This window comes from Leopardus geoffroyi, chromosome A3, assembly GCF_018350155.1.
Source record: "Leopardus geoffroyi isolate Oge1 chromosome A3, O.geoffroyi_Oge1_pat1.0, whole genome shotgun sequence".
Lineage (NCBI taxonomy): Eukaryota > Metazoa > Chordata > Mammalia > Carnivora > Felidae > Leopardus > Leopardus geoffroyi.
Window position 1 is genome coordinate 49988634 of NC_059336.1, and position 72089 is coordinate 50060722.

Here is a 72089-nt window from a genome sequence, read left to right on the forward strand (position 1 = left end):
CTGGCATTGGACATAGCAATTTTTTTCTAGATAGGTCTCCTGAGACAAGAGAAACAAAAGCAAAAATAGACTATTGAGACTATATCAAAATAAAAGCCTTCTTCACAGCAAAGGAAACAACCAACAAAACTAAAAGACAAGCTACTGAACGGGAGAACATATTTGCAAATAGCATATTCAGGAAAAGGTTAGTATCCAAAATATATAAAAAACTTATACATCTCAACATAAACACACCAAAAAAACCCCCAAATAATCCAATTTAAAAGTGGACAGAAGACATGAACAGAGATTTCTCCAAAGAAGACATACAGATGACCAAGAAGACACATTTAAAAAATGCTCAACATCACTCATCAGGGAAATACATATCAAAACTACAATGAGGTATCACCTCACACCTGTCAGAATGACTAAAATCAACAACACAAGAAACAATGGGTATTGGTGAGGATATGGAAAGAAAGGAGTCCTCGTGCACTGTTGGTGGGAAGGCAAACTGGTGCACCTACTCTGAAAAACAGTATGGAGATTCCTCAAAAAGTTAAAAATAGAACTACCCTATGATCCAGTAATTGCACTACTGGATATTTACCCAAAAAAATATAGAAACATTAATTCAAAGAGATACATGCACCCTTATGTTTGTAGCAGCATTATTTATAACACCTAATTGTAGAAGCAGCCCAACTGTCCATCAATAGTGGGATGGATAAAGAAAAGGTGATGTGTACACACACACACACACACACACACACACACACACACAGGAATATTATTCAACCATGAAAAGAATGAAATCTTGCCTTTTGCAACAATATAGATGGATCTAGAGAGTATAATACTCAGCAAAATAAGCCAGAGTAAGACAAATACTATATGATTTAACTAATATGTGGAATTTAAGAAACAAAACAAATGAACAAAAGAAAAAAAATAGAGAGACCAACCAAAAAACACTCTGTTTTTAATATTTAAAAAAAATTTTTTTAACGTTTATTTATTTTAGAGAGTGTGAACAGGGGAGGGCAGAGAGAGGGAGATACAGAATCTGAAGCAGGCTCCTGGCTCTGTGCTGTCAGCACAGAGCCCAATGCAGGGCTCAAACCCGTGAACTGTGAGATCATGACCTGATCTGAAGTCAGATGCTTGACTGACTGAGCCACCCAGGCACCCCAAAATCAGACTCTTAACCATAGAGAACAAACAGATGGTTACTGGAGGGGAGGTGGGTAGAGTGATAGGTGAAATAGGCAAAGGGAATTAAAAGTACACTTACTTGAGGAACACTGAGTAATATGTGGAACCGTTGAATCATTATATTGTATACCTGAAACTAATATAATGTTGTGTGTTATCTACACTGGAATTTAAATTTTTCAAGAATAAAAATAAATTTTAAAAATAAAATTAAAAAAGAGTGAAGCTCAGGGAATTTGAGGAAATTCAGGAAATTTTTCCATCTGAGTTTCCTCTTTATAACTGAGGATACAATGTTTATCCCTGATTCCATTGGGAGAGGGGGAGAAAGTAGACTAGATTGTCTCTGAACTCCCTTTCTGCTCTAATGCCCTAAGATATTAACTAAGAACCAGGTTTCCAGTACCCTCATAAATAGCCTCCAAATCCTACCTTTCCGATATCAACTATAGTTAACTCCAAATGTCCTGTCTGGTCTCTGTGCCTGAGGGCTCTTCCGGAGCCTGCATGTACAGCAGGCCAGATATGCAGAGAAATTAAAGCTTGGCAAATGACTGACAGAAGCTGATGTATACCCCAGTTCCCTCTTGCTCTAGACTTTGGTTCCCAAAGGGACCCAAACTAAGACTGAGAATCTGGAAATATTACTGTGGAGCAGAGGAAATTTGAGTGAAAGTTGGAGCTCTGCCAGGTATGGAGAAGGAGTGCATGGCGAAGTCTATGTTATAAGGACACAGTTGGGTCAGCAATGGGGAATCAAGACAGTGATGACCAAGAGCCTTTCAAGAGTTTGGGGCACTGGGGTGGCTCAGTCAGTTAAGTGTCCAACTTTGGCTCAGGTTATGATCTTGTGGTTCATGGGTTTGAGTCCCACATCAGGCTCTGCGCTGACAGCTCAGAGCCTGAAGCCTGTTGCAGATTCTGGGTCTCCCTGTCTCTCTAAAAAATGAATAAACATTAAAGAAAAGAGCCTTTCAAGGGTCATAAAGGGCTTGAGAGAAGACAGGTCAAAAGAATTGGAGGGAAGAACAAAGGATCAGGAGTAGGTCTGCTCAGATAAAGCCTTGAAACCTGGGAGTCTCTAGCCCTAGATGAGCTTGGACACTAACAAACAGGGATGTATTTGTGAAGCAGGTATGTAGCTCTTGTTCACATGGCATTCCAAAATATAGATCAACTCTTTTTGTCCATGACTCAATTATAACAACTCTTTCACTATGCTTCTACAACGTAAGTGATGGATATAGCCAAGAAATCAAGATTGGGGGAACATCATGACCTCCCAACAACTACAAGGAACTTACCCTCAGAATGAGGATTTGGAGTGGTAATCTCAAGCCGGTCCAGCTCCGACACTCCAGAGGACAGCCAGGTCAGCACAGGCCATCCTCAGGCCACCGTTAACAAAATTATCCAGAGTAATGCACCAAGCCCCAAGCCAGACATACTGATAAAGAAGCTTAGCCCATTCCACTCCACCTTTCTGTCCATCCTCATATTCTCTGCCCTCCAGTGGTTCTCCACAGGCCAAGCACATCAAGTCTTCTAGCCCCAACAAGTTACTTTTGGTTTGGCAGCTAAAAGTGTTTGCTTTGGGGGCGCCTGGGTGGCGCAGTCGGTTGAGCGTCCGACTTCAGCCAGGTCACGATCTCGCGGTCCGTGAGTTCGAGCCCCGCGTCAGGCTCTGGGCTGATGGCTCAGAGCCTGGAGCCTGTTTCCGATTCTGTGTCTCCCTCTCTCTCTCTGCCCCTCCCCCCGTTCATGCTCTGTCTCTCTCTGTCCCAAAAATAAATAAACGTTGAAAAAAAAAAAAGAACTGCTTAAAAGTGTTTGCTTTGGAGCCAGAATGTCTGGGTTGGGATCCTGGTTTATTAGTATGATTTTGGGCAAGGTATCTACATCATTGTGCCTCAGTTTGCTCATCTATAGAATGAAGATAATAATCATTTTCTGAGGAATTAATTTGAAGGGTGTAATGTAACAAAGTGAAGAAACCTAGCAGATACTATCTCAACCAAGTGAGTAAAGTTAACATCACCAATAATGAGCCATCAGGGCTCTGAGATGCGCTGAGAACACATCACTTTTGTGGTAAATCACTTCTGCCCAAAATACATAACCTGAATTGAATCATGAAGACACATCAGACCAACCCAAACTGAGATACATTCTACAAAGTAACTGGTGCATGTTCTTCAAAAATGACAAGGTCATGAAATACAAGGAAAGGCTGAGGGTCTATTCTAGATTGAAAAAGACTGGCAGAGACAACTAAATTCAGTACATGATCCAGAATTATATTCTGGACCACAAAGGAAGAAAGATAAAGGAAAGAATTTTTTGTTCTGTTGTGTTTTTGCTACAAAAGACACTTTTGGTACAATCAGTGAAACTTGGTCTGTGTGGGTTCCATGATAGTACTGCATTAGTATTAAGTTTCTAATTTTGATGAGTGCACTGGCTATGTAGGAGAGTGCCTTAGGAAGAACCTTAGTAAGAATACTAATTATAGCATTTAAGTTAAGCAATTAGTCTGCTCCATACAGTCTATTATATATAGTTTTGTTGCTTAACTGTTTAGCAGACAGATGTTTGATCCTTGAGGGTGTTACATATTTGTAACAATCCTAAGATCTAATATATTGGCATACAAATTTGTTTACCCAGCAGACACAAATCCAGATTTTAATCTGAATTTGCCAGCCACTGGGCCAAGCATGGGAATGCAAAGAGATGAGTCCCAGGTCCAGGTCCTCAGAGTGTGTCTGTTCTACTGCGAGAGGCTGAAGGTCACCTTAAGGGAAAAAGCAAGAGGATGCAGGGTACTGATTGGTGAGACAAGAAGAATAATAGGAATTAAAAGGAGGGAAAGGAATGTGTATAGAATAAAGATAGAAATGAAAGGAAGACATAGTAAGATCAAAAAGGCCTTGTTTAAAATTACCTTTTGTGTGTTTTCTATGAGGTGAGTTTGGGCTTGCCTATAAAGGTAAAAAGACAAGAGGTGGCATGTGTTCAAGGATAGATAGTGTATCATCATTTATAATTATTTTAGAGAGAGAGTGTGTTTGTGTGAGTGAGGGAGAGAAACAGAGGGAGAAAGATAGAAAGAGAGAGAGAATCTTAAGCAGGCTCCGTGCTCAGCACAGAGCCCCATGCAGGGCTCAGTCCCATGACCCTGGGATCATGACCTGAGCTGAAATCAAGAGTTGGACTCTCAACTGACTGTGCCACCCAGGTGCCCTTCCAGGGTATACTGTTAAATGAAAAATGTATATACAATAATGTGCATAGAATGCAATCTTTGATGAGAGTAGGGGTTTTATTAAAGGAAATGTATACACTTCTTTCCTTACATTTCCTAGAACTTCACTAGAAGGGAGTAGGAGAAATAGGGGAGACATTGTCACCAGGACAGAGGGGAAGCATAGCTGTGGGCCTGAGGCAAGGACCACATGTGGGAAAAGGAGTCAATTAATTTTTTAAAGCAAGGGAAAATCTAAAGCATGGAGAAAGTAAGGGTGCTTTCATTGTTACTTTAACACCTCAGATTATAAGTACTGTGTGGGTTTAAATCATTTGAGGCTAACAATTTTGAGGGAGGAAACGTGCACATGCATGATCTTGGAAGGCTTGTAGGGGAGTCTGGAGTGGCTCTAAAATTGTGTTTTTCTCAACAAACTAAAGTCCCGTGTCAGATTTTACACTCAATTTTTATAATAGATTTAAAATTCAACCAAGCCCTCATGTATTAAAATTGGGTAGCCATTTACCTACACACATGCACAGACACACATGCTCAGGAGACCTGTTGTGCAGAGGATAACCATGTGAAACTGCTGTTCAATTTTTGGAAAGATCCCCCAACACACACACAACCCACTCCTACTCTCACCCTCCACTCTGCCTCCATCTTCTGGTAATATACTGCCACCTAATGTCCCATAAACAAACTGACACATCCTCAGAAATGTGAATTCAGAAATAATGGAATATATAAGGTTAAGGATGATGCATGTTACTATGATTGAAAAATACATTAGAAACAAGTCTATATATATGCATGGATGCTTTTGTATATATAAAATCCCTCTGGGGAATATAAACAAGCTGTAAACCAGGAAGGGGAACTGGGAAGCTGAGAAAATTATTGCTGTACATAATTTTGTACCTTTAAAATTTTAAGCCATAATAATGTATTGCCAATTGAAAATAATTAAGCAGTTTGAAAAGAAAAAAACATCTGTTTATTAAATTTTGCTAGTATGTTAACTAGGAGGGCATCTTTTCTTCATTCATTGGTTCATATATTTAACAAATACTTAGTAAATGTATACTGTATGCTGGGCACTGTCTGGAGGAACAAAGGTGAAGAAAACAGATACATTCCTGGCCTACTGGAATGTAGATGCTGCTGAGAGGATGGCCTTAGACAGCACATGTTGAGCATAGCAGTGCCCATGAACGTGGGTCCTAGGATGACAGATGGTAGGGAGCAGGGCTCCCAGCCCTATGTCACTAGGATGGCAAACAATCATCTTCTATTCTCTTTAGACCTATGGTGGGATCTCATTTCAGCACTTCAGCTTATCAATATCACAAGTGTGATATAGTGGGTATTTTATTCACTCAACATCTGAAACACACACATTTTCCTCAAATGCCCTTCTCAAATACAACTTAAAATTAGTAGATGCAAAGCTACTCTCAATAATTTTCAAAGAATGGATATTATAGAGATTACATCCCCAGGCTACAATGCAATCAGGTGAGAATTTACTAAGTAAAAGGTTAATTTTAGAAATTAATTCAAAAAATTTAAAACATATTTTTTTAATTTTTTAATGTTTATTTTTAAGAGAGAGAGAGAGAGACAGAGAGTGAGCAGGGGAGGGGCAGAGAGAGAGGGAGACACAGAATTTGAAGCAGGCTCCAGGCTCCGAGCTGTCAGCACAGAGCCCAATGTGGGGCTCAAACACACAGACCACGAGATCATGAACTAAGCCAAAGTCAGATGCTTAACCGAGCTACCCAGTCACTCCTAAAAACATATTTCTAAATAACTCTTGGGACAGAGAGATTTTGTAATGGAATTTAGAAAATTTTTCAAGCCAACAATTATAAAAAGACAATATAGCAAGATTTGTAGGATAGAGCTAATGTGGTACTTGAAAATTTAAAGCTTTAAATACATTAGGAAAGAAGGCTAAATATTAATGAGATGATTAATTAGAAAAAGGAAAAAACTGAATATACTCAAAGAAAGTAGGAAGAAAGATAAAATAAAGATGAGAGAAATTTTAAAATATCACACAGATATAATGGAGTTGTTTAACAAAGCTAGAAGTTAGTTCTTGCAGGGAAAATGCTACCAAATATTTAAATTTCTGGAATGTTGATCAAGAAAAAGAAACAGGACAAAAAGAAGTAATATTATTAGTGCAAGAGAGACTATAACTACAAATGCTAAGGAGATAATATATGAGCAATGTTATGCCAATAAAGTTGAAAACTTAGGTGAAATGGGAAAATTTTTCACCAGAAATATACCAAAATTGCCTGAAAAATAAATAGAACTCTTGAATGATTAGAAATGGAATCAGCAGTTTAAAATGTTTCACGTAGAAAACAGGCATATTCTCTCAAATGTGCAAGGAATAGAAAATTCAAAACAACACAAACTCTCTTAGGAGGTTGTTGTTGTTGTTGTTGTTGTTGTTGTTTAATTTTCAATTCCCTTTGTAAGGCAATATAACCATGACCATATATCCAAATAAGTACAATGTATGAAAGAAAATTAGAAGCTAACCTCTTTCATGAACATAGAAACAAAAAGCCTAAAGCCCATATTAGCAAATCAAATCCAACAATGTATAAAAAAAAAAAACAAAAAAAAAAACAAAAAAAAAAACCATACTTTCTATTGGGAATCAGGAATGATTCAACATTAGAATTTGGGGCACCTGGGTGGCTTAGTCCATTGGGTGTCCAACTTCAGCTGAGGTCATGATTTTGCAGTTTGTGAGTTTGAGCCCCATATCAGGCTTGCTGCTGTCAGCCTGTCAGCACAGAGTCCACTTTGGATTCTCTCTGCCCCTCCCCTGCTTGTGCTCTCCCAAAAATGTACTAAATACTTTTTTAAAAAGAATTTAATTTATCACATTTACAAAATAATGGAGAAAACTCATATGATTGCCTCAATAGATTAATAAAATGCACAAAATAAAATTGACATCCACTATGATTTTTTTAACTCTTAAACTAAACTAAAAGTTCTTAAAAGGAAGTTTTCTTAATCTGACAAAGGGCATCTTCATATTTAGTGATTAAAAAGTTAAGGGCCTCCACAGAGGGAAGGAGAACAAATACACAGCCACTTGAGGAATTAAACAGGACAATCATCCACACCAGTCTGTCTCTCCTCTTGATAGTTAACCCAGTCACCCAGAACTTTACCTATGCTTCTTATACCTGCACTTCTTGGTGTCCCAATTAGATTTTCATTATGGTACAGGTGGCCTCTGTTGAGCATATATCAGGAAGTCAAAGGAGATCTTGTGATGACCAACATGGCAGGTAGAAATAAGAAGTCCACCTCCTCTAGTTAAGGATAAGGTTTCCTTCACATCTTCTATGTGTGTACTAGATTTTGGAAAATGGAAGACTAGCCATGAGTGCAGAGGATCTGACTTTTCTGGAGAGTTAAAGAAAAAGAATTTGGATGAGAAAGTAATTTGTGGTTATATTCTTCAAGGAATCATAAGTGACTAAGATATTTTACTTGGTATTATTATCAAAATGACCTATGAGCAATGGGTGTCTTAGAACAACCCACCCCATAGGGGTACCCAGGTGGCTCTCTCGGTTAAGCATCCAACTTCAGGTCATGATCTTGCGGTTTGTGAGTTCAAGCCCCGTGTTGGGCTCTGTGCTCAGAGCCTGGAGCCTGCCTTGGATTCTGTGTCTCCTCCTCTCTCTGCCCCTCCCATGCTCATGCTCTGTCTCCCGATAATAAACATTAAAATTTCTTTTTTAAAAAAAGAACAAACCACACCATAAAAATAAATCCTGAGAAAGGAGTGTAGTTTACTTGGGAGGTGACCCCAGGGAACACCAGTAGAGTGGGAAAGTTAGACAGGGATAGGAAGAAAGCCAATATGGGTCACTACTTTGCACAACTGGGGCTCGATTCCACTGTAGAACATGCCAGAGTATTGTCCCACTTGAGGGGCAAGGAAGGGAGTGGCAATGGATCTAAGATATTCACACCTGCCATTGGCTGAGGGGTAACATTAGCTCCCTAGCACTTCCAGTTGTTGTGCATGCTTGGGCCAAAAGAAAGCTGTTATGGGGAGAATCACTGGTGCTTTCAGTAGGAAGGATATGGGTAAGGGATACTGTGGTACCATCTACTATCAGGACACTATGGAGTCCATGTTATACTGTTTTGTGTAACACAGATTTGCAGATGTCCTCCTGGATTGATGTGAGTAGATGGACAAATATGAACAGGCAGCTGCACAAAATAGTGGGCATCCTCCACTCTGTCCTTAGTCACATTGGGTAAACTGAGGGAATTTAATCATTCATCTACCTCTTCTAAAATATTCACCTCCCAAAAGCAGGGCTTTTGGTGACAATGTTTGCTACACCTCCCTGCTGTCAGAGCACTTGTACACATTTTCTGCCACAGCCCATATCATAGTTATCTGTCCCATTTCCTGCATGTCCACAATAGGTGTCGATTGGCTTCCATCATTTTCCACCTGCAGGACTGAGCTGCTTCTTCCGGGCTCACCAGTGAAAGCTGAAGAAACTCTATAATTAATCTATGCATTTCTTCAACAAATATTTACTGAGCATTGACTTGGTTTGGGTTTCCTCAAAGATAGTCTGAGACAAAAGCTTAGGTGTAAGTAGTTTATTTGGGAAAGGGCACCAAGGCAGAAGGAAAAGTCAACCCAAGGGGTTGGGCATGACTGAGCTAGTTACCACCATGGGGAACTAAAGCTCAATACAGCCCCTATGAAGCATGGAAGGCTGAGGCATTCAACCCCAATAAGTTATAGGTTAACTTCCTTCAAGTTCCAGGCTGTGCCAGCTCCAGATAAAGTTCTAAGGTAAGCTCTAAAGAGGACAGCAAAGAGCTAACTGAGGTGGCAGCATTCGTGGGAACTCTCCACCACCATTGGAGAACGGAAGTCAGAAGTGGGCTGAGGAGATAAAGTGACAATGTTTGCTATAGGAACCTACCACCTGTCAGACAGAATGCTAGGTGCTGGCCATGCAACAACCATCAGGACAAATCACTTCCTTGTTTTCGTGTAACTTACCTTTCAGTATGGTGTACAAACCAACAATTAAATAATGATGGGTTTGAAAAATACTATGAAGTAAATAATGGAAAGAGGGGAAAAACAGAACCACTCTAGATTTATATTCCAAACAATTATTTGTTTGGAAGAGGTGACATTTGAGCTGAGTCTAAAGGATAAGAAAGAATCTATGTATCAGTCCATTCGGGCTGCTGTAACAAAAACACCATAAACTGGGTGGCTTATAAATAGCAAACGTGTATTTCTCACAGTTCTAGGGTCTTGGAGGTCTAAGATCAAGGTGCTGGCAGATTTGGTGTCTGATAAGGGCTGGTTTCATCAGAGGGCTAGCTTCTCATTGTAATCACATATGACAGAACGGGCAAGGGATCTCTCCAGCGCCTCTTTTACAAGAGTACTAATCACATTCATCTCCAAAAGGCCTCATGCACTAATACATCACCTTAAAGGTTATGATATGAACACATGAGTTTGGGGGGTACACAACATTCAAACGATACCAGTTTACTAAGGAAAGACCTAGGGGAAGAGCTTTCCAAGCAGTGAACAGCATATGCAAACACCCATGTCAGTAAAATTGACAAATTCTAGAAATTCTAAGAGTGAAATATGGTGAAGGTAATGTTATGAGTGAGGTGGACAGAAGAAAGGTCATCACATTTCCATGAGTAGACATTTCAAAATATTAAAATAAATTCAAATGGAAACTGTGAGATAGAATTTTATAACAGTTGGATTGGCAAAGATCCAAAGGTTTGTAAAGACTCCACTGGGGAAAACGTGGGGAAACCTACACTCCTATACATAACTGTGGGTGTGTCAGTTAGTTTACAATGTCTAAGGAGCAATTTAGCCACATGTATCTAATATTTAAAAGAAAAGGGGGTGAGGGACACATCCCTTACGATAGCAATTCTTCTAAGAATTTTTCCTAAAGATACAGTCACACATGCACACAAAAAGTCTCAGGACTCTATAGCATTATTCAAAATAGCAAGTGTCTGGAACAAGGGACCATATGGGCTAACTGCTATATAAACAACCAAGTCTCAGTGGTTTGACTGGTGAAGAAGGGCAACGTGCAACCAGGTGCTCACGATGATGACATGCCCCGTGCCCAGTCCTAGTATATGCACATTGTCCCTACACACTGTCTGGTTAGCACCCACTCATTCTCAAAAGTGCCACCTCTTGATCACAGACTTAGGAGCACCATGTGCTTCAGGAGCCCATTAACAGCCCTCCCCGGGTCTCCCCCAACCAACATCATGATGGAATGGGTTTCTGGGCCAGGCCCAGAAGGGGCACACACACAGCTCATTGGCCATACACTGTCACTTGGGCAGCCCAGCCACAAGGGAAGATGGGAAGGTGGCTCCAGCTCTGGCGGGAACACACTGGGACCCACAGAGGGGACATGTGGGCAGCCCCTACCACAATTACCCTTAAGTACACTGGGGGCCTCTGTAGATGACTAACCCAAATCAGGAGCTGGCAATCTTGGTGACTTCTAGGAAGAGTTAAGAAAATGGGGGGCACCTCTGGGACGCAGCAAAGGCAGTCATAAAAGGGAAGTATATAACAATCTAGGCCTTCCTAAAGGAGAAAGAAAGGTCTCAGATACACAACCTAACCTTACACCTTAAAAAGCTGGAAAAAGAACAGCAAATAAAGCCCAAAACCAGCAGAAGACAGGAGACAGGAAATAATAAAGATTAGAGCAGAAATCAATGCTATCAAAACCAAAAAAAAACCCAAACAAACAAACAAACAAAAATAACAGTAGAACAGATCAATGAAACCAGAAGCTGGTTCTTTGAAAGATTTAACAAAATTGATAAACCACTAGCGAGTTTGATCAAAAAGAAAAAGGAAAGGACCCAAATAAATAAAATCAAGAATGAAGGAGGAGAGCTCACAACCAACACAGCAGAAATAAAAACAATAATAAGACAATATTATGAGCAATTATACGCCAATAAAATGGGCAATCTAGAAGAAATGGACAAATTCCTAGAAACATATAAACTACCAAAATGGAAACAGGAAGAAATAGAAAATTTGAAGACCTATAACCAGTAAAGAAATCGAATTAGTAACTAAAAATCTGCCAAAAAACAAGAGTCCAGGGCCAGATGACTTTCCAGGGAAATTCTACCAAACATTTAAGGAAGAGTTAACACCTATTTTCTTGAAGGTGTTCCAAAAAATAGAAATGGAAGGAAAATTTCCAAACTCTTTCTATGAAGCCAGCATTACCTTGATTCCAAAACCAGACAAAGACCCCACTAAAAAGAAGAACTATAGACCAATTTCCCTGATGAGCATGGGTGCAAAAATCCTCAACAAGATATTAGCCAACAGGATCCAACAATACATTAAAAAAAATATTCACCACGACCAAGTGGGATTTATACCTGGGATGCAGGGCTGGTTCAATATCCACAAAACAATCAATGTGATTCATCACATCAATAAAGGAAAGAACAAGAACCACATGATCCTCTCAATAGATGCAGAGAAAGCATTTGACAAAATACAGCATCCTTTCTTGATAAAAACCCTTAAGAAAGTAGGGATAGAAGGATCATATCTCAAGACCATATCTTTCATATATGAAAGACCCAATGCTAATATCATCCTCAATGGGGAAAAACTGAGAGCTTTCTCCCTAAGGTCAGGAACAAGACAGGGATGTCTACTCTCGCCACTGTTATTCAACATAATATTGAAAGTCTTAGCCTCAGCAGAGAACACAAAGAAATAAAAAACATCCAAATCGGCCAGGAGGAGGTCAAATTTTCACTCTTCATAGGTGACATGATATTCTATATGGTATCTACCCAAAAGATTCCACCAAAAAACTGCTAGAACTTATCCATCAATTCAGCAAAGTGGCAGGATATAAAATCAGTGCACAGAAATCGGTTGCATTCCGATACACCAATAATGAAGCAACAGAAAGAGAAATCAAGGAATTGATCCCATTTACAATTGTACCCAAAACCATAAAATACCTACGAATAAATCTAACCAAAGAGGTGAAAATCTATAGAAAACTATACAAACTTATGAAAGAAATTGAAGAAGACACAAAAAAATGGAAAAATATTCCATGCTCCTGGATAGGAAGAACACATATTGTTAAAATGTCGGTACTACCCAAAACAATCTACATATTCAATGCAATCCCTAACAAAATAACACCAGCATTCTTCACAGAGCTAGAACAAACAATCCTAAAATGTGTATAGAGCCATAAAAGACCCTGAATAGCCAAAGCAATCTTGAAAAAGAAAACCAAAGCAGGAGATCACAATCCCGGACTTCAAGCAGGAGACATCACGATCCCAGACTTCAAGCTGTATTACAAAGCTGTAATGATCAAGGCAGTATGGTACTGGCACAAAAACAGACACTCAGATCCATGGAACAGAATAGAAAACCCAGAAATGGACCCACAAACATAAGGGCAACTAATCTTTGACAAAGCAGGAAAGAATATCCAATGGAATAAAGACAGTCTCTTCAGCAAGTGGTGCTGGAGAAACTGGACAGCGACATACAGAAAAATGAACCTGGACCACTTTCTGACACCGTACACAAAAATAAACTCAAAATGGATGAAAGACCTAAATGTAAGATAAGAAGCCATCAAAATCCTCGAGGAGAAAACAGGCAAAAACCTTTTTGACCTCAATCACAGCAACTTCAGAGGCAAGGGAAACAAAAGCAAAAATGAACTATTGGGACCTCATCAAAATAAAAAGCTTCTGCACAGCTAAGGAAACAATTAGCAAAACTAAAAGGCACTCAACAGAATGGGAGAAGATATTTGCAAAGGACATATCAGATAAAGGGTTAGTATCCAAAATGTATAAAGAATTTATCAAACTCAACACCCCAAAAACAAATAATCCAGTGAAGAAATGGGCAAAAGACATGGATAGACACCTCTTCAAAGACATCCAGATGGCCAACTGACACATGAAAAAATGCTGAAAATCACTCATCATGAGGGAAATGCAAATCAAAACCACAGTGAGATATCGCCTCACACCTGTCAGAATGGCTAACATTAACAACTTAGACAACAACAGATGTTGGCAAGAGAAAGGATCTCTTTTGCACTGCTGGTGGGAATGCAAACTGGTGCAGCCACTCTGGAACACAGTATGGAAGTTCCTCAAAAAACTAAAAATACAACTACCCTGGGACCCAGCAATTGCACTAGCAGGTATTTATCCAAGGGATACAGGTATGCTGTTTTGAAGGGGCACATGCACCCCAACGTTTATAGCAGCACTGTCAACAATAGCCAAAGTATGGAAAGAGCCCAAATGTCCATCGATGGATGAATGGATAAAGATGTGGAATGTGTGTGTGTGTCACACACAATGGAGTATTACTCAGCAATCAAAAAGAATGAAATCTTGCCATTTGCAACTATGTGGATGGAACTAGAGGGTATTATGCTAAGTGAAATTAGTCAGAGAAAGACAAAAATCATATGACTTCACTCAGAAGAGGACTTTAAGATACAAAACAGATGAACATAAGGGAAGCAAAAATAATATAAAAACAGGGAGGGGGACAAAAACGTAAGAGACTCTTAAATATGGGGAACAAGCAAGGTTACTGGAGGGGTTGTGGGAGGGGGGGATGGGCTAAATGGGTAGGGGGCACTAAGGAATCTACTCCTGAAATCATTGTTGCACTATATGCTAACTAACTTGGATGTAAATTTTTTAAAAATAAATTAATTAAATAAAAATAAAATGCTTAGAACAAAAAAGAAAGAAAGAAAATGGGGGGCAAGAATAGGAGATTTATCGTGCTGTCTATTCTGTTGCATTTTCCATCACATATTACCTTAAAAAAAAGAGAGGGGACTTTAGCTATGAAAGGACCCAAAGAAAATTCAAAACTTCCACGGGCTAGTTAAGGTCAAGGTTGTGAGGTTGTGGTGGTAATTCTTTGGCCAGCACCATGGCCGGCTCTACCGCACAGAGGAAACCCTACAAGACAGGGCAGGAGCCGAATACGGCCCGTGAAGGACGCACTTGGGCGGTGGAGGCCAGACAGGCCGAGACCTCATTCAAGTCCAACACTAGCTGAACCGCCTCCGGCAGGGAACCACAAAGACCTACCCAGGCGAAAAATACGGCCACACCGCTCAGCGGATCCAGCTAAGCCCCGCCCACACGCCGCTCCTGCGCGCTGGATCCGCAATGTTCTGCTATGCCCCGCCAAAGATATGACGTGCACGTAGGCGGGGCCTAGGCTCCCAGGATCCGCCGGCTCTTGGCCTGTGGGTGGTGGCCCTGGTAACGCCGGTAGGAGAGGAGAGTCGGACGCTTCCTGGGTAGCCCGTCAGCTTCCGCGAAAGGGAACCTCCCTCCGTGGTGAAGAGGGGACCCTACAGGGTAAGTGCGGGGGGGGGGGGCGGGGACGCTTGTGGGGCCGGCGGAGTTTGCCGGACCCGGGGGTCTGCACGTGGGCCGCCCGGAGCGTGGGCGCGGAGTGGAAGAGGGGTCCAGACCCACGCGCCTGCCAGCTTCTCGGGCTTTAGCGGCGGTGCTTGCAGGCGACATCAGGGTCATTCGCACCCGGCTTTAACCTCCTGCTGCCTTAACGTCCTGGTTCCATTAGTCCTCCTTGAACTCTGGGCTCCGCTGACCCGTGAGGGGAGCGATTCGTGTTCTGGAAACTGGGTGGGCCAAATAGTAGGGGTCTCTGCCCCCAGGAAGCTGGAGCCCTGCTACATTCATTCATTCAGCAGCATTTGCTGACCGGTTCCCAGAGCTGTGCCAGATGCAGGAGATCCAGGAGGGGAAGGACTGGCAGGCCCAATTCCCTTCTGGGCCTCACAGCCCAGGTGGGAAGCCCAGGTAACGGGCAAGATCATGCCATTCTGACAGTACTGCGGATGTGAGGACAATAAACTCTGGCATTGCTGTAGTGACCAGGAATAGACCTCATAGGGTGGTCAGTCGGTTCTGCCTGAGCTGAGGCATGAGCCAGGAGTGCTCCAGGCTACCAGAGAGAGAGAGAGAGAGAGAGAGAGAGACCAGAGCTGGATAGAGCTGGACACCAAGCTGGACTTCCTTCAGAAGAAAGCCTTGAAGCATCAGGAAGGTAGAAGAGAAGGGAGAGATAGGCAGGGACCATGGAAGGAAGGGTGTTTTTTATCTTAAGTTAGAAGCCATAGAATGGTTTTAAGGGTTGGGGAAAAGCCTGAATTGTTTTGTAAATGATGGTGGGCACAGACCCCATATCCTGGGCATCCACCCAAAGGAATCAGTCACCCAGAAGTGCCTGGGTAGTTTCAGTTGTCTCTCCAGACACTTGTATTCCAGAATCATGCATATCATGCCACATATCCTACATCCTTCAGGATGCCATGGAGGTCCTAACCCATAGCCACCCAGTGAAGGAAACTGAAACTTCTAGGAAAGAGGTTGCTTGGGGATAGGTGGATATCAACTGTGATTACAAGGACCTTCTGACGCACTGTGCAAGACTCATGATGGATGGAGGGATTAGGGTTTGTCTGGGGGAGGTTCTTGTTTTGCTGTCACCAACATATTAACAAGGTTCATGGGGGAGAAAAGCATAGTGATACAAATCCAGAAACTGTTTCTGTCTCCCCCCCACCCTTATAAGCATCAGTTGGCTAATAAGGTGTGTGTCTCTTTCCCTTGTGGAACCTCATATGACAAACCAGAGAGGTGGACAACCATGTAAAGAGATCTGGAAGAACCTCCCCTCCCACTCTGGTCTTGTGAAAAGGAAACACCGGGTGATGTTAACAGGGCTGACTCATGTATGTATGCTTTTTTTTTCAGAGAAGGGGAGAAAATCCATTTAAACCTACCAGGAGAATAAGTAGTGGTTTGTTAATGTCATTTAATTTTGGATAGGTTTTTAGCATATGTGACAGTCATTTGCACACATGGCCCTTTTGTGTATTTTAACTGAAAACCTTGACGAAACTGTCCAACATATTGTGGGGCCACTGATCCAAATCAGATGAGCTTGTATTTCCAGAAGCTCAGCTACCTTCCCTAGCTTCTAGAACGATAACCAAGGGATGGCCAGGCACTTGTCTCGGGCACCATTGCTCCACACCCAAATTCTGCTCTGTGACCCCACCCTCCCTCTGATGGAAGGTAGCCCCCAGCTGGAGTCAGCTGGGAGCAAGATATGCTAAGCCAAACCTCTTTTTGCCTTTGCACACCTTAGATCCTGCCCCACCCTACTCCCAGCCTACTCTTTATTCCCCACCTGGCTTACCTTCCTTTTAGCCTTGTTCTAGACTCTTCCTTTAAAGGACAAAGCTAAAGTGAATTGTTTTCCTTCTAGGGAGGGCCTGATCAACACATTTACACTTATGGTGTTAGTGGTGCCCATGGAAATGCAAGTTTCTCCTCCAGAGGTTGTCTCATAGTACTAGTATCACTGAACAAACATCTTAACCCAGTGGAGTGAAACTGGCTTTTAAGTTTGGGTCTCCAGGATGTGGAGGTTCCTGTGGGCCAGGCTGTTCCTGGCTCTATGCTTCCTAAATGTAATTTTCTATTTGGACTCTGTTTATGTCATGCCAGACTTCTTGGTGTGTAACTTTAATGATGATGTGTAATTCCATGTGAGTATTTTTTTGTTGTCTAAAGTAGAGTCTTACATTAATAGGGTAAGTGAAGTGATGGAGCACATTTGATTTGGAGACAGAAGCCAGAAAGTCTGGTCTGTGCCTCACCACGTGCCAGCTCTGTGATTCCAGGCAAGTCTGTTTTCAAACATTTTCTGGGCCTTGGTGCTGTCGTATGGCAATAAGTTATGTAAGTCATATGTAGTGTAAGTGCCAGCCTTGTAGGCCTTTGGTAACAGGATATAGCATATGTAAAGTGTATTTTTTTAATGGGTAGACAAATGTAATAAAGAGCAACCTTTGCCTCAAAATTTGGTATTCCACCTGTTAATCTGATCATGTAGGACATGGTTTGTAGACTAACACAGGACATGATAAAATGTGATTATGAAAAAGGGTCTTCTACCCGTGTGGCTCAGACAGGCAAATGTGGTGCCAGCCTTCTGGTTGCAAAAGAGGAGAGAGAGTGTACAGAAAGAAAGAGAGAGAAAGAAAGGCAAGAAAGAGTCTTATAAAAAGCACCATCAGAGTTGGAAGATGTTAGTATTACTTTTGTGTCCTTACTGTTCATCCTTAGAAATGGTTGCTTTAGAGCTTTCTTTATAAATACTTTTTTGTTTAATCATCTCTTAGCAATGGAAAACTCTGGGTTACAGTAACCTAACGAAAGGAAGCATGTGAGAGGGTAGGGTGTAGGGTGAACACTGGCTGCCTGGGGATGGGCATTCCCCAGGTAACATCTCAGCCTTGATTGTTGCTGGATCTTCTCTCTGTAATTGATTTCTTCATTCCTAATCTTAGCTAACATCTCAGTGCAGATGGTTCCCCAGGTCACAGCCCCAAACCTGCTCTCTCACAAGGGTCAGTTCCATTTCTGACCCATGCCCTGCTGTCATTTCAAACTTGTAGAAAACCTGGTCACTATTGTCTCCTGCCCAAACAGCCCCTTCCCAAACAGCCTGCTTCTGTTGGTGGCCATCATCTGGGTCATGAAGCACTGTTGATGGCTCCATCTTTCCCTGACTACCAGAGAATTGCTAAGCCATCATCTAGCCTCCTTTACCAGCAAGTATTGGCTTACTGGCTGTGGGCTCTGGCCTTGTGTTGGTGTTGGGAATGAGTGGGCTGGTCCTTGCTTCTGAGAGGCACTCTAACCAGAAGGAAGAAAGGCACACATGAATAGCTCCACATACCACTTACTCAAGGAGGGGAAATGTGTAGAGCACCAAAGAGCCCAAGAGAGAAGCCTCTAGCTGCCAGGGTTTAGAGTGGCAGTAAACATCTTGGGTAGATTTTGTAGAGATGTGGAGAAAAGACAAGAGAAATAAGATCTTTTTAAAAAAGCAAAACAAAACACTCAACCAACTGAGCCACCTACGCTCCCCTCTTCTGGGAGTTTTATAGTTTTAGGTTTTATAGTTAGGTCTTTAATCCATTTTGAATTAATTTCTGTATATGGTATAAGGAAAGGATCCAACTTCAGTCTTTTGTGTGTGTATATCCAGTTTTCCCAGTACCATTTCTTAAAGAGACTATCCTTTCCCCCATGAATGGTCCGATACCCTTATCAAAGACCATTTTACCATGTACGTAAGGGTTTACCTCTGGATTTTCTGTTCTGTTGGTCTATGTGTCCCACTACCACAAGCTTTTAATTACTGTGGCTTTGTAGTATGTTTTGAAATCAGGAAGTATAAGGCATCCAATTAGTTCTTTTTCAAGATTGTTTTGTGATTTGGGGGTCCCTTGAGATTCCTTATGAATTTTAGGATTTATTTTTTTCTGTCTCTGCAAAAAAGTCATTAGGATTTTGATAGGAATTGCATTGAACCTGTGGACCATTACAGATAGTATTGATATCTTAACAATATTAAGTCTTCCAGTCCATGAACACGGGTTATCTTACTATTTATTTGACTCAGTTTTCTTTCAGCTATGTTCTGTAGTGTTCAGGGTACAAGTCTTTCACCTCCTTGGTTAACTTTTTTCTTTTTTAAATTTTTATTTATTTGTTTGTTTATTTTGAGAAAGAGAGCATGTGTGAGCAGGAGAGAGGGGCAGAGAGAGAGTAAATCCCAAGCAGGGTCCATGCTCAACACAGCCTGATTCAGGGCTTGATCCCATGACCCTGGGATCATGACCTGAGCCAAAATCAAGACTCAGATGCTCAGCCAACTGAGCCACCCCAGGTACACCTTGGTGGTTAATTTTATTCTTCAGTATTTTATTCCTTTGATGCTATTGTAAATAGAATTATTTTCTTAATTTTCTTTTCAGATTGTTCATTATAGTGTATAGAAACAACTGATTTTTGTGTGTTGATATTGTGTCCTGTAACCTTGAATTTATTAGTTCTAACAGTTATTTTCCTTCCTTGTGGAATCTTTAGGGTTTTCTACATATAATATCATGTAATCTATGAACAGATCATTTTATTTCTTCTTCCCACTTTGGATGCCTTTTATTTCTTTTACTTTCCTGATTGGTCTGGCTAAAACTTCCAATGTTATGTTGAATGGAAGTGTTGAAAACAGACATCCTTTCTTGTTTCTGATTTTAAAGTAAAAGTTTTCAGTCTTCCACTATTGAGTCTGATGTTAGTTGTTGGGTTTGTATATATGGCCTTTATTATGTTGAAGTATTTTCTTCTATTCCTGTTTGCTGGTTATTTTTATTATTAAAAAGTGTTGGATTTTATTAAATGTTTTTTCTGCATTGATATGATCATATGGATTTTTCCCCTTTATTCTGTTAATATGATATATTTGCCTTGATGGGTTTTAAATCTTGAACCATTCTTGCATTCTAGGAATAAATCCCAGTTGGTCCTTTTGCTGTGTGGTTGAATTCAGTTTGCTGCTATTTGTTGAGGATTTTTGCATCACTATTCATAAGGAATGCTGGTCTGTATTTTCTTGTAGTGTCTTTGTCTTGTAGTGGCTTTGGTATTAGGGTAATGCTGGCCTTATTGAATGAGTTAAAACGTTCCTTTTCTTCAATTCAGGGGAAGATTTTGGGATTCTTCTTAAAATGTTTGGTAAAATTAGTAGTGACCAGATCACTAGTCATTTGGTCCAGGAGTTTTCTTTGTTGGGAGATTTTTGATTACTGATTCAATCTCCTTACTAGTTATAGGTCTTCAGATTTTCTATTTCTTCATAATTCATCTTGGTAGGTTGTGTTTCTAGGAATTTATTGATTTCATGCAAGTTATCCAATTATTGGTGTACAGTTGAACATAAAACTCTTATAATCATTTTCATTCTGTAAAATCAGTAGTAATGTTCCCTTAATTTCTGATTTTAGTTATAATTTGAATCTTCTCTCTTTATTCCTTAGTCAGTATAGCTAAAGGTTCAGTTATGGTGATCTTTTCAAAGAACCAGCTCTTGGCTTCATGGATTTTTCTCTGTTTTTCTATCTTCTGCTTATCCTGCTTTAATTTTTATTGTTTCCTTCCTTCTAGTTTTGTGTTTAATTTGTTCTTTTTCTAGTTCCTTAAGGTGTAAAGTTAGGTTGTTGGTTTGCAATCTTTCTTATAATGTAAGCATTTACAGCTATAAATTTCCTTCTTGGTACTGCTTTCACTGCATTCCAAAGGTTTGGTATGTTGTGTTTTCATTTTCACCTGTCAGAAGGTATTTTCTGATTTCCTTTTTGATTTCTTTTTTGACACATTAGCTAAGAGTGTGGTGTTTAGTTTTCCAGCTTTCCTTCTTCTATTGATTTCTAGTTTCATTCCACTGTAATCAGAAAATATACTTTGATTGTGATCTTTTAAAATACATTAAGACATGTTTTGTAGCTTCTCATCTTGTCTGTCCTGGAGGATGTTCCATGTGCACTTGAGAAGAATGTGGATTCTGCTATTGTTGGGTGGTCTGTATGTGCCTCTCAGGTCCAGGTGGTCTTTAGTGTTGTTCAAGTTCCCTATTTCTTTATTGATCTTCTGTCTGGTTTTTTTATCCTTTATTGAAAGTGGGATATTGAATTCTCCTACTATTATTGTACAACTATTTCCCCTTTCAGTTCTGTTTGTTTCATATATTTAAGAGCTCTGTTGTATATGTCTATAATTGTTATGTTAGTGGAGACTTGACCCTTTTATCATTGTATGTTTTTATTTTTTCTGACAGTTTTTGATTCAAAGTCTGTTTTGTCTAATGTTAGTATAGCCACTTCTACTCTGTTTTGGTTACTCTTTTCATGGAATCTTTTTCATTCTTTTACTTGCAGTCTGTATATGCCCTTAGATCTAAAGTAAGTCTCTTATAGAATGATATGGTTGGATCTTGTTTTTTTATCCATTCAGCTACTCTATGTATCTTGGTTGGAAAGTTTAATCCATTTACATTTAAAGTACTGACAGGGAGGTGTGCCTGGGTGGCTCAGTTGGTTAAGTGTCCAACTTCAGCTCAGGTCATGGTCTCACGGTCCGTGAGTTTGAGCCCTCTGTCAGGCTCTGTGCCGACAGCTCAGAGCATGGAGCCCGCTTTGGATTCTGTGTGTCCCTGTGTCTCTGCCTCTCCCTCCCACATGCTTTGTCTCTTCTCTCTCAAAACTAAATAAACATTTTAAAAAATTTAAAAATTAAAGTACTGACAGGGAAGGACTACTTTTGCCATTTTATTTTGTGTAGGTCTTATAGCTTTTTTTGTCCCTCATTTCCTCCATTATTGCTTTCCTTTGGGTGTAATTGATTCTTTTTTTTTTTTTTTTTTTTTATATGAAATTTATTGTCAAATTGGTTTCCATACAACACCCAGTGCTCATCCCAAAAGGTGCCCTCCTCAATACCCATCACCCACCCTCTCTTCCCTCCCACCCCCCATCAACCCTCTGTTTGTTCTCAGTTTTTAACAGTCTCTTATGCTTTGGCTCTCTCCCACTCTAACCTCTTTTTTTTTTTTCTTTTTTCCTCCCCCTCCCCCATGGGTTCCTGTTAAGTTTCTCAGGATCCACATAAGAGTGAAACCATACGGTATCTGTCTTTCTCTGTATGGCTTATTTCACTTAGCATCACACTCTCCAGTTCTATCCACGTTGCTACAAAAGGCCATATTTCGTTTTTTCTCATTGCCACGTAGTATTCCATTGTGTATATAAACCACAATTTCTTTATCCATTCATCAGTTGATGGACATTTCGGCTCTTTCCATAATTTGGCTATTGTTGAGAGTGCTGCTATGAACATTGGGGTACAAGTGCCCCTATGCATCAGTACTCCTGTATCCCTTGGATAAATTCCTAGCAGTGCCATTGCTGGGTCATAGGGTAGGTCTATTTTTAATTTTCTGAGGAACCTCCACACTGCTTTCCAGAGCAGCTGCACCAATTTGCATTCCCACCAACAGTGCAAGAGGGTTCCCGTTTCTCCACATCCTCTCCAGCATCTATAGTCTCCTGATTTGTTCATTTTGGCCACTCTGACTGGCGTGAGGTGATACCTAAGTGTGGTTTTGATTTGTATTTCCCTGATAAGGAGCGATGCTGAACATCTTTTCATGTGCCTGTTGGCCATCCGGATGTCTTCTTTAGAGAAGTGTCTATTCATGTTTTCTGCCCATTTCTTCACTGGGTTATTTGTTTTTCGGGTGTGGAGTTTGGTGAGCTCTTTATAGATTTTGGATACTAGCCCTTTGTCCAATATGTCATTTGCAAATATCTTTTCCCATTCCGTTGGTTGCCTTTTAGTTTTGTTGGTTGTTTCCTTTGCTGTGCAGAAGCTTTTTATCTTCATAAGGTCCCAGTAATTCACTTTTGCTTTTAATTCCCTTGCCTTTGGGGATGTGTCGAGTAAGAGATTGCTACGGCTGAGGTCAGAGAGGTCTTTTCCTGCTTTCTCCTCTAAGGTTTTGATGGTTTCCTGTCTCACATTCAGGTCCTTTATCCATTTTGAGTTTATTTTTGTGAATGGTGTGAGAAAGTGGTCTAGTTTCAACCTTCTGCATGTTGCTGTCCAGTTCTCCCAGCACCATTTGTTAAAGAGGCTGTCTTTTTTCCATTGGATGTTCTTTCCTGCTTTGTCAAAGATGAGTTGGCCATACGTTTGTGGGTCTAGTTCTGGGGTTTCTATTCTATTCCATTGGTCTATGTGTCTGTTTTTGTGCCAATACCATGCTGTCTTGATGATGACAGCTTTGTAGTAGAGGCTAAAGTCTGGGATTGTGATGCCTCCTGCTTTGGTCTTCTTCTTCAAAATTCCTTTGGCTATTCGGGGCCTTTTGTGGTTCCATATGAATTTTAGGATTGCTTGTTCTAGTTTCGAGAAGAATGCTGGTGCAATTTTGATTGGGATTGCATTGAATGTGTAGATAGCTTTGGGTAGTATTGACATTTTGACAATATTTATTCTTCCAATCCATGAGCAGGGAATTTCTTTCCATTTCTTTAAATCTTCTTCAATTACCTTCATAAGCTTTCTATAGTTTTCAGCATACAGATCCTTTACATCTTGGTTAGATTTATTCCTAGGTATTTTATGCTTCTTGGTTCAATTGTGAATGGGATCAGTTTCTTTATTTGTCTTTCTGTTGCTTCATTGTTAGTGTATAAGAATGCAACTGATTTCTGTACATTGATTTTGTATCCTGCAACTTTGCTGAATTCATGTATCAATTCTAGCAGACTTTTGGTGGAGTCTATCGGATTTTCCATGTATAATATCATGTCATCTGCAAAAAGCGAAAGCTTGATTTCATCTTTGCCAATTTTGATGCCTAATTGATTCTTTTCTAAGGACAGTATTTATTCCCTTCTCATTTCCTTTTATATATATTTTCTAGATATTTTCTTGGTGATTACCACAGAGATTACATATAACATCCTGAAATTATAAGTCTATTCTAAAATTTATCCCAGTTTAGCTTGAATTACATATGTTAACTCTTCTCCTTTATATCATATATCTTCCTAATTTGTTTTTGATGTCACAGCATTTGTTTTGCTTTGTTTTACTTTTATTTATTTTGAGATAGAGAGAGTGCAAGTTGGGGAGGGGCAGAGAGAGAGAATCCCAAGCAGACTCCACACTGTCAGCACGAAGCCCAATGAGAGGCCTGAACTCAAAACCTGTGAGATCATGACCTGAGCTGAAGTCAGACGCTTAACCAACTGAGCCACCCACATACCCCTCAGCATTTGTTTTTTTTAATGCTGAAGAAAATAAAAAGTGGAGTTACAAACCAACTATACACTAATACTGGTTGTTGTGTTTGTCCACGTATTTAACTTCTTTGGAGATCTTTATATTTTCTTATGGATTTCTGTTACTGTTTGGCGTCCTTTCATGTCAACCTTTAGCATTTGTTGTAGGGCAGGTCTGCTGGCAAAGAACTCCCTCAGCTTTCATTTATCTGGGAATGCCTTAATTTCACCTTCATTTTTGAAGGACAGTTTTACTGAATATGAAATTCTCAGCTGACAGATTTTTCTTTCAGCAGTTTGAATATATCATCCCGCTGCTTTCTGATCTCCAAAATTTCTGTTGAGAAATGGGCTGATAATCTTATTATTTAAGGGTTCTTTGTACATGATGAATTGCTTTTCTCTTGCTGCTTTCAAGATTCCTTCTTTTATTTTCTGGCTTTCAGTGGTGTGATTACAGTGTATCTCAGCATGAGTCTCTGGGTTTATCCTCCTTGGAGTTCAGCCATTATTTCTGTCCTTCTCTCTGTGTTTTCTTCTGGGGCTCCTGAAATGTGCCTGTTGGTCCCTTGTGGTGTCCCATAAATCCCTTGGGCTCTGTTCACTTTTCTTATGTCTTTTTTTCTTTTGCTCCTCTGATTCAATAAGTTTGATGTCCATGTTCAAGTTCACTGGTTCTTCTGCCTGCTCAGATTTGCTGTTAAACCCCTCTTGTGAATTTTTCAATATATTTAGCCCCACAATTTGGTTGCTTTTTATAATTTCTATTTCTTCATTGATATTCCCATTTTGTTGTCATATGTCATATTCCATATTTCTTTCAGTTCTTGTGTTTCACCATATGTAAGACAGTTGTTTTAAGTCTTTATCTGGTATATCCAATGCCTATGTTTCTTCAGAGACAGTTTCTGCCACCTTTTCTTCCTTTGAGTGGGCCAAATTTTCCTGTATCTTGGTATGCCTTGTGATTTCTATTGTTGAAAAGTGGAGCATTTAAGAAAATAGCCGCCTCTCCGAGGCTTTGCAGACTGGTTCTGTGCCATGAAAGATCTTCACTAATTAACAGAATATGTCTGAGCCTTCGAGTCAGTCCAGGGCAAAGGCTTAAGGTCCTCTCAGGATTGTTACCTGGGCCTGTGTGTGTATTAGTTTCAATTCTCCCGTATGTTATGGTTGCTTTTAAATGTCTTAATTTCTTAAACGGTTCCATCCACACTCCTTCTTAGGTGTTCAATGTTTTCTTGTTTCTTACACACACACACACACACACACACACACACACACACAAACCTGGCCCCTTGCCCCAAGCATGTGTGGTTCTGCAGTCACCCCGTGACTTTCATAAGAAGTACCCATAACTGCCTTCCACAGTTTTCCCCCATTGGAGCTCTGAGCTCCAAGTCAGGCAAAACAGAGACCTGTCTCTTGGGCAGCCTGAAGATAGGTTAGAATGTTGCTCTGATCCCTCCAGTTTGAAGGAAGGAGATAGGTAGACACTGAGCTGCTGCTTCCTTTAGACTGCACTGTGCAGAGAGGGGTGGTGGCAAGGATGAGTAAACACCACTGAACTTAACGAACATTCTGAATGTGATTTCTTGATTCGGCATTTGCTTGTAGAAATCTATGGATCTTTGACTGTTTTTCAGAATGCCTATAAAATATTACAGCCAGTCCCAATTTTTTTCTAATATTTCTGTGGGGGAGCAAGGGCCTAGAGCTCCCTATTCTACTGTCTTGCTGATGTTCCTCTCCTCATTAAAGGATTTGAAACAGGGACTCTTTTTATTTTTTTTTAAATGTTTATTTTTCAGAGAGAGAGAGAACACATGTACATGAGAGAGGGAGACAGAAGATCTGAAGCAGGATTTGTACTGACTGCAGAGAGCCCGATGTGGGGCTTGAACTCACAAACTGTGAGATCATGGCCTGAGCCAAAGTCAGATGCTTAACTTACTGAGCCACCTGGGCACCCCAAAATAGGGACTCTTGTGTGTCTGGTGACAGTATGGGAGGTAGACAGGGATAGAGGTGCATCCTCCATCCTTCTAGATAGGGACCTGTGTTCTCAACTGAGCTGCAGTGGCACAACCAGGATAAGTTCCTGACCTTGAAGCTCATGGCGTAGAGGGTGACATGGACCTTCAGGAATTAATCCCACAGATCCTGGCATTGTTACAGATTATGGGGGTACCAGGCCAGAGGGGGCAGGGAGTACAGAGAGAGCATAATGGGGGTGAGGATCTTTCAAGTTGAGGGTGGTCAGGGATGGTGGGGACAATAACATTTCAGCTGAGGCTTGGGGATGAGAACAAGGTTGACTGGGTTGTTGCACGAGCATTCTGGGAACTGGTAACAGTGTGTGCAAAGGGACTGAGGCAGAGAGGAGCTGAGTTCTAGGGACAGAAGGAGGCACTAGGTTCTCAGAGCACTATAAGCAAAGGCAAGAGAGGATGAGACAAAGCTACAAAGGCTGGTGAGGATCCAGGGTGTGCACAATCCTAAGAGCAGTAAGAAGCTCCCAAGTGAGACCCAAGAGAAGCTCAAAGTTAGGCAGGAACAGGGGTGGGGAGGAGGCTTGCTCCTTGATCCTGCCAACAGAGACTTTCCCTCAGCCCTGTGCACAGCAGATGCTCAGGGAAGGGTGATTTGCCCTGCTCCCCGCCTAAGCTTGGGTGGTGGGCCACTGGTGTCCCCCTGAGCAGGAGCACAGAGACATCCAAAGGTTTGGGCAGTGCTCTTGGATCTGAGGGCATCCAGGTGTAGCTGCAGGGCTAGATCCTGGAAAGGAATGGCCACAGAAGTCCTGGACCCCCTTCCCCACCACCCCAAGGGCCACTTTCATTCCATTTCTCCTCTGCCCAGACAACCTCAAGGTTGGTGTGAAGACCACCACAGGCTTGCCCCCTGCACTTTTAACTCTGGCCCCTGCTTTTCTTCTTCCCAGAGAGTGTAGTCACACTATCTTCCAGCACTCCTGCCTATCACTGTCCCTGGTTCCAAGGGGGGTGTTACCTCCCACTACCCTGCTATAAAGCCAGCATTGAATATGGGCTGGCACATTCTCTGTGTCCTCTTCTGAGCACATCACACATCTTATTGTATCCCCAAACAGCATCACAAAGCAGCTTTCCCCCTTACAGATGAGGAGACCAGCCCTCATGAAGGTTAACTTGCCCACAGTCACATGCTGCTATGGGCAGAGTATAAACCCATGTCCTGCTTTCAGCCTTGTACTTCCCTGTCTCCTTACTCCTAGGAGAGTCCACTCCATTTACAACTTACAGAGTGAGGGATGGACAGACAGGTGGACATTCCCCAAGGGTAGGGAGCCCTGAGAATCAAGCACCCTGCTTCTTATTCTTTGAAGCCTCAGGTTCCCACATGGTGTCTTATACCAGAAGCTGCTAAGAAAGCTTGAATGAATGCTTTATTTGAGGGGCTGAGGGGTATTGAACCAAAGACAGTGGCGCAGAGTTAGTTTCTTTTGCTGCTCGGGTAGGATTTCATAGGCTTGGAAAGCACATAGGCATTATTTCCTCCTTGGCGGAGTATTCTGCCTGAGTAAAACGAAACATCTGTGAAACTTCCAGGAAGATGAGCTGCATTTCTCAGACGTGGCTGGGGCTCTCTGTAGTCCCCAAAGGATGGGACTTTAAGCCTTCTGAGAAGTGAACACCTATATAGAAGAGGAAGCGAGAACTGAAAGAATGGATTGGACACATGTTCCTGTACCCTGAGAGGTTTGGGGATACCATTTACATCTGGCTTTTTAAAGTGCCCATATATCCAAAAGCCACTTGTCTGGAACAGCACTTGCCTTAGAGCTGGCAGCTGTGGATCTGTGCCCCGAGTCAGCCTCAGCAAGACCTCCCGCCTCGAACAGATTATCTAGTCTTATAAAGACTATAGTCTTATATATATATATATATATATATATATATATATATATATATATATATACATATATAGAAAGACTCTATATATGTATGTATATGTATGTATACATATAACTAGCCTCAGTTCCTCTTCTCTTCTTAAAATTTTTTTAATGTTTATTTATTTTTGAGAGAGAGACAGAGCGTGGATGGGGGAGGGGCAGAGGGAGGAGACATAAAATCTGAAGCAGGCTCCAGGCTGTCAGCGCAGAGCCCGATGCAGGGCTCGAACTCACGAGCTGCGAGATCATGACCTGAGCCAAAGTCGGCCGCCCAACCGACTGAGCCACCCAGGCGCCCCCTCTTCTCTTCTATAAAGTGGGCTCATACCTTCTAGAAGCTCTTTGAAGACCAAATGAAGCTTCTCATTCCAGGCAGAAAAACGCAGACCAGTTTCTGGCTGAATGTTTTGTCTCCGAGCACAAATGTTTGTCTGACTCGCCCTGGAAGCTTGCTAACATGTTTTTCCTGCTTTCCCTCCCTTTTCACCAACAGCTTCAGCACAGTCCTCAGCAGATAGAGACATGAGAAAAATACCAAATAATGGGAACCTGAAGATGACAAAAGTGGCTTACCCTCTGGGGCTGTTCATTTGCCTGTTCATCTATGTCGCCTATATCAAGTGGCACTGGGCCTCCGCCACCCAGGCCTTCTTCAGCATCACTGAGGTAGCGTCTGGGGCCCGGAGGGGCCAGCAGGCTCATAGTCCTCTGGGGACAGCTACACATGGTCATGAGGTTTTCTATGGCATCATGTTTGACGCAGGAAGCACTGGCACCCGTGTGCACATCTTCCAATTCGCCCGGCAGCCTGGAGGTATGCTGGGCAGAGGGCCCTGGCCATTCACTGCATGGTTCTCCTTGCTCACGTCAGAGCTCTCGGGATCTCTTCCACTTAGAGACAATGGTTTATCAGCATGTGGGCTGGATGCCCTGCCTCGGACTCATCTGGGAACTTGTCAAAAATGCAGTTCCCAGAGAAGCTGGCTCCGGTGTGGTTTGGGGCCCAGGAATCTGAATTTCCCTGGAGCACCAGACTGTCCATACTCACACTAGCATCTGGTGACCACCTCAGGGCAACTGAGATCCCCAAGGGTATTGGGTGGCCTGTCCTGTCCCAGTGTTTACCAGCATGTCAGATGACTAGGACCATGACTTAAGCCAGAAGCTGCGTTGGGAGAGGTTAAGGCAGGAAGTTGCCCCAAACTCAGACTGGTATCAGGCAGCAGTCTGGGTAAGTCATGAACTGGCATGGACCTAGGACCCAGGCTGACATGGTGCTGCCCAGTGGGTCCAGGAGCAGAGGGGGGTGACAGACGAGAGTGGCCTCAGCAGTGCGGAGGGAGCTGGAGTCTGAGCCCCATCAGCTTTGCTTGCTAGGGTGGGGACCACAGGCTTCCGGCAAGAAGGAGGAGGGAGTTTGTGTATGTTCGCCCCCTAACTGCTCCTGTGGAGAGACACAGTCACTGCCCAGCTCTGAACTCTTTCCCTCCCCACTTTGATCTCCTTCTCTAGCGCCCCTTGTACCCTCCAGCTCTGAGGGCCACCCTCCAGCTTCTAGCCAGTGAGTGTTTTCCCCCTGGCTGCTCAGTAGGTCTGCTGGTCGTGTCTGGTTCTTTGCTGACCCTCGAAACCTTTTGAGTAGACACTGTTTTTGAGCTGGTGGCAACAGACACCATTAGTAGTTCTCTCCAAAACTGTTGTGGCATGTTTTCTCTACTCTTCATCTGCTCTATTAATTAACTCATTTCAGTAGTTAAAGTTTTATATGCCAGACCTACATACTTCCCATAACGGTTTTGAAGCTTTTAAGACAATTCATATTCAGAATGTAATCCTTTAGTAGCCATATTCCAGTATTTTATCTCTGGAGAGACATCCTTTCAAAAAGTTCTGTCCCTGATTTTTCCTCCTGGGTCTTCATGTCCAAATTTGGACCAGCATCCCTTGGCCACCAGTGTACCCCTGAACACTCCCTTGCTATATGCTCATGAGTCCAGGCCCCTTATGGTTTAAAAGAAGGGAAAAAATAAATGTTCTTTCAGAACCTGTACTACATCCATCCTAGAACAGAGAAATGATTTTCATGTTTGCAGTTTGGAATCATCTGTCCTGCTCCTCTGTTAATTTCACAAAAACCATGTTAAAATTTAGCACTTTAGATGGATACAGTTTTGTATATAAATTATACCTCAGTAAGGTTGACTAAAAAAAAAAAAAAAAAAAAAAAAAAATTCTGACCAAAGCCTCAGGTGTTAACATTCATCTTGTTTATCTGAACTAAAGAGGCAGCATCCCAGTCACCCTGGGATTGGTCTGATTTCAGGCGTCTGCTTTGAAAAGGGCAGCAAGCCATTGTTGTATATATTTATATATTCGTGTATATATTTGCCGTGTACCTTTTTAAACATGTTTCCCCCTTAGAAACTCCCACTTTGACCCATGAGACCTTCAAAGCACTGAAGCCAGGTCTTTCTGCTTATGCTGATGATGTTGAAAAGGTAATTATTTTCTCTCACATCTGTTGTTCTTCACATTTGTCTTCCAACTATATAATCTGTTAAAGCCAGCTCCCTATCTGTTGAGTGCAGTAGGCCTTCTTCACAGAGAAAAGCATCTCTGACAGTACTAACCTGGGACATCTCCTGCTGTTTAGAATGATCAGTTGGAGGAAACTGGTACTGCACGTGAGGCTCAAGGAGGGCTGCTGCCTCCACCCTACGGCCTTCCCCCAGCCAACACACATGCCACCCAGAAGTCTTAGTGTGGTTCAAAAACACAAAGCCTACAAACTTGACAAAAAGCATTATTTGAGGGGCGCCTGGGTGGCTCAGTTGGTTGAGTGTCCAACTTTGGCTCAGGTCGTGATCTCACAGTTCTTGGGTTCAAGCCCCGCTCTGCTGACAGCTGAGAGCCGGGAGCCTGCTTTGGATTCTGTGTCTTCCTCTCTCTCTGACCCTCCCCTGCTTGTGCTCTGTTTCTCTCTCTTTCAAAAATAAACATTTAAAAAAATTGCTTTAAAAAAAAAGCATTATTTGAGAGTTTGTTTTTGTTTCAGTTCCTCTGATTGAGGGTGACAAAAGTTGACTAACACAAAAAATTGAAGTTAAAAATGTATTATGTAAAATCCACAAAACCAAGTAAGTGTGAAAGATTTATTTAAACTGTCAAACAATGATTTTTGTAAGTTTGTAGCTTTTATATTTTTTGAGTCCTTAAAGCTTATAGCTGCACTAATACTGGACACCTGTATTTCCACTAAAGCACTGATGAAACGGACTAGTTAGTGATATACCTATACATGCCTTTTGGCTCAAATATGTCTTAAAAGCTGATGTATCATTTTTGCCCACAAGTGTCTCTTGATCTCAGTGAAGTCATACCCTGCTTTCCTGTGGCTTGGTTAAAATTGAAAACAAAACTGAAATGAGTGATGCTAGAGTAACCATAAGGTTACACATGATTAAATTAGGTGTCTTTAGAATAAACTCATAGGACTTTTAAACTCTTATTTGTTTTAGTAGGCAGTACACATTCAAGTGGGACATATTTCACAGCTTCACAGGGCAGACAATGAGAACTCTCCTCCCTCTCTAGTCCCCTCCAGGAGAGCTGGTGTCCCTGGTTTCTTATGTGTCCTTCAAGGGCTAGGTTATATACCTATGAGCAAATACATCTATATTCTTCCCCCTCCCCTATTTTTACAATAGAATGGCATTCACATTGTTACATACTTTGTTTTTGTCCTTCAGCAGTATAACATGGAGAACATTTGCTATCAGGATATGAAGAGCTTCCTTGATTTTTCTGGCAATGATATTGCAGTATGTGCGGGCACATTAAATTACAGAACCAGTCCCCTCCTGAAAGACATTTGGATAATGTCTAACGCTTTACTAAGGCTGCAGTTTGTCACCTTTTATGAACTTCATTACCCACACATGCAAGGGCATTTATCTCAGATGAATTCTTACAATGGGATTTCTGAGTAAAAGGAATGTGTGTTTTCTTGGACAGACATTGCCAAATTGCCCTCCCCCACACCACCCCACAGCATTGTACCTATTGATAATGCCCAGCAATACTTTACCAAAGTTGTTTTGCCACCTATGCACTGACACAGGGCCGTAGCCAACTTTTGGACCTCAAGCATTCTGGCAGGTGTAAATGATTCCTCTGTGTAGTTATTCATGGGATTTTAGCACCATGAGAGATTCCCCACGATGTCTAGGGGAATCACAGCTCATCTGAGGTCACCCACTGGGGGTTGGTGATGGGGGCTGGGTGGGGTTTTGGTTGCCAGAGTATAGAACAGCAAGACCCCTATTGTGTGTGTCCTTATCCCACCATGTTCCACTGCCAAGGGTGTTTCTCTGTATTCACTTGGTCCCTGTTGCCCCTCACACCCACCAGCACCACTTAAGTCATTTTCTGCCAGTTTGGAAAATTGGAAGAAAATGTATTTATGAGTTAATAAAACCAAAAGGGTTGGGGGAGCATCTGTGACCCTGTATGCTGATCTTTGACAGATTCTACTTTACTTTTACCACCTTCACAGAGTACTTCGGGAATTCAGGAATTACTGGATGTTGCTAAAAAAGACGTTCCTTTTGACTTCTGGAAGGCTACCCCCTTGGTTCTCAAGGCCACGGCTGGTTTACGTCTATTACCAGGAGAAAAGGCTCAGAAGTTACTGCAAAAGGTGATCTTATCCATTTACCCCTGGCGGGGGGGGGGGGGGGGGGGGGTGGAGGTGCATAGCTTATGATATCTGGAAACACCAAATATTCAGCCATTGTCCAAGCAGTCAGACGGGCTATGTAGAAGCTTCTTGAGGAGGAAAACACATCAAAATGTTAACAGCATCACTTTTAGCTGTTTGTGTTTTCTAGAATGAATCTGTTGTGTGATAACAGCAACTTTGTTTTAAAAATACATTGAAGCCTTTTGAAGGGCTTCCTTCCATGCAGACTTGTTCCTTGTAGAGGGCTGTGGAAGCCAAGTTCCTGACATTTCATCTCCAGCCTGCTTGTTCTCATGGAAATTGCTAGTTTCCCTCTTGGTCTGATCCACAGATGTAACTGCTGAGAGGCCTTTAGCCTTCTCTGGCCCTGTTCGTTTCTCAAATGGCCAGGATTGTCCCCAGAACCAGCGGCAGCCCTGTAAAGGGGCTCTGGACCCTATCTCTAACAGGTGCCTGAATGCTTCTTATTGTCAGGCACATTAGGGAAACTGCTCTCAACAATATGGTCCCCTCATCCTCTGTACTGTTTCTAAACTATGCAACTGCTAAATGATGAATTTTTGCACATTTTTCAAAGTCCCTTATAAAAATTACCTTGCATGCTCAAGTCGGATGGTGGGCCACAAGTACAGTTGGAATGTGCAGAGTACTGAAGTTTCTGTGTGTCAATACTTGGTAAAAAAAAAAGGAGAAGGAAATACACCCAAATGCAGCTGCTCCTCTGCCTTCACCTTCCCTCTGTGGGACTGTCTCCTGAGTCCCAGGCTAAACTCTGCCTTGAGGGGTTTCTTGCCCCTCATCTCTAGTCCTAAAGCTGGGCAGTGTTTGGGGGCCCAGTAGGCTCAGGATGCCCCTGAGCAATTCTAGCCCAAAGTGGCTTGAAGACAGGGCTCTTCAGGGTAGCCTCTGCCTCTGCCAGCCCAGAGAGTAGATTAAGGAGGATACCACTTGCCAAGGATTAGAGAAATTTAAAACAAGAGTTTTGTTACTTCACAGCAACAGCTGCCGTCCTTTGCTGTTTTGTCACCACCTGCTGAAAACACAGCATATTTGGGAACTTTGAGTCTAGATTCTGAAGGATAAAGACATGTCTCTTTACATTTAGGTGAAAGAAGTGTTTAAGGCATCGCCTTTCCTTGTGGGAGATGACTGTGTTTCCATCATGAATGGAACGGATGAAGGTAGGGTCTCCCAAGCTCTCTGTCCCTCGAGACAGGCTGTATGCAGGGCTGCTGTTGGCTTCCGAGTGGGAACTTTCTCCTTGGTCAGACACAGGCAAACAAAAATGGCAGTCCCACTCAATTCACAGTTCTACTGTCTCAGAGGATCTTTGTGGGCCAGTGTTAGAGATGGGTTCTCATCTTGACCAGCTCCAAACTTGGCACAGATGAAGTTTCTGAAAACAAATCCTCTTCAGTTTTAAGAACATTTAGAGAGAATCCCCACTTGCTACCCTATTTAGAAGTTTGCTGTTACATTGTTATTGCTAAGAGAGAAAAGGTCAGGTTCCTCACCAGCCCCTGATTTTAAATATGACCAGGGGAGGGGAGAGCAACATTTGGTTTTCTTCCAAAAAGTGGAAGTTGATGATAAACAATAGGAGGGAGAGATACAACATTTGACAGAGTATTTATTGTTTTAGTGTGGTGTCTTCTAGAACAGTCTTCCAGAAGCTGTTGGTGACTTGATGACTCATGCCTCTTCCTGTAGTTGGTCTAGAGACTGAGGAGTGATGAGTGCTCACTTCCAGCTCCTGGAATCTGAAAGTGGTCATTTGAGTGCATGTGTTGTTTACAGCATCTCAGGTTATTCACATGTTGTCTGTGACCCTCTCTTATAGGCGTTTCAGCGTGGATCACCGTCAACTTCCTAACAGGTACATTCCTCCCCACCCGCCAGAAGCTGACAGTCTGCAGATGCCATTCTTGACAGCAGCAGCCTCATTTCTAGTCTTTAACCCCTTAGGGTTCCCCAGTGTTGCTACCCAAAGTAGGGTGTTGGGATGGGTTGGGGGCTCATCAGGGCAAGCATGGAGCTTGCAGATAAAAATGCTAGGAAAAGCAGCTTCTCTGTAGGCTTGGTTTTCACCAGCATGGTTCCAGCCTCTTGTCCTGGAGCCACACCTGCCTGGGACCCTGTCCTCTCATTTCTTAGGGAAGTCATGAATAAAACCAGTCATGCTTTCACATAGTAAATGTGGTGTATGGTCATCACCTTAGAATTGAATTCCTGTGCTGTAGACAGAACAGGGAACAAAAACATTAGTTCTTGGATCGAGGTGGCAAGTTGTTGTTATTCTTAGATTATTCTCAGTACATGTTGATTTTTGTCTCTTTATTGTAATTATGGCAAAGACTAGCGCGTGTGATGCATATATGAAAAAGAAAGAAGCTTTGTGGCAGGATTTGCCCCTTGGGGTGGAGAGCCATGTTAGGGGCCAGATTGGGAGTGCTGAGCTAGGGGAAGGCATGCCTCTGGGCATGAAGGGACATCATGGAAGTCTGTCTCTAAGGGGTGAGCAGTAGATAAGGGCAGGCCCCACTTCTCTGCTGAAGATCAGTGTCATCCTATATTGTTAAAGCCACAGCCAGTGGAGCCACGTTCATGTCCCTTAAACATGTAGTGCATCCTTCCATAGAGATTGTTAAATACAGCTGTTTTTCTGTTCTTCTTTTCACTGAAGGGCCTGGCTCCTAAACTGTTTTTACTTTTTTGGCTGTTCTGGTCTAATTACTAACGCGACAGTGCTATTTTGGTTTCTATTCACTATGCTCCAGGCAGTTTGAAAACCCCAGGAAGGAGCAGTGTGGGCATGCTGGATTTGGGTGGAGGGTCCACTCAGATCACCTTCCTTCCAAGAGTCGAGGTAACTGGTCTCTGTCACCCCACTGTGGCCCCTACCCCCCCCCCCAAGGCTGCCTGTCCCCAAGAGTTGCAGCCCCTTAGGGGAGGCCCATAGAACTGGAGCCTCTGGGCCTGTGTAGTCAGTTCCTGTCCTGAAGGCCAGAGTCATTCACAGTTAATGCTTCTTCACTTGATTTTAACTCTGCCTGGGGAAAAAATGGAAATTTGGTCTTCAATGGGATAATAAATTAGATGCTACCTGGAACCCTTTGGGCCATAGGATGTGAGATGCTCCCCTTCCCCACTAGGGCAGCCAGAAAAGGGGCTATTAATTAAGGGGCCAGTAGAGCTTGAGAGAGCTCAAGCCCTGTGTGATAGACCTTGTAAAGGAGATAAAAATGCTCTCAGTCAAGACCATAGTTAACTACAGTGCCTTCCTCACCAACCACTTTATTATTATTCTTAGTTTTCAGTGGAAGAACATTTAAATTTACTCATAATTGTCTTGATTGGGCCATATTTGTCAAAATGGTAAATATTACTTATAAGGAGGAAAAACATAGTTTTTCATTTTGGACATTTTATTTTTCATTTGCTTGTTTTAAATTCTTTCATAACATGTGACTTAACAAAAAACTAATTTAATTGAATACATCTGTGAATACCCTGGTCTTTTTCTTTTTCTTTTTTTTTTTGGATATGTATTTATTATTTTTTTTATATGAAATTTATTGTCAAACTGGTTTCCATATACCCTGGTCTTTTCAAATGAAAGACCAGTGGGAAGGATAGTGATCCTCACATTCTTCCTCAGGACACCCTCCAGACCTCCCCGCCTGGCTACCTGACATCACTCCAGATGTTTAATCGGACCTACAAGCTCTATTCCTACAGGTTTGTTTTGGGAGTGGGGTGGAAGGTTGCCTGTCCAGGAGTGTGGCTCAGCCAGCCCTGTGCAGTGGCCAGAGCACCCGGTCACAAACAGGCCAGGCCCCAGAAACCCCTCTGCTGGATGCCCCACTGGAGGCTCTCCCTCCTCCTCCTCCTCTTCTTCCTCCCTGCTATTCCTCCCTTCTCCTGCCTTCTCCCTGCTTCATTTTTCAATTCACCTACAGTAAAATCACATTTCTCTTTTTTGTGCTTATTCTCCTCTGCTTTGGAGGAGGTTTCCAAAAGGTGGGAAGAGCCCATGGATTGTGCAGGAATTTTCTCAGCCATCTGTTTACTACGTGGCACCTTTAGTAGATTATTGGCATAAAGCACATGTGCTCCATAAAAATCAAGGCGCATCTGTGTTGTTCACTGGTGCCCACAGCTCCTAAGCAAGCTCTTGTCAATTAATAGGCTTTCATTTGTTGAACTAAATGGACTGAACTCCACAAAGAGAGGCTTCTAGGAGCAGAAAATCTGCTGCCTCGGCACAGGTTTCCTCCCTCTCCCACTTATTTTGGATCCAGGCCGGGTGACCATACTAGAGGTGGAGTTGAAGATGGCACCGAGCACTTCCTGTGGCAGGCCAGTCCCTCACCTAGGATTTTCTTTCCACAGCTACCTGGGCCTCGGATTGATGTCGGCACGGCTAGCAATTCTGGGTGGCGTGGAGGGGAAACCTGGTGAGTGGAATGAGAATTCAGAGCCCTCCTTGCTCAGCAGCCTTCAGGGGCCCTTCAGGAAAGGTGCTCCCACCCTCCGCCCTCATAGTAGCCCGCTGGGCCCTGGGGGACTGGGAGAGCCCAGGAGGGATGCATATGGAGGGACGCACCCCACATCTTGTCAGTGGGCACTCTGATGGTGATGAATGGTGATGTGTTTTAGCTGTGTACATGCTAAGTTATTTTTCAAAAGGAAGAGATGCTAGTGAAGTTATTTCTCAAACACTGAGCTGGGAGATTTTAGCCAAAAAACTGTATAATCATCACCTGTGTTTGGAATGGACTGGTTTTTAAGGATCTGGAGGGAACATTATTCTTCATGACAGTACAGGAGGGACCATGAGGAGGTGATTCTGAGGCTGCTGCCTTGGAGCTGGGGTTGAATTCCCTTATTCACAGCAATTCTAGTCTTGTGAGAATGTCCCTCCATCTTCTCTTGCTCTGTGAAGGATCATTAAACATGGGCTTGGCCCTTCCTGCAGACATGGCATTGGACTAGAGATGGAGCCTATGTCAGGTCAGGATGTTTCCTCCCAGGCCTTTTCTGATCTTCTCTGACTGGCCTGGCTGAGGAGAAGCCCGGTGCTGGCCACCAGGATACATGAACTCTTATGAGGTCTTAGGAGATCACTTAGGAGACACTTAGGAGTTTCCTGATTTGGGGGGCACTAATCTGATGCTGGCATTGGCCTCTCTTTACTGATGGCATCGATCAAGGCCCAAAGGCCTTGACCCATGCCTCTGGTCCAGAAGTGTGTGTGTGAGTGCACACCTGTGTTCCAGCCACAAGCCCTTCCCTCAGCCCTGCCGCTCCCTGCTCCACACCCGCTTCCCTCCATAGGCCTAGCACTTCTCTGCACTTCTTCTAAGGGCCTAGTTGTTCTGACAGGGTGGTAATGTTCAGCAGGAATTTTTTTTTTTTTCACATACATCTTATTTCAGTTCACTTATTTCAAATCCTAGTGTTTAACCTTATTATGGTATCTATCCACTTTGTTGCAAACCAGAAACATGTCCATGTCTCAGGCATACCTGCAGACTTTGTTCTGGGACCAGAAAACACCTATTTAGCCAAGAAGAAGAAGGCAGGTAGCCTTGTCCATGGCTAGCCTTGGAGTCCTGTTATCTGCATGAAGTGCCCACTTGGGACACATAGGACTGTAACACCTGCCGTGAAGGGTGTGGACAGCTCCTGCCCCAGAGGAGTCATCTCCCTATTGTGTTATCTGTTGCTGCACAACAAGTACACACCAAACTGGTTAAACAAGCAAACAGCAGTCATTGTTGTATCTCGTGATTGCACAGGCTTGAGCTGGGCAGCACTTCTTCTAGGATCCTTAGGATGTTGTGTGGTGACACCTGGGGTGTCTGGGTGAATGTCTTGCAACTCAGTGCTCCTCCATGTGGCCCACCCCCAGCAGAGCAGCCTGCATTTCTCCCTAGCAGATGAGGAAGGAAAATGCCCTGAAGTCACATGCCATCATATCCTGCACATTCCATGGGTGAAAGCAGCCCCAGGCCAGAATCAAGGGCAGACATAAGGACTCACTTCTCAGCATGCACATCCTCGAGGGGTGGCATCGTGGGGCCTTGGAGGCCAACCACCATGCTTCCTTTGCAATTTGTGGGGCCTCAGGTTTTGTCTTGTGGGGCAACACAGATGCATGGCATGATAGCATTGTCTTGGCCCTGCCAGGTTACTCGCTGCCTCATTTGTCCATAAAATCAAGTAGTGTTGGCTCCCCTTTTATTAGCATGGTTGTGACAATTGACTGAATAGCACTTGACCCAATGCCTGGAACCCTGAAGCCTCTCAGTGCATGTAAGCTTGTGGTGGCTATGTTTCTAGAACTGATGAGGTTTTGCTGCAACTTCTGTGATAGAAAAAGTCTTTGCCTCCCCTAGTTGACCTGGAATCCTTCCACAGGTCAGGTCTAATCTGGCAAAAAGAAGCATGTTCCTTTAGCTCTCCGATGCCTTCATTACTAGTATTAGGAAAATTTTTTCTTTTGGTCTATTAATTAAATTGACATAAGACAGATTAATAGAAAAATTTAATTATGTACACACAGGACTCCATAAAAATATGATACCCAAGGACAAGTCAGGCAATTGAGGTTTACGTGCCATTCTGAGCTAAGGAATAGGATAGACGTCTAGGGCCTTAAAGGGGAAGAGGGCACAGTGAGGTCTGCGCAGGTCCCAACTTGTTTGGGGTTTGGGGCTTGGGGGTTACTATCTGCCTCATAAAGCAAACTAGAGCATTTGTCTTCTGGGAAGACAAAGTCATCTTCTCTGAAAAACCTGCTATATAGTTGGCTTTGGCATCTTCCAAGAATAGGGAGGCTGGGATTAAGGCCTCATGAGTCTGGGTTTTCAGCTGAGGTAGAGAGGGAAGATAGTGCTTATACCCAGAAAGTCCATAGTTGGGTATAGTTACCTCTAGGACTCATTACTGTTAACCCCGCCTGGGTTTCATGACAGTCACAGAAGTGGATTACTTAATAATAAAATAATGACAGTACAGTTTAAAAAGGTGAGGGGGATGGGCATTCACAAGACAATAGGAAGAACAGATGTTGGGTCATTAGATATGTTTGCCCTCCCATACGGAGGTCATTCTTAACAACTTAACTCTGGTAACAGCTCTCTTTCTGGGCTAGATCCCCTATCTAAATTCTTTTAGTATTTAAGAGAAAGGTAAAAGTTTTTCTTGAATCTTCTGAGTATTGATTATCTTTAGCTCAAAACATTCCACATACCAAAGTGGCATATTTTGGGGTCATCTATTCAACTCCCTGTTAGTCCTACCTTTGAAATTTTTCTAAGAAGTTTCACAGTCCAGGGGCGCCTGGGTGGCGCAGTCGGTTAAGCGTCCGACTTCAGCCAGATCACGATCTCGCGGTCCGTGAGTTCGAGCCCCGCATCAGGCTCTGGGCTGATGGCTCAGAGCCTGGAGCCTGTTTCCGATTCTGTGTCTCCCTCTCTCTCTGCCCCTCCCCCGTTCATGCTCTGTCTCTCTCTGTCCCAAAAATAAATAAACGTTGAAAAAAAATATTTAAAAAAATAAATAAATAAATAAATAAATAAATAAATAAATAAAAAAGAAGTTTCACAGTCCAGAACTCAAGCTAGTAGATTGTTCCATATCACTGAACCAGGCTCTTAGTCCTGATAATGGATGGGTTCAGTTAGATAGTTGTGTCTCATTTCAGGAGGCAGTGATGCAGGTGGGCACCCAAAGTTAGGCCTGTGGTGCCGGAAATCAGGTATTTAAGTAAAATACATTTCTGTGGAAATAAACATAGTGGCTACTGACTGGCAGATTGTAATCCTAGTTTCTGTTCTGAAGGCAGCCATTTGAGAAGATTTCTAGATGTTCAGCTTGAAGCACTTTCAGACAGAGTGAGGGCAGACAGCGGCAAACTGATAGGTTTTCCTGTTGCAGTTTGAATGTCTTTGGTGATCTTTCTGAGCGCTCCACACAGCAGCCGGCATGAAGATTATCCATATGTGAGCTGTTGTGATGATTCTCTGAAATTTATATCCAATTGTCCAGCCTAGGTTTAATGGCTTCAAAAAAGGGCAATTTAGCTCTCAATGATTCCAAGTCAGAGGTGTAGGAGAAAAACTGGAAATGTTAGTTTGGAGAGTTATAGCCAGCTATCCGAGAAGAGTAGAATAATGAGGCTCCAGTCCAACTTATAGGCAGAAGATAAAACCTCAGAGACAGCAGGAGTAGAAGTGTATACTGTAGTTTCTACTAGCCACCCCATTTCTACCAGAGATAAACGCAGTAAGACTAATTTGTTTGCAGATTAAGTTTAGTTTCAATAAATTTGGTCTGATTACTTGCATAAGTGCAGCAAGAATAGGGATTGACCATCATATAGGCTCTTTTAATCCTCTTTGCTGGAACTTTCATAAGGAATCTCAGATTGAAGTTTTTAAAATGGCCTCTTGAAGCTAGAACCATCAAGCCAAGGCCATCAGACTTAACCTGCAATACCTATAGTTTAGGTGAATTCCTCTTTTCTTGAGGTGTCTAAAATATCATAAGGTTCCTGCACCTGCCAGAAAACATTTACTCACCTGTAAGCATGCTAGGAACCCTTCAAGCAAGATATCAGGCCAGTTTTTTCAAGGTGCTTCATTGGCTTCATAACACCAGCCTTAGTTCCTTAAAATTGTCTGATCATGTCTGAGCTTACACACATCCTTCTCAAATATGACATTCTAGTAAAAACCTTGGTAATATAGCCAGTGTTTCCAGTTGTGTTCTGGAGACCCAGGAGAATGGATTCTTACTGAACTTACACACGTAACTGTATTGCCATGAAAATAAGCATATTCAGTAAGTTTCCAAATTCTGGAAGTATCAGATAGGGAGAAAAAGTAATTGTTTCATCTTTGTTCACAAAGGTATATCTTACCAAGTTGTTGATAGCTTAAGAAAAAAGAGAAAAAATGTTTCCTTAAATCTGGAAAAACAAGGGCACCTGCGTGGCTCATTTGGTTAAGCAGCCAACTCTTGGTTTCAGATCAGGACTTGATCTCATGGTTTGAGTTTTGAGCCCTGCAACGGATTCTCTGTCTCCCTCTCTCTGCTCCTCCCTGATTTGCGCTCTCTCAAAATAAATAAATATATTTTTAAAATTTTTTTTTCTAAATCTGGAAAAACAGAACAGAACAGGCAATATTTCAAACAAAAACTCATAAAAATTATAATCCTCCTTCTCAGTTTATTCAGTTCCATGTAATTAGTACTTGTTTCCCTTAAATCCCGTTTTCTCTTTAGCTCTAGAAATTCTTACCCAGCCCGGTTTTATGATCATAAAGTTATCAGAAACCTGGACTTGTCAAAAGTCCTTTTCTTGAATCTCCTTGAAGGAAAGTACTTTTGTAGGAACACTTTTGCAAGAGTAAAAATAGTAACTGTAAGTGACTATTAAAATACCCATTGTCAAAGATCTGATGAGAGTTCATTGTAGTGGAATTGACAAAGAGGTCTGGTTATTTCTGTGGTGTGCTATATTTTAAGGTAACAGAATTATGACACAACATTATACCAGGACATACCAGAATTTTAGGAATTTCTTAACAATTTCTATAATATGTATGTTAGTAACATTTACTCATATGTTATAATCTAAGAAGGCTTATCATCACTTATCTGACATGCTTTCCAGGTAATTTAACATAACAAATAAACTCAGTGTAACATCTCTTTTTATAGAGAGAGCCTATCTTTTGAGATGTTATGCGTGCCCTCTTAAAAATCTCAAACTTAGTTGGAGGCCAAAAAAGAATTCATTTAGAATTTGATTTTGGAAATTTGTCAAAAAAACCCACAAGATTTGTACACTTGACTAATACAAATTACTGATCATTATGAAACATTACTTATCTGTTTAACCAAAGTGACAAAGGTAAAATCCTTTGGGAGGGCAAAACAGAAGGTTACATAGTTGTGAGCAAAACTGGTCAAAGACCTGATAAAACAAAATTATTTTGATAAAACATAATCTTTGTTTTTTGTAGGCTGGTTACTTAAAAGGTAACAAAAAGCCTTTCACGGTCTTATCAGGAGCAGGCCAGTTACTAGTCCCAGAAAACTTTGTCCTTTTAGTAGGTGAAAGAACATTCAATTTTGGTTTCATATAAGTACACTACTGATTTTAAAGCTTCATTTTATTTTATTTTATTTTATTTTTTTTTAGGGCTTATCTTTTTATTTTTATTTTATTTATTTATTTTTTTTAATATATGAAATTTATTGTCAAATTGGTTTCCATACAACACCCAGTGCTCATCCCAAAAGGTGCCCTCCTCAATACCCATTACCCACCCTCTCCTCCCTCCCACCCCCCATCAACCCTCAGTTTGTTCTCAGTTTTTAACAGTCTCTCATGCTTTGGCTCTCTCCCACTCTAACCTCTTTTTTTTTTTTTTTTTTTTTTCTTTTTTCCTCCCCCTCCCCCATGGGTTCCTGTTAAGTTTCTCAGGCTCCACATAAGAGTGAAATCATTTGGTATCTGTCTTTCTCTGTATGGCTTATTTCACTTAGCATCACACTCTCCAGTTCCATCCACGTTGCTACAAAAGGCCATATTTCATTTTTTCTCATTGCCACGTAGTATTCCATTGTGTATATAAACCACAATTTCTTTATCCATTCATCAGTTGATGGACATTTAGGCTCTTTCCATAATTTGGCTATTGTTGAGAGTGCTGCTATGAACATTGGGGTACAAGTGCCCCTATGCATCAGTACTCCTGTATCCCTTGGATAAATTCCTAGCAGTGCTATTGCTGGGTCATAGGGTAGGTCTATTTTTAATTTTCTGTAAAGCTTCATTTTATAACCTAAATAAATTCATTCAGTTTTAGCCAACTTAACCACACAAGGTAAGATTTTATCTTTCCAGCTTTCCATTTCATTTGTCTTTATTCTTCTCCTGCCCATTTGGAAATAACCAGTTTTACCTGGAACAAATTTACTTTCTTTCTCCTTAACAAAAATGTATCTTCATACCTCATACCTCTTCTTACTGAAAGCACATTTTACTGTCTTTGCATACAGAGTTGTTTCCCTTATTATTGCTAGTAATTTTAGTTACATATATTAATTAGAATTAACTCTTAGAACCCCTAAGAAGTTAACAGTTGTAAACTATGTCACACCAGCATTGTTTAGATTGGCAAACTTATGAATACATTTAATAATTTCTAGGGGTGCCTGGGTGGCTCAGTGGGTTAAACTTCCAACTTTGGCTCAAGTCATGATCTCACCATTTGTGAATTTGAGCCCCACATCAGGCTCTGTGCTGACAGCTCTGTGCTGGAGCCTGCTTCACATTCTGTGTCTCCCTCTCTCTCTGCCCCTCCCCCCCCAAATAAATAAACAATAATTCTTAGAGACATATGCTTCCTCATAGCACAATTTTTTTTTCAGTATGGCATAAGATATGTTTACTCATGATCCAAATACCTTTTAGTTCTTCTGCAAAAGGAAATAAAAGTGTATAAATCTATGTTCAGTAATTAATGTTCCAGTATTTTCTCTTAATTAGAAATGGTCTGGATAGTCAGTGAATTTAACTTAAATCATCATTTAGCAAAAGTTTAAAGCTTTAGCTTATCCAAAAGATTTGGGAAAATTTTTTAAGTACACATACCATAAAACATAATTATTGCGGAAAAGTTCACCTAAAAATCTCATATACTACTTGTATCTATTTAATTTACTTGTTCTTAACAACTGTGTTTAGACTGCTTTATGAGACCTTAGACAAAGTCAGCCATCATCCCAAGCTATTTTTCTGGCTGATAGATTTTTGTAAAAGATGGCATGAGCTTATTTGACCTTAAGTAAATCAAGGTGGAATAAAAGTGATATAGTGATATTCATAGTGATATTCATATTTCATACTAGTAACTTTTTTTTTTTAATTTGAGAGGAAGAGAGAGAAGCTTGAGCAGTTTTCCATGCTCAGCATGGGCTCAGTCCCACAATCCTGAGACTGTAACCTGAGCTGAAATCAAGAGTTGAGTCGGACACTCAACCACTGAGCCACCCAGGCACTCTGCCATACTGATTAACTCTGAAGACCTGCCTGTTTTAATCAACAAACTTAAACTAGTTTTTATTTACTAAAGGTTAATACTAGATCACATTAACTTGAAAACATTTGGGTTAGTTTCTTTTTTTTTTTTTTTTAAAGATTTTGTCTTTGGGGTGCCTGGGTGGCTCAGTCAGTTGAGTGACTGACTTGATTTCAGCTCAGGTCATGATTCCAGGGTCATGGGATCAAGCCCTGCATCTGGCTCTGTGCTGAGCCTGGAGCCTGCTTAAGATTCTTTCTCTCTCTCCCTCTGCCCCTCCTCCTCTCACAAGTATGCATGCTCGTTTTCTCTCTCTCTCTCTCTCAAAAAAAAAAAGAATAAAGTATTTTATTCTTTAATTTTTTTTAAGTAAATTCTATGCCCAATGTGGGCTCTAACCCATGACCCTGAGATCAAGAGTCACATGCTCCACTAACTAAGCCAGCCAGGCATCCCTAGTTTCTGTATATTTTTGAGAATTCAATTTATGTAAACACTTCATTTCTTTAAGCCAATTAAATAGAGCTCTCTTACAAATTAGTTTTGTTGACAACATTTGGACATAGAAGATATCACCCAATTACAACACATACATATAGAATACATAAACATATCAACAGATGCAAACTGAGACCTTACAGTTTCCATACACTTAAAATTTCCTATGAGCCCAAGTTCCAAGTGACCATTCCCTTTTTTGTTTTACCTCCCTGAATTTTGTACTTTAACGTTTCAATTTCAAAGGCACAAGGAAGAATGCATGTTGATGATAAATTGAGGGGGAGAGGATTGGTGAAAAAGAACAGGTGAGCTTTGAGCTGCCTGTAAAGCTGCATTGTTAGTTTTGCAAAGATTTGTAAGACAAGGACAGTTCTCAATTCTTTAAAAGAATTGGGTTGCAGCTTAAATGATATCATAGTTTGATCCACCCATCCAACTATATTAATATGTTTATATATATATATATATATGTATTATATATATATGTGTGTATGTATATATATATATATATATATATAAGAGCTTTGTAGTGTTTTAGTAATAAAACTTTTTATAGAGGCTTCAGAAGATTTTTCTTTTCCTCTGAGAACATAGTTTCATTTTAGCTTAGGGGAAAAGACCTAAAAAATCCTATCAGTCTCTGAATATCATTTTCCAGTCTGGCCGGTCTCCAGCCACAGAGCTATTTAAAAAAATCTTTTAAATGTCTTGGCAGTTTTCAGTCTGGACAAACAGCAGATGTTTTCCGGGATTAATGCAGTATGCCTTTGTAAAGTCTATATATAGTATTTTAACAAAGGCCTCCTTTCTGAGTGCACATTTCAACCTTGGACCTTCATCTTAGGAAGAAAAGCCTATCAGCCCCTAACATCAGCCTTCAGCTGATCATTTATAGGAGGTCCTAGGAGAAATGCTAGTCATCTGTTTCCTTGGGTGGGGGCGGGGGCTTTCAGGGAGCTATCTGGCTTGTCTGATAACTACAATATAACCATGGATGGGAAGAATGCCCCTTAGCACCCAAACAAGGTCCCTATGAGTAGGGTTGTAAATGGACATTAATCTGGGATTTTCTTTTAATTTGGTAGAATGAAAGTCAAGACTTTTAAGGCCCTTTAAGGGCTTTACAATTTTAAAAATCTGCTATCTAGGGATGTGAGTTATTTGGGTGGGAATCTAGGATGTAGCTGTAAAGGACATTGCACAGGAAGGCCTAAAGCTAGCAGAGCCTGATTATAGCAAGGAGCTTTCTCTCTAAGCCTTATTGTCTACCTTGGGTGCTACTGTTAAATTTGTTTTTTGGCTTTTAGTATTTATATGAGTAACTTGTATACCCTGGGCGTAGAGATCAGGCCACAGTGCTTTCTGTAAATCTTGTAGGGAAAGGGAAGCTAAAGTAAGCAGTTCAGTGTTTAAGGGATTTTCTGGGGAAGGTGAACGAGTTTGGGAGTTAAGGGAATTTGCTGAGGAGACAGGGCCAGATTTTAAGAAATTTATGTTGGATGGGGACTTTCATTTTTGTTTTAAGTCTAATTTCTTTTCTTCCCCCTGCCCCATCTTATTAAAGGAGTCCCTAAAGCTTAGCTGTTACATTTCTTCATGTCTGTTTTTTTTTTAACTTGGTCTTTCTATAGGTACCAATAAGACAATTATTTAGGATAATAATTGAGAACTCTCAAAAATATTTTTCTTTCTTTCAAATATTATCAATTCAAAGGATTCATTGGCCATTGGTGAGCAGGATTTTTATATTAATCTCAATAGTGACTCAAACCAATAAGCCTTTCTATGGCTTAACCATGAACACAAGAAGTGTCCCAAAAGATGATGGGCCCTTATAAGATCCAGAAAGTTTACTCCCAGAAATAGTCTAAGAAAGTAAAGCCTTTTGTTGTTGCAAGCAGTAAGAATGATGGCATGAAAACACTTTCCAGTTCCCCATGAAAACATGAGGCACCTCCAGTCACACAGCTGCTAATCAGATACCAGGTAGGCACTGCTAAAATGGGACTTTTTCAGCACTGGCAAAACAGTGAAGGTTGAGATGACAAAAACCCCATATGGACCAGGACCCCTGTGACAAACTCTCCTGAGAGCTGGCCTGGTCAGACAAAGAGTGCTTCTTATGACTTAAAGTCTGGGAACCACAGACTACTCAGCTAGCCACCGAGATGCATGTGATGTGTACAGAGAGAATATTCTCACTGGTCATAAAGACAAGCTCTCAATACATAAACAAAATGAAAGGAAAGCCCCTTATAGGCACATTAACAGCTTTAGCTGAGCCTTTGGTGTCTCAGCCAAACTGTACCTGAGAGGGATGTGTTGCTGGGTTAGAGATTGTGAAGTGTTTTACAGAGTACCTCGTATGGCAGTTTTCTCAAGGTTCACAGGTGACCTAGTGTCAGTCTGGCCTGTTTTGTGACTAACTCATCCTAACACAGGAGTCTTTGGGTTAGACAGGGAGCACTCTGACAGCTTTTAAGTGCTTGACCCATGCCTACCTGTTTTGTGGCTTTGGCTTCCAAGATGTCCCCTAGCAACTTCTTTACCTCATGTGCATATTGACCCACAGCAACATTTGTCTAAACAGACACTAGTCTGGTGGGAACTGTGAACTCAGCAGGCTTATAGGACCTAGGCTTGCATTCTACCCTGTGGTCTTCCTTCTTATGACAAATGATGACAGACCAGAGAAAAGCAGTGACCATCTCTGCAACAAAAAGGATCAATAAAAAAGTCAAGAGTGTTAATAATAAATCTTTACCAGAGTCACCATACCCAAGGAACTTGTACAAATATTTTCTCCTGCTAATCTAAATTTAGAAGGGTGGGGGGAGCTTTTCACCACTCATTTCCACTGGACCCTACAGGCAGAGATTCAGGAGCCTGACAAAATTCGTACCTTGTGCCACACCTGTCAGAAGTCTCAGGATCTCTCAGCTGCAGCAGCCTCAGAACAGGCAGTTTGCAGCCAGTGAAGTTTTTCCTGGCTGGCTCCCCAACTGTTGGGGAGGAAAAATTTTTCCTGCCCTTCTAGGTTCTTCTGGCTAGTATATTAATTAAATTGACATAAGACAGATTAATAGGAGAAAAACATTTAATTACAAATGTATGGGAGCCCCAGAAGAATATGACACCAAGGACAAGTTGGGCAATTGAGGCTATGTGTCATCCTGAGCTAAGAAATAGACCAGGGGCCTGGGGGCTTTAAAAGGGAAGAAGGTGATTCACAGGACACAAGAACAGAGGTTTGGTTATTAGATGTTTGCCCATCCATACAGAGGTCACTTAGATTAAAATATCTCTGGTAACAGCCCTGTTTCTGGGCTAGACACACTATCTAAATTCTTTTAGGTAGTTAAGGGAGAGGTAAAAATCTTCCCCTCACTAGCCTATAATCCTCTGTGTTATAGGCCTCTTCTCAGGAGAATCCATGTGTGCCCCATTCTTACTGTGATAACGTGCCTTTCTTCTTATTTCTCTTTATTTCAGCTGAGGATGGAAAGGAGTTGGTCAGCCCTTGTTTGTCTCCAGGTTTCACAGGAGAGTGGCAACATGCTGAAATAACATACAGAATTTCAGGACAGAAGGCAGGTATGGTGGAGTTCTTATTCATCAGTGGTTTATGAGGGTTAAGATCCGCAGCCTTCCCTCTCTTCTGTACCTTCTGAATACCTCTCAGAAGCAGGGAGGCTGTTGCCAAGCCTCATTCACAGACAAGCCCTCACTTGCCCATGAAATGGAAGCACCTCTGTGAACTGTCAGGGCTGCAGGAGGCCCTTGCCAGAACACACTGGGAACTGTTGGCTCCCATGGGGTCTCTGCACAAGGCTCCCTTGTCTGTCGCCACATACTTTCTTCCAAAAGACTGCACTTCCTAACAAGCCTCCAGTGAGGAAGGACCTGAACATTCTACCACTCTTAAGACAAATGGCCAAGTTGGGGCTGTTGGCCCAGTAGCAGTGTGAGCTTATCTCTGAAAAGAGGGAGAAATGGCTTCTTCAATGGAATCAGTTCCCTCCACCTATCACCTCAGGCTGCCTGGTGAGCACAGGAGAGGCTGCTCCAGGTGGCATAGCCCCCCCAGCCTGTGACATTGGGTGTGCTGTCTCACCAGCCTGACCCCTCTTGCCCCACGTGGTCTTCAGTTGCTCTGTGCTCCTTTAGTTTTTGCTAAAAGAAACATTGAACTGTTTCCAGGCTGGACATAATGGGCATGAGGTTTGTCTGTCTTTGGTGACAGAGCTATTTCTACTCACATTTCTGACACCAAATGCGGGCAGGGGAGGGGAGGGAGTTCCCCACACCCACCAGTTCTCCACACATGAATAATTCTGTTCAGACTCACCCCGGAGTTAGTGCAGACTGCAGAGGTTAAGGGCTCAGACCTGCGAGGCTCCCCTCACCCCCCTCTGCTTCAGATGCAGATAGCAAGTCCTGGGTCTCCTATACTTCTGACCAGCTGACTACAAATTAGGGGTTCCCACGAACCACAACCACCACCCCCAAATAATTTGCCAGAATAGCTCACAGAACTCAGGAAGGCAATTTACATAATATCACTGTTTTATTATAAAAGGCACAAGTCTGGAACAGCCAAATGGAAGAGATGTATAGGGCAGGGTGTTGGAGAAGGGGTGTGGAGCCTCCATGCACTCCTTTGGGACACCACCTCCCAGTACCTTCATGTGTTCACCAGCCAGGAAGCTCACGGAACCTATTGTTTAGGGCTGTATAAAGCTTCACTACACAGGCATAGGTCATTAAATCATTGTCTGCTGGTGATTAACTCAAGCCCCAACCCCCTGCCCTCCCTGAATTTTGAAGGGTGGGCTGAAAGTTCCAACCCTCTAATCACATGGTTGGCTCCTCTGACAACCAGCTCCCATCCTGAAGCCACTCAGGGACCCACCAACAAGAGCCCACTCATTCACATAAACTCAGGTATGCTTGAGAAAAAGGGGCGGATTTATCCTGAGTAACAGAAGATCTTCCTCTTATCTCCATCCCTCAGGAAATCCCAAGGGTTTTAGAAGTTGTGTCCAGAACAAAGACCAAATACATGTTTCTTATTATTGACCATGGAGGTCACCGACTCAGCCAGCTGCTCATGCACGTCCTATGCGTCAGGCCCTGTTGCAGCCACTGGCATACAGCTGACATTTCAGTGGGAGGAACTGATAAACAAGAAAGTAACTTGAAGAAAGAAACAGAAGGGATTGTGGGGAGGGGGAACCTGAGAGGAAGATAACTGTTTTAAATATGATGGCCAGGGAAGGCTTCATGGAGTGGTGTTTGAGCCAAGACCTAAAGAGATGGAGAATAAGGCACACAGATGATCTAAAGCAGCAGTTCTCCAGGCCAGAGGAGCAGCAGTATAAAAGCCCTGGGATGGCTGCTGTGTTTAAGGAATGAGGAAGTGGAAGTATGGCTGTCCTGACAAGGGACAGTGGAGGGAAATGAGATCCAGCGGACAAGGACAAGGGGAGAACTGGCTGGAGCTGCTTTCAGGCCATGGGCAGGTCTGTTGGGGGAGATGGGAAGCTGAGTCCAGGGGTGGGCTATGGGATATCCACGTTTGATAACCTCTGGGGCTCTCTGTTGTCCTTCTTCCGAGCAAGGGGTTAATTGCCAGCTGTGTGAGCTTGGCAAGCTGCCTGTTAGGCCTCAGTTTCCTCATCTGTGACATAAGGAGGGTGCAGGTCCCACTTCCACAGTGGCTGATGGGATAGCCTGCATGTTCAGAGCTCAGTAAGGGCTAGCAGAGAGTAAACAGTGTGAACTTGAACCCATTGGGCTGCATTAGGACAGCTGTGTGTGCTGAGCCAAGGGCCGATGTCCTTCAGGGTTGAGGACCACACCATCTCTGGCCACCTTCATGCTTTGGGTTTCTCTCCCTTGACCTGGGCCCACAGTGCTGTAGCTCCTGAAAGTTTGCTGTTGATATGTGTGGTGTTGATAAGCACCCTGACTCAGGGTAGGTGCTATGCAGGCTTTTTGCCCTGCCACACCCTCCAGGTCAGGGCCTCAAATCACTGGACAGAGCCCTGGGGGCTGCGTGGCCCAGGTGTTGAGCCCCCAAACTGCTATCTTTGTGCTTCTCCTTTGCCTCAGCAGTGAACCTCCATGAGCTGTGTGCCAGCAGAGTGTCGGAAATCCTTCGAAACAAAGTGCATAGAACAGAAGAAGTGAAGGATGTGGATTTTTATGCTTTTTCCTACTATTATGACCTTGCAGCAAATGTTGGCCTCATAGGTAAGGGTGGGGCTGAGGTGTGCAGAGGGCCCACGGCAGAGAGTAATCATGTCATCAGTGACCCTCACAGCTGGAAGTAGACAGGAGGGCAAGTGTCTTGTCATCTGTATAGGCAATAGTAAGCCCCTTTTCAAAAATAAAGCAGGTTTTTGAGCCACTTAGTAATACAATGTCAGTGCAAAAACAGTTACTTGCTGTTGAGTTGTTCTGCTCTAAGGCAGAACTGATGCACCTGTGTAACTCAGACCCTCAGCCATTCCTGCCTGGCCCCCAGGTCTCTAGCTGAGGGAGCCCTTGGTGACATGGCCATCTTTCCCCATCTGGCACCTAGGCTGGCATGGGGAGGGGTCAGCCCACTGACCAGCTTCAGGAGCTTATGGGCACTGTGGCGTCTCCAGGCTCCCTGAGCCACCTGCTGCCTGGGACCAGTGTGGAACACTACCACCCAAGGGTGGGTAGTCCAGGTGGAAAATGACCTCTATTCACCCTTTGCTCAGGCCCCAGGTCTCTCTCTCTGGCATAGAACAAGCTACCTCCTGGTAGCTGGCCCTATGGCCACTTGACCTGCCAGGCCTGAGGGCCCCTGCAGGCTCCCTATACCTGGAGCAACCTTAGTTGATCCCCACTCTCCTGACTGTGCCACTGGCTGCGGACATCACAATGCTCAGGGCCTACCACACACAAATTTGGCCTGGCAGCACACTGGGGGACTCCACTCTCCTAGGCTGGCTTGAAGAGACACCTCCCAGCATCACCTTATCACTGGCTGCAGGTTGCCCTTTCCGTAGGGGACCAACAACCTCCCAGAGTGACCTCGGGAGATGCTGGCCTGTTCAGAAAAGCTCTTCCAACTCCCTTTTGTGGTCACACATGGCTCTGAAAGAGCTGCTTAGGTCTGTTTTCAGAAATGGTATCCATCTTCAATGTGACATTTGCTGACTGAGCAAATGCCCAAAGTCAAGGAAAATTGAGCTCACTGAGCAGCTGCCCCCTACGAAACATAAGTGTGTGGGATATCTCAAGGCCCCTCTTTGAAAAGTAGAGGTTTTGGGGTACATTGAAGAAACAATCACCATTCTTGAGAGTTGGGAGACACAGCTGCCATGCCTCCCTCCCTAGGAATGTCACAGAAGGCTGGGGCCATTCCCTTCTGGAGAGCCCTGTAAAGTCTCTCTGACCATTTGATCTAAGACCTGGCAAACCACTATTTGACTTTTTTATAGAATTTTTTTTCCACATTCATAAAATTGATACCAGAATACCATTGCTGAACTCTGGGCCACAGCTTGAGAAAATGTATCCAATTCTTCCCTTTTATTTTTTTTTTTTTAACTTAAAATTAAGAGATTGCCCAGTCTCTGGGGTCCAAGGATCCTGGTGCCTTTCCTCTGAGGCACCCTCTAAGTCCCATGATTGTGCTAATCATCCCCATGTGGTGTCCTGCATGGAACACCTACCCACCCCCAGCCACGTCACTTTGGACAAATGATCAGTGCATGGGAGGGCCACTGCCCCACTTGCAGTTAGCCTGGATACGCCGCTTTACATCATCCTCTCATGGGCACCAGCCTCAGGGCATTGGTGGCATCACTGCTTCAGGGATGCTGGTACAGACCAGGTGTTTGGTCTTATCCCACAGATGTGGAGAAGGGAGGCAGCCTCGTCGTGGGAGACTTTGATATCGCAGCCAAGTATGGTGAGTGATGGCTGCACTGCCCGGGTGAGAAGAGCCAGAGCGGGAGACAGGGACCCAGTCCCTCTGTGTGGCAGATGTACCTTGGTGCTTGTGAGGCAGTACTGAGAACTTCTGGATTTAGTTCCTAATTCAGCCAGGCAGATGAGTGTTCAGAGGTGGGAGAGGGTGCTTGGGGTCACTGTGCTGGGCCCAGACCACAGGTCAGCCACATCCTGTGTGGCCATGGCAGGGGGAGAGGGGAGCCTCAGTGTCCCTGGCTGTGATACGGCATATTTCTAGTTCTAATGTTGTTAGGAATGGACTCCCTTGATTTCACTGTTTCTGACACCTCTTCACTGCAGTTCAGGGATTTCCCCTGATATTGTCCCAGCAAATTCACAATTGTCACACCAACAACCCCTGCACAGCAGAGCCCAACATGTAGGGAGTGAAGAGCTATTCCCCTTGAGTTTGCAGGTAGCTGACCCAGCAGTCCCCCTTCCACTCCTCCTTTGTCCATCACACTCAATCTGGCTGGCTGGGGTGTGAAATGAAGGCTGTCTGTAAATATTCTGCTCTTTGGTTGTTGTTGTTAATTGCAGATCAAAAGAGTTATTCATATGTTTCTCTATAGAAAGTCCTTTCTCCCCTTCCCCTTCAAAGTGGCTTTTTTTTTTTTTTTTTCAAGTTTTCTTGTCACTTAGGGGTTTGTCATGACTCTTCAACAGGAAAAGGTTCTGAGCAGAATTCTGGGAAGGCTATTGGTAGGTTTGTTCATCCTCCTTGAGAATAAGAGTAGAATGTTCTGAGCCAGATTTGTTGGTGTTTTCATTCTCCAGAAAGCCCAGATCCACCCCTGAGAGAGGTATCTAGAAGTCATGGGTGCAGAGCTATGCCCTGTGAGACTTTGGCCTTAGGCCCATGACACCAAGACAAGACACACAAGTCCCTCTTGGTCTTGGAGGCCAGGCCCGGGGGAGGCTGGTTAGCTTTGAGACCCTACCCTTTGGTGTGCTCTTGGCAAATCACCTTCCCACTCTGGGCTACAGTCTTTTCTAAATCAGTGAGAACCTGGGGCCAACACAGAGCCCTGTGAAGGGTGGGCACCTGGGGTGGGTGGAGTCTAGTCTGCATAGAGCCCCCCCATCCCACCCAGGAATGAACCACTTGGAATCTGATTGGGAAAGGGCTCTCTCACCCCCAGTGTGCAGGACAGCGGAGACCCATCCTCCAGGCAACCCCTTTCTGTGCATGGACCTCACCTACATCAGCCTGCTGCTCCAAGAGTTTGGCTTCCCAGAGAACAAAGTGCTGAAGGTAAAGACTGTCTCTGGGTGCTCCTGTGCCCTTTATGACCCCAAGGGCTGGGGGTACTGCTTCCAGCCTCCCAACCATGCCCACTCTGCGCCTTCCTTTGTGTTTTCAAGCTGACTCGGAAAATCAACAATGTTGAGACCAGCTGGGCTCTGGGGGCCATTTTTCATTACATCGACTCCCTGAGAAGACAGAAGAATCCAGCCTCATAGTGGCCAAGCTGCCCCAGCCATCCTTACAGAGCGGCTCCATCTCCATGAGAACAGACCTGTGTGGAACGCCTTGATGTGTTGGGAGGAAGCCACTGCTCGGGCTGCCACCCCTTTCCCTTTGGCCTTGCAGACCTGCCCCTGGACAGGCAGAGGGCTAGAACGTGACCAGGCCTAGTGTCTCCTCCTGCCTCAGCCCCAGGTGGGCAGTAAACCAGACAGGGCAAAGGGTACATGTCAAGTTTAGTATGACACAGGCACACCATCCCCCATCCCTCCCCTGTATGCAGGGTTGGGGTGGCTGTAACGTGTTTCTGTGACAGGAGTCTTGTTTTCTCTCCCTGCCCCTGTCTGGTCCCTCCTCTCATCCCCAGGGTGGACCTCCACCTTCTCCCCAGAGACTTGGTGGGGAGGTTTTACAGGCTGTTCTGGCTGCTTTCAGGGTGGGCCAAGTGGCAACCACCATGTCCTCTGGGACAGTGAATTGGGCGGACCTGAATGCATTGGCCTCCTCTTTGGTTATGGACATGCGAGGTCATCCAGAGGTCTGTTTTCTCAGGTTCTTGGATGGCTTGGGGCAAGCTGATGAAGTTGGCCTTGTGAGTAGAAGAGGGCTGGGGGAAATACCTCTGTGTGTCCCAGCTCTTCAGAGGAGGTCTGAATGTGAGCATGACCTGCTTACAATATTTATGGCTGTGCTGTGTGAGTGACATCTCTGTTGTGTGGTGCTGGGTGTTTGTGTAGCAGCTGTGTTCTGAGCCCCAGTGAATGTATTGCTACCATGAGCCATTTGCAGCTGAGCAGTGTTGAAGACACACACCATCCCCCTGTGGGTCAGGTGGACTGCAGTCCCCAGAACTGCCTTCTTGAGGCTCTGCTGGGGTACAGGGCTATGCCCATTGTCTGGGGCCTCTGTAGGACACTGGCTCTGGGCCCTCTTGCATCGGGATGTGAAGTCTGTGAGACATAGGCCCTGGGGCCACAGTCGTTCTGCAGTGAATGTATGGTATATGGAATAAGCTGAACCTCATGTGTTCCACTCAAAATAAAGGGTTTACAAGGGTTTCTTCTCCAGTCAGTCTTCTAGGTGAGCATCAGCAATGTTCATCCCCTGGTGGAAAAGCCCCTGAGATCCCTGTTTACTATAGTTGAAACAAAGAACTGTCCATGCCGGGTGACAGGTGGCACATTAACTCTTGTCAGTGTGCCTCATAAGGAGAAAACAGCAGAAGGGCATAGGGAGGCCATCCTCAGGCCATCATGCATGCCTGTGGTTATAGGCGAGCCCCTTGCCTTCCCAGCAGAGCTCCCCTCTTCCCTGGGACTGTGACCCGCAGCCACGTGCAGTGTGTAGTTCTCAAGCAGATGCTGTGCCCCAGCTTGCAGTGTGTTCTCTGAGGATCTGGCTTTAATCTGGGACAGCTGGAAAGGGGTCGCATGCCAGACAAAGACTGGGTGTGAGCATAGGGTCTGGCCCCTCAACTACTTAGGGCCACTGCAGGACCAGGACCGATGTGACTGCTGAATGAGCCCATGAGTGGAGGCCTGTGTTGGGGAAGGGGCTCTGCAGAGAGCTACAGGAGGTTAGTTTTACTCCTTACCTCCAAGAGCCCTTCGTCCCCAGGGGTGGAGGCAGGGAGGGATCGAAGTGTAAAACCTTTGATGTTGAAGTGCTGTGCCCACGGAGATGGGGGAGCAGTTACCCCCTTTTCTGAGCGTCCTGATTCTGTGGTCTGATCGTCACTGGCCCAACTTCAGAAGGCTGGTGGAAGACCCCAGTACAAAATCCACTGACAAGATAAGGTTAATCACCCTCTGCCCAGTGGTTTCCCCAGAATTTAAACCCTGGGGCAGAGGTCTGGAGATGTGCATATGACATAAGCAGAAAAAGACAAAGAAGGGAAGGTGTTTTACCTAAATAAAAAGCTACATTTGGACTACAGCTAGGAAACCTTCATTTGAAAAGGGTAAGAAAATCCAACTACCAGCACCTCACCATCCCTGCCTTGGCAGGGTTTCCCCAGCCTTTTCCTTCTATAATATCGAACAAGTTAAATATTTAAGGAACTTCCAGAGGCCATGATCAAATGTGTATGAAGGTAAGAGTGAACATTGATTTGGTCCATTTATAGGTTAGTGATCTCACATCTGAAAAAGTGGCAACAACTGGAAGTTTCCCAAAAGATCACCAAATAAGTCATGGAATATTTTTAGTTCCAGCAAAGTACGCAAGTCATTTTGCTGTGTCTTTTGTGATTATAAAGTAGGCTTTGTTTTTTAAAAAAGAAGTAACTACATATGCACCTCCTAACATGTAAAAGTCAAACTAGAGATACAGTAAGAATTTTGTTCCCTCTGGTGTGCCCCACTTCACATAAGCCGTGTGCATCTATGTGCTCAGATCTTTCTAGCACGTCCCACACACCACCTCCTGCCCACATGTCCTGCACTTTCCTGTTCTCACTCAGAACAGCTACACTGTTGATGCACACTGAGCTGCCTCAGTCCTCCAGTGGCTGGTGTCATCCATATGTCTGGATGACAGGACCCCCGGCATCAGGTTGTTTCCAGTACCACATCCATACGTGAGCCATGCTGACATTGCCAGATCCAAAGGCAGGAATGTTTTAAATTGTGACCATGTCATCAGATGGTAATTTTCCTGTGCACTGGCCTAATTCATGTCATAAGAGCATTTCTTTTTCTGTGAAACATCTGTCCGTGTCCTGTGCCAATTTTTCTGAGAGATCGTGGTCATTCTCTTACTAGAAGAATGTTTATACATTAGGGAAATTAGTCATTGTGACAGAATGTGTGGCAAGTTTTTCCCATTTTATTACTTTTTGAATTTATGGTGTTTTTTTCAATGCACAGTTTTACTGTTTTTATGTATTTAAGTTTAACTAATTTATATTTTTATATAGACTTATGATGACTTCCAGGTTTTGTGTCATAATTAGAAAGGCTACCCCACTGGGATAGTTTTCAAAGTTAACCAACAGTGTTGTTGTTTTTTATGGTTTTGATTTTATTACTTTAAGAACTCCCAATATATACTTATGAATACCCTCAGGCACAGTAAATCATTATTTCAAGGTGGATTTTATTTTTAGAACCATTTCAGAGTCCCTGAAAGGCAAATGTGATGTTCAAACTAGGGTAATACCATTTTGGGATAAAATCAAGGCTGGCAATAAGGTAATGAGCAATCCCAGAAGTGTGCAGAATCATAGCAGTGTCAGGAAGAGTCTCCCAGGAAAGCCACACTGTGTGTGCAGTTTCTGGTAAGGTTGTTTTAATGACTTGTTTGGAGAGCATGAAGTGTGAGGAATGATTGAAGTCCCTGGGGCAGTTCATCATTGTGGAGGAAAACTCTTCTCTGCTCTCCACTCAGCCTTGTACTCTCGGTACTTTTCTCTGATGCTAGATGTGTCAGCAATACTCCCACACCAACTAGGTGGCCTACAACTCAGTTCTGACACTATCTACCTGAAGTTAGTGCAGACCACACAGGTGAAGGGCTGTCTTACAAGACTACCCCCACCCCTGCTTCAGGTACCAGTCACAAATCCAGGTTGTCACCTGTGCTTCTGAATAACTGGCTCTAAGTCAGTGGTTTTCATGACCCTCTCCTCAGATTTGATAATTTGCCAAAGAGGCTCACAGAATTCAGGAACAACAGTTGACTTACTCTTGTTGATTTATTGCAGAGAATAGATGGAAGAGACATGTGGGGCAGGACATAGGGGAAGGGTCCAGAGCTTCTGTGTCCTCTCTGGGCATACCACCCTCCTAGCACCTCCACATGTTAATTAAACCAGAAGTTTAATTAAAGCAAGCAACTCTTGATCTCAGGATCTCTAAACCCCTACTTGGGATTTTTTATGGAGGTTTTATTATGTAGGATTGATTAAATAATTGACCATTAGTGATTAGGTCAACCTCCAGCCTCTCTCTCCTCCAGAGGTCAGGGTGGGGGAGGCTGAAAGATTCATCCTTTTGATTGCATGGCTGTTTCTCCTTGGCAACTGTCCCCCTTCCCGTGGTCACCTAGGGGCTTTCCAGAAATCACCTCATTAACATAGACTCAGGGGTGGTTGAATGAGCTTATGGGACCTGGGACCAAAGACCAAATGTTATAACAAAAGATGCTCCCATTGCTTTTATGACTTAGGAAGTCCCCCTAGGGTTTAGGAGCTGTGGGGCCAAGAGCAGGGATGAAGGCCAAATCTGTGTTTCCTATTACAAATCACAAAATCACGGTCCTGGAAAGAGGCTTTATGGCCGATGGGAATCTGACAGCATCTTCAATATTGTAAGGATTGTGAGATCCTGGACTTGCCTCTGTTGCTACAGAGGCCAGAGCTTAGACACATGGGCACAAGTTACAGACCATTTTCAGGTTTCTAACAAGGAAAGATGTCCTAAAAGAAGATAGGCTCTCTGTCATATACATCCCCACCCTTGCCAGCACTCAAGGGTACTCAAGAAGGGATTCCTGTCCAGATAAGAGGTCATATCAGGCACTTCCAAGGCCTCTTTACTCTCAAGATCCTTGAATGCACCTTGAAAATTATCTTGAAAGTTATGAGCAGGTAAGCATACTTACACATAATGTCCCTCAGTTTTGAGTTGAAATAACAATGGCCTGTGTTGTGGAGTGTTTAGGTCAGGCATGGAGCCAACTGCTTTTTGGAATAGCCAGTGATTGCACTGTCATGGCAGCGCACGGAGCACCGACTGGTCAAGGGGCCCTAAGGACTCAAGGTCAGCAAGTAAAGAGTGAAGGGCCCCACCCAGACCCAGATCCAGGGCTTCCAAACCCCAAATTAGTGTGCCACATTGCCTCCAAAGTTAGAGGTGGTAGAAGATTAATTTTTCCTCCTTACATTCAGCCTTGCATGAAGCTATTTATCAAAAGCAGCTCTCTCCACTAAGGAATCCGTTATCACTGTAATAATGTGTTTTGTGATATTTAGAAAAGTAGTTAAACAGTCAAAAAAATTAAAACTAGCTCCAGGCCTAACTGCCTCTTTTTCATTTTGACAGCCTGATTCCCACTTTTCTGTGTTATTGATTGGTGGATAAAGGTTTCCGCTTAAGAGCTTAAGTGCAGCTCTGTAAATCTTTGTGTCTGCCTCAGGATTTACATAGCACAGAGCAGACATCCCCCTATATGGCATCTTGTCTTGAGAAGCCTCTAAAGGTCAGCAGAGCTCCAGAGCCTCATTTTAAGGCATGGAACACAGCAGTGGGATGGCTCCAAACAGCTTCCAAGGTGTTAGGTGCTCAAAACAGCTGTGTGGTTCCCCAGATCCATCTGGAGGTCTGCTAGGGATCAGATGGTTTTGCAAGTAAAAATGCCAACACTCAGAGGCCTACAGTGCTCATCCTAAAGCAACAAGGAGAAGTGGGAATGTAAACCAAGGTTTTCAGCTTTCCGGGGATGAAGAGATTTCTAGGACTCTCTATACATTGGAATATTATTTGGCAGTAAAAATGAGGTATGGACACATGTTGCAACATGAATGAACATGGAAAACATTAGGCTAATAAGTGAAAGAAGCTAGATACAGAGATCACATATTGCATGATTCTGCTTATGTAAAATGTCCAGAATAGGCAGCACCATAGTATGGCAAGCAAAATTTGTAAACATTGCAAAATGATCACCATGGTAAGTCTAGTTATGATCTGTCATCATACATAGATAAAAAAAATTTTTTTTTTGCAATGAGGACAATGCAGTATTATTAACTGTAGACAGTGTGCTATACATCACATTCCCATGACTTATTTTATAATTTCTTGACCATCTTTGCCCATTTTGCCCACCCCCTACCCCCTGCCTCTGGCAACCACCTATCTGTTCTCTGTATCTATGAGCCCAGGCTTTTTTGGTTCTGTTTTTTAGATTCTACCTATAAGTCAGATCATATGGTACTTGTCTTTGTCCGACTTACTTAGGATAATACCCTCAAAGTCCATCCATGTTGTCACAATGGCAAGAGTACATTTTTTTATGGACGAATAATATTCCATTATAGATAATATGCACAGACAGATGTACACACCACATCTTCTTTATCCATTCATCCACTGATGGACACAGGTTGTTGCCAGATCTTGCCTATTGTAAATAATGCTGCCAGGAACATGGGGTATATATATCTTTTTGAGTTAATGTCTGTTTTCTTCAGATAAATACCCAGAAGTGGAATTGCTGGATCATCTGGTAGTTCTGTTTTTAACTTTTTGAGGAGCCTCCATACTGTTTTCCACAGTGGCTGTACCAGTTTACATTCCCACCAACAGTGCAAAATGGTTCCCTTTTCTCCATGCTCTCTCCTACACTCATTATTTCTTGTCTTTTTGATAATAAGACAATATCAATAATCTGTCATTCTGACAGATTTGAGGTGATGTCTCATTGTGGTTTTGATTTGCATTTTTCTGATGGTGACTGGTGAGGATCTTCATGTGTCTGTTGGCCATCTGTATGTCTTTGGGAAAATGTTGATTCAGATCCTCTATCATTTTTTAATTGGATTATTTGTCTTTTTTGCTATGGGGTTGTATGGTTTCTTTATATATTTTGGATATTAACCCCTTATCAGATATGATTTGCAAATAATTTCTCCCATTTAGTAGGTTGCTTTTTTGTTTTGTTGATGATTTCCTTTGCTGTGAAGAAGGTTTTGAAAGACCAGTACACTGTAAGTTATAAGACATTGAAGGGAGAAAATGAAAACACAAATGGGAAGATATTCCATATTTATGGGTTAGAAGAATCAATACTGTTAAAATCTCCATACTATCCAAATCAATGTACAGATTCAATGCAAGTCCTATCAAAATTCCTCACAGAAATAGAAAAAACACGGGCGCCTGGGTGGCTCAGTTGGTTAACGTCTGATTTCAGCTCAGGGTATGATCTCACAGTTAGCGGGTTCGAGCCCCATGTCGGGCTCTGTGCTGACAGCTCAGAGCCTGGAGCCTGCTTCAGATTGTGTGTCTCTTTCTCTCTCTGCCCCTCCCCCACTCACACTCTGTCTCTGTCTCTCAAAAAACTGAATAAACAAAAGAAATTTTAAAAGAAAAAAGTAAATAGAACAAACACTCCTAAAATTTGTACGGAAACACACAAGAACCCAAACGACCAAAGCAATCTTGGAAAAGAAAAACAAAGCTGGAGAACAAAGCCCTTATTTCAAACTGTATTACAAAGCAGTAGTGATCAAAACAGTTTGGTATTGGCATAAAAACAGACACATAGACCAATGGAGCAGAATAGAGAGCCCAGAAATAAACCCACAATTGTATGGTCAATTGATCTATGACAAAAGAAACAAAAATATACAGTGGAGAAAGGACAGTCTCTTCAATAAGTGGTGCTGAGAAAATTGGACAGCCACGCGCAGAAGAAAGAAACTGGATCATTATCTCACACCATACACAAAAATTAACCCAAAGTGGGTTAAAGAACAGAAGACCTGAGACCAGAAACCTAGGTGGTCAGCTCCTTGGCATGGGCCTTGGTGATGATTTTTGGATCTGATTCCAGAAGCAAAGGCAACAAAAGCAAAATAAACAAGCAGGGCTATATCAAACTAAAAAGCTGTTGCATAGCAAACGGAATCCTCAACAAAATGGAAAGGCAACCCTTAGACTTTTTCCTGTATTGTCATGGTGGCCCCTTAGACCTTTGGGCTAAGAGAAAATCCCCTTCCTGGGGAGGGGTCAGGTCTGCTCCCAGATATCTGGTGAACCCCTGGGTTCTGCAAGTTCTGAGTTTCTGGGGAGGGACTCTTAACTGCCTACTAAGTAATAAAAGGCTACCTGAAAGAAAGCAGGAGAACTGAAACACCCTGAGAATAGGGATACTGACCTTCCCTTCCCATCCTCCAAATTTCCTTGTGGAGCCAACAATCCTCTTGTTTACTCAATGGGAGTGCCTGGCCAGGACTCCACCCAAGCCAAACAGCAAGGTTAAACTGTCAACAAAGCAAATAGGCTTTCTGCAAGACTTCTTCACTTCCCTCTTAGATGGAGTCTTCACAGTTGACTCAAAGCTTCAGCTGGAATTCCTTTACACAAAGTGAATTTCAGAAGGAATTTGGCGCTGCTTCCTTGAGGTCTAGACTTGCAAAAGGCTGCCTGCATGATGGAAGCTGTGTTTGGTATTTAAGATCTTCTAAGCTTTTACTTCTGACCTAGTGAATTTTTTAAAGAATATTTTTGTTGAGGTATATATAGTAGAATGTACAGATCTTAAGTATACAGTTCAAACAATTTTGGCAAAAACAGCCATGTGGCCCATACCCTTATTCTTTCACCACAGAAAGTCCCTAGACAATCCCCCCACCCTTGGCACCTGGCAACCACTGTTCGGATTTCCATCACAACACATAACTTTTGCCAGTTCTGGAACTTCATCTAAATGGAATCATACAGTATGTGCTCTTTTGGGTCTGGCTTTCAGCTCAACATGTTTGTGAGATTCACCCATATCAACATGCAGATCAGTAGTTTATTTCTTTTTGTTGTTGAGTAGTAGTCCATTATTTCTATATACAACACTTTGTATCCTCCTTTTCCTGTTGATTGCCACCTGGGCTGTTTCCAATATGGGGTTTAATAAGGCTTCTGTGAACAGTCTTGCACAAGTTATTTTGTGGACATATGTTTTTACTTCTCTTGGATGAATACAAGCATACCTCATTTTATTGTGCTTTGCTTTATTGTACCTCACAAACAATGCATTGTGCGTGTGTGTTTAACAAACTGAAGGTGTGTGACAACCCTGCACTGAGCAAGTCCACTGGTACCATTTTTCCAATAGCATTTGTTCACGTTGTATCTCTATGTCATTTTTTGGTAATTCTCACAATAATTCAAAAAAAATTATTGTTAAATTTGTTCTGATCTGTGATCAGTGATCAATTGACTCACTGACAGCTCAGATGATGGTTAGCATTTTTAATTGAGGTACATGCATTTTCTTAGACATCATGCTATTGCACACTTAATAGACTACAGTACAGTCTAAGCATAACTTTTATATGCATTGGGAAACCAAACAATTCATTTGACTTGCTTTATTGCAGTATTCACTTATTGTGGTCTGAAACCAAACCTACAATATCTTCAAGATATGAACTAAAAGTGGAATGGTTGATTCATATGGTAAGTGTATGTTTAACTATAAGAACCTGCCAAATTGTTTTCCAATGTGAATTACCATTTACACTCCCACTAGCAGTGTTCCACATCCTCATCCACACTTGGTACTGTCTGTCAGTCATTTTAATATTAGCCATTCTAGCTGGTGAGTTCTGGTACCCTCTGTGGCTTTTGTTTGTTTGTTTTTTTAAATACTATTATTTATTTTTGAGAGAGTGAGCAGGAGGGTGGGGGGGCAGAGAGAGAGGGAGACAGAGGATCCAAAGCAGGCTTTGCATTGACAGCAGAGAGCCAGATGCAGGGTTTGAACTCAGGAACAATGAGATTATGACCTGCGGTGAAGTCAGATGCTTAACTTACTGAGCCACCCAGTGTCCTACCTCACTGTGGTTTTAACATGCATTTCCTTGATGTGATGTAATGAATTTTAAAGAGGCTTCAAGAATCCTACCTAGGCCAGCCACATCTCCCACTCCCCCCCCCCCCCACCCCCCGGTCCACTTTGGCTGCCACACTGAACATAGATCTACTGGGATCCACAAGTATAAGGCAATGCTAGGGACACACTCCAGGTCAGGGGCAGCACACTCTTGGTTAGAGGCAGATAGTGAATACTTCAGTCTCTGCAGAACATATGGTCTCTGTCCCATTTGCTCAGCTCTGCTGTGGAAGTGTGAAAGCAGCCTTAGACAAAATGTAAATGAATGACTACAGTTGCATTCCAATCAAACTTGATTTATAGATGCTGAAATGTGAATTGCATATAGTTTTCATGTATCATGCATTATTATTCTTTTGATTTGTTTGATCACTTAAAAATGTAAAAGGTAATCTTAGCTTGAGGGCCATACAATGGCTGAGGACTGCTGTTTGCTACTCCTGCTCTAGGTAAGCAGAGGCAGTCAGCTCAGAGGCAGCCCTAAGCCAGGCAGGAGACTCACTGAGGGCCTGGTGCCCATGGGATAGAGGGGCAGTATCCTACTCCTCCAGTCAGGGACCCTGAGGGTGAGGGGCTAGGATGCCGTCCACTGAGGGAAAGGCTGAAAGGGGCAGCAGAGCGAGAACCAGAATGGGAAGGCCTGTAAAGCCTGGCTGTGTGTCCTTCACAGACCCTCTCAACAACAAAGTCAGCCCCAAGCTCCACAATTCTGGGGATCCTCCCCACCCTCACCTCAGTTCTGACACTCCTGCTTCTGCCTGGCCCCTTTGGAATCAGACGTGTCAGAAAGCTGACCCCCTGTAGTCCGGTGCCTCCTATCACCTTGCCTGCCTATCAGGTCCTACTTTGGGCTAGCCCCATGCTTGCCAGAAGACCTGCCAGGGACTTGCTGACACTGGCCTAGGAAGGTTGCTCAGTTGGGATTGGGGTTTATAGGAGCAGTTCTGGGCTCAGCCCTCCCCTGAGGAAGGGTCCAATTCTGCAGCCTGTGTAGGACTGTTCTGGGGAGCATTTGGGAGGCAGGAAAGCCCATTAGGAAACTACAGCAGGAATCCTAGCAAGAGAACCCAAAAGAGCAGCTGAGGATGGGTAAAAGGAGTCTAGAACCACAAGGAACAACACAGCTGGAGGCCTCAGACTTGCTCTTGGAGGACCAGTTCCTGAGACAGTCCTTGGGAGCTTAGGGGAGAATGTGCCCACCTGTGTGGACCTGTGTGGCATTGCTGCCTGATCTGGAAGCAGGCAGGAAGCTCCTGGCCTAAAAAAGGATCTGGAGCCCTACTGGCTGCGCAGGGAGGACAAGGAAACAGGAAAAGCTTGGGAAGAAGATGGTGGAAGGTCATGGGCAGCACAGTGTAAACCCCCCGGGCCCTGCCCCCAAGTCTGTGGTGTTCACCACAGCCACAGATATTCCCCACATGGGGCTGGCTTCTAGTGAGCACACAATGAACTTTTACACTTGTTCACACCACACTGCAATAGCTTTGTCAGATCCCACAGACTCATATCGTCCCCAGTTGTATCCACCCCTAAAATTCAACTACCATTCTTAGGGCTGATGTTCTAGAGGTCTGCCTGTCCTAGAATATCATGTAAACAGAATCATACAGGATGAGCTCTAATGCCGATTACTGGGTATGGCTGATCATTCTCAAGGGCTGGGCTGCAGACTGTAAAGCTGTGGGAATATGCCACAAAGTATTTACCCCAGAGTTAATGGATATTTGCATGGTTTCCAGTCTGGACTGTTTTGAATAGGGCTGTTTCGAACATTTTTGTGCATGTCTTTTGGTCAGCATAAGCATTCATTTCTGTTGGGTATCTCTTTTGGACTAGAATAGCTGGTTCAGAGCAGGTTCAGTTCTGGTTCAGAGTTTATTTAATACTACCAGGACACTTGGCTGGCTCAGTCTGAAGAGCATGCGACTCTTGATCTCAGGGTCATGAGTTTGAGCTCTATGTTGGGTATAGAGATTACTTAAATAAATAAACTTAATAATAATAATAATAATAATAATAATAATAATAATAAAAGAATACTACCAGTTTTTCAAAGTACCAACCTGCCAGTGCACTTGTTGATGTAGAAACTACAGAGGCCAATGAGATGAGATCAAGGTCAGTGGGAGCAAGACTGAAGCCAGGGCCCCAATATGGCCCTGAAGAACACCAGCAGTGATGTTAGTGGGTGTAGACCTGAGGTTGCTGGTAACAGTGAGTAAGGGGTCCCCAAGCCCAGGGTCTGCCCATAGGAACCAGGTGACTCTGGGTTTGGGAAGGAGGAACAAGAGCAGAGGGGTAGTGAGACAGTCTCATGGCCTGGAGAAGAGAAGAGATGCCAGCAGGAGTTCGGACCACAAGTCTAGGACCTCATCCTCAGCTCTGCATGTCAAGAAACTCAGCTAAATCATTCATCCGGGGGTAAGAAGACGGCAGTAAATTGCCATATAGCAAGTCTTAGGAGATGCCAGTTAAGAAACAAATAATTTGATGTATTTATGGTGTGGCATACCTGGTCCCCCAAAAGGTACTGGTTGTCCCTAACAGCCCATAGGTATGCTCACTCAGAGTCACAGCACAGCCTGGAAACTCCAAGTCAGAAGAGATAGTTGGATGTACTGGAGGGGCACTTACATCCAGCCTGGCTGCCTTGAGGAACTGCCCTTCTCCCCTCCCTGCTCAGGACAGCAGCAGGGAGTGGGAAATTGTTTCTTCAAAACCCCCTTTCCAATAATTTCCATCATTAAAAACTCTGAGCAGTGCTTATGCCTTAAGGCCTTGCCTCTTAGGGTGCGTTCCCAGAACCTGGGGGCCTGTTTGAAATGTAGACTGCAGCCACACCCCAGACCTGCTGTATCAGAACCTGCCTTCTGACATGACCCCCCAGATGATTCTTGTGCGCCTTCTAGGAAGCACCACCTGAGGGGCCTGCCATAACTGTTACCCAAGTGAGACAGTCCTCTAAGAGGTGTGCCCCCACATGACGATGTGGAGATCTGACTCAAGGAGCCCTAAAGAATAATGGAGCCCTTTACCCTACCCTCTTATGGGATTTTTATACAGTTTATCCCACAGAAAGCATCCGGAAATTCCTCTTTGGTTGGCTACCAGTCTCCTTCCAGCCCCCTTTTCCATTCCCCACCCACCATCTTTGTGTTTTCTGTTGGGTTTGGAGCACACCAGCCAGTGGCCTGAGTTGTGCACAGCAGGTGTTAGGAGTGCTGGAGACTTTAGGAAGTTCACCCAGTGGTGGAGTAGGTGCAGGGGATCAGGCCCCCTCCTCTTGCAGCCTGAGGGAAGCTGGCCTAGCTCAGCCCCGCCTTGAGTCTGGCTCCTCCTCAGCCTACCCCACTCCAAGGGCAGCACATGCATTCACAGGACCTCTTGTTTCTCAGGGTGACTTTCACAGTTATCCCTCATTTTACATTAATTGAGGCTGTGCAGAGACAGACTTTCTCACTGTGAGCTTAACATATTCCCTGGAGACAGGTAATGCAACAACCAGGCCTGCCTATGGACTGGAACCTTCTACTCCATGCAATGTCAGGAGGTCTTTGATAAGTGACAGGAGTGATACTGAGGACCCTGATCCTCTAAGTGCTGATTTCCTCATGGGGGTCTGACCCTGAATAAGCAGGAGTTGGTGGGTGCAGGTGTGTACTTGAGACTTGCTCTCCTCACGCCTGGCCCTCTGAGCTCTCCAGGCTGATGGTTTGCCTGGCCCCATGGCTGAAACCATGGTGCCCCAGCTCATTCCAGTACACCAGAAAGTCCATCCAATACTCAATTACAAAAACTGTAAAGGCTTGTCTGATTCAACCCCCTCAAAGTGGGGTAATGTTTCTGGCTTGGAGGATGGCAGGGCAATGGCCCTGGAGTGTGACCAGCTTCCTCTCTTTAACGTGTTCACCACTCTGTCCCTCACCAACCCCTGTCTGTCTGTCACCCTCCCTTCCAGGAGGAGGGCCGCAGAGTAAGGGGAACATCCCAAGCTGACTCTTGCTGGCTTTAGAGCCCATCTCATAATCACTTAAGTAACAGACCTTAAAACTGGACAGCTAGGGGCGCCTGGGTGGCGCAGTCGGTTAAGCGTCCGACTTCAGCCAGGTCACAATCTCGCGGTCCGTGAGTTCGAGCCCCGCGTCAGGCTCTGGGCTGATGGCTCAGAGGCTGGAGCCTGTTTCCGATTCTGTGTCTCCCTCTCTCTCTGCCCCTCCTCTGTTCATGCTCTCTCTCTCTGTCCCAAAAATAAATAAACGTTGAAAAAAAAAAATTAAAAAAAAAAAAACAAAAACTGGACAGCTACATGCAAAAGAATGAAACTGGGCCACTCTCTTACACCAGACACCAAAGTAAATTCAAAATGGATTAAAGCCCTAAATGTAAGACCTCACACCATAAAAGTCCTAGAAGAGAGCACAGGCAGTAAGGTCATCAGCTGTAGCGACATTTTTTCTAAATATGTTCTGAGACAAGGGAAACAAAAGCAATAAGAAACTTTTGGGCCTACATTAAAATAAAAAGCTTCTGCACAAGGAAGGAAACAATCAAAACTAAAAGACGACCTACTGAGTAGGAGAAGCTATTTGCAAATGACATATCTGATAAAGGGTTAGTAGCAACACCCAAAAACAAATAATCCAATTAAAAAATGGGCAGAAGACATGAACAGACATTTCTCCAAATAAGACATCCAGATGGCCAACAGACACATGAAAAGATGCTCAACATCACTCATCATCAGGGAAATACAAATAAAAACTACAATAAGATATCACCTCACACCTGTCAGAATGGCTGAAATCAACAACACAAGAAACAACGAGTATTGGCGAGGATGTGGAGAAAAAGGAAACTTCATGTACTGTTGGTGGGAATGCAAACTGGTGCAGCCACTGTAGAAGACAGTATGGAGGTTCCTCAAAAAGTTAAAATTAGAACCACCATATGATCTACTGGGTTTTCCCCAAGGAATATACTAAAACAGTAATTTGAAAACGTGTATGCAGCCCTATGTTTATTGTAGCATTATTTATGATGGCCAAATTATGGAAGCAACCCAAGGGTTCATTGATAGATGAATGGATAAAGAAGTGGTGTATATATACACAATGGGATATTAGCCATAAAAATAATGAAAATTTGCCATTTTACAACAACATGGATGGATCTAGAAAGTCTAGTGCTAAGTGAAATACAGAGAAAGACAAATACCATATGATTTCACTCATATGTGGACTTAAGAAACAACAAAAAAACAATACAGAAAAACTCTTAAATACAGAAAACAAACTGGTGCTTGCCCAGAAGGTAACTGGATGGGGGGATGAGTGAAATAGGTGAAGGGGATGAAGACTACACATCATGAAGAGCACTGAGTAATGTATAGAATTGTTGAATCACTATATTGTACACCTGATACTAACATAACACATATATGTTAAAAAAAAAATTTAAAAAGAAGTAGCGGACTCCAAGCCAAGCTGAGCATGAGATAGTGTCCTGCTTGAACACACCTGAAAGCCCAGCACTTCTGGCACACACTGGGGGACTCCACAGTGCATTAATGTCATTCCTACTAGGACAGCGCCTTGGTTGCTGGGTTAGAAAGGCTGCCTGGGGCAGAGATCCCCACATTTGCACACACACAAAAAATTGGCTTAGAAGTTATACAGTTGGAATCATGGATTTGGGGCTTTGGGAATGTGCTTAAAGGGAGTTCTGGTCAGCAAGTCTGGGAAACTGCCTTAGCTGTTATTTGCACCTCTATTAGTTGGGTAGGTGTCTTTACTATATTACCATGACATTCATAGTATACTATGTTATATTCTATAAGTGATATTGTGTCTTTCTCAGTGCATTGAATCAGAAAGCACATAGTATCATTTTGTCCCCTTATTGGTGATGCCAGGTTGGATCACTTCATGAAGATTTCTCCACTGTAAAGTGCCTTCTCTTTTTTGTAACTATTAAGGTAATCCGTGGGTGATACTTTGAGACTGTGTGAATATCCTGTTCCCTTACAGCCTTTGTCTGATAGTCCTAGCATCCACTCCTACATTTATTTGGTATTCTGCAGAGAAGAGCTTCCTTTCTTTCTCCTCACCCCCATTTTATTTCCTTTTCATATCACTCCGGTCTCATAGATTTTTTAAAAAACAATGTGTTCCAATACATTAATGTCACTGTGAGTATCTGTTACATACCCCAGTGAAGGAAGAGCCCCAATTCCACAATACCATTCTAGCTGGTGGTCTTAATTGTACTGAGGTTTACTATTACTGACCTCTCACAAATAATGCATTTATTGTTTGCCTCCCATTTCCTGAAATGCCAGGCCTTTGTTAATTTGCAAATATTTTATTGACCATCACAGATTGGCCAGTGGTGTTTCTGCGGTCCCCAGCAGTCTCTATCCTTGGCTTGAGGAGTCTCAACAAGGGCTGGCGGAGCTTCCAAGACACTGACTTAACCAACATTTATTGGTTGAGACACTCAAGAAGTTTAAGTAGACCAAAATGTCTGTTTGTGTGTTTTCCACACCCAATTTCTTCTAACTCCCACAACATTTCATTCCACACACAAGGACATCTTTTGTCTCTGTTTCCAAGGCAGGGAACTAGCTATAGACAGTCTTAAATACCTGCTTGAAAGCACTTAAAAGGTAATTTATCTCCAACATACAAAATAGCTCATTACAAAAAATAACTGAACCTGGATCAATATCCATCACTTCTTAGTAAATGAATATTTAAAGAGGTCTCCCCAAAATAGAGCACCGGACAGACTATAACAAAGTGGGCTGACTTGCCTCATGATCTTCTCCCATTAGAAGAGCAAGTACACTGGTCTGGTCACAGCTAAGACCAGGCTGCCAGAAAAACAGTCCTTTTCGTTGAAGGAGCAAAGCTGAGCCCACTTTCTTTTTTGTCTGTTCAGAAGCTCTACAGTTTTGTTCGAAGATCCAAATTCCTCATCAACGCTGACCGGGCACCTTGACCTAGCTCCCCGCCTCTAATCTGAATCTACCCATTGGTTGTGTTGGCAAGGAAAAAATATTTTCCTCTACCCATCTCAAGTTCTCCATGTGGGCCCCTGTAAATTTGGCTGGCCAAAGACAGATTAACAAGAGAAAAAAAAAACCCACATAAGTTTATTAGGATGTGCAGCACATACTCTCGGAAGTACCACAGATGAGTGACTCAAAGGGGTGGTTAGAACTTGAATTTATATATTGTCCTAGGCTAAAACAAGGAAAGGGTTTGAGGCTTCTAGCCAGAGAGGCAAGTTTTGGGAAGGTAACCAGAAGCATGGTAACCAAAGTTGTTTAGTAAGGTTTTATAGTCAGACCTGTCAGGAGAGGAAAGCTCTCTACAAATGGAAGTATGTTTTTAAATGTGA

The 72089-nt window shown here is 43.1% G+C and overlaps 1 protein-coding gene across 8 annotated transcripts; it reads left to right on the plus strand.

Moving 5' to 3' along the window:
• Positions 1-14800: 14800 nt before the first annotated feature.
• Positions 14801-56129, plus strand: ENTPD6 (ectonucleoside triphosphate diphosphohydrolase 6). 8 transcript variants are annotated; one of them, XM_045443687.1, is made up of 16 exons: positions 14801-14962; positions 16264-16362; positions 17229-17319; positions 28764-29084; positions 30692-30768; positions 32826-32969; positions 34117-34192; positions 34852-34887; positions 35789-35877; positions 36670-36749; positions 37404-37468; positions 49106-49207; positions 51728-51868; positions 53508-53564; positions 54748-54860; positions 54971-56129. In XM_045443687.1, the coding sequence occupies exons 4-16, from the start codon at positions 28793-28795 to the stop codon at positions 55067-55069; spliced, it is 1371 nt and encodes a 456-aa protein (XP_045299643.1). In that variant the 5' UTR covers positions 14801-14962; positions 16264-16362; positions 17229-17319; positions 28764-28792; the 3' UTR covers positions 55070-56129. The 8 variants fall into 8 exon arrangements, with proteins under 8 accessions (XP_045299643.1, XP_045299647.1, XP_045299642.1 ...); XM_045443691.1 differs by having other exon boundaries at positions 51731-51868; XM_045443686.1 differs by lacking the exon at positions 16264-16362.
• The last annotated feature ends 15960 nt before the right edge of the window (positions 56130-72089 follow it).

Coding starts and splice junctions, on each gene's coding strand:
- ENTPD6 (XM_045443687.1), top strand. CDS start 28,793: ATGAGAAAAATACCAAATAATGGGAACCTGAAGATGACAAAAGTGGCT. Junction 29,085..30,691: donor ATTCGCCCGGCAGCCTGGAG/GTATGCTGGGCA, acceptor TTTCCCCCTTAG/AAACTCCCACTTTGACCCAT. Junction 32,970..34,116: donor CTCAGAAGTTACTGCAAAAG/GTGATCTTATCC, acceptor CTTTACATTTAG/GTGAAAGAAGTGTTTAAGGC.